General features: G+C 44.9%; 1 long non-coding RNA gene across 2 annotated transcripts; it reads left to right on the top strand.

Moving 5' to 3' along the window:
• The first annotated feature begins 257 nt into the window (after positions 1–257).
• On the top strand, positions 258–29,448 carry LOC112546293 (uncharacterized). Of its 2 annotated transcripts, XR_003089957.3 has the most exons (5): positions 258–349; positions 1,836–1,969; positions 7,417–7,488; positions 13,856–13,983; positions 28,374–29,448. It is a non-coding gene; the product is annotated as an uncharacterized LOC112546293 (long non-coding RNA). The 2 variants fall into 2 exon arrangements; XR_012896425.2 differs by lacking the exon at positions 1,836–1,969.
• The last annotated feature ends 31,500 nt before the right edge of the window (positions 29,449–60,948 follow it).

The following is a 60,948-nucleotide window of genomic DNA, read 5'->3' as shown; positions in this document are numbered from 1 at the left end:
TAAATGACAAACTGAGTGTGGCTGAGGAGCAGCCTCTGGGGCTTTAGTGTGCAGTAAGCTTGATCCCCAGACTCAGCTGTCATGAAGTGGGATGAACCAGGGGAAGCTGCTCAAACATCCAGAGATGCTGCCCAAGGTCAGGACACCAGCCTTAGAAGGGAGGGGGTGGGTGTGGCAGTGACATCACAAAGGCCTGTTGCAGGACCTCAGCCTATTGGGGGACAGTGGTGGGGAGGTGGTGACCTCACAGAGAGACTCTGACATCAGCCAGGCAGGACACAGATGCAAGGCAGGGACAACTTCAGAGACACTCTTCCCTTATAGTTTTGTGGGAGGTCGTCCCAAAGAGGTGGGTCTGGAATTGCTCTGAGACTGATCCCCTCTGGTGGTGACCGGGGCCATTCTTTGAAACATCTGCTGAGACTTCTTAGCCTCCCACTTCTTAGAATATCAATGCTGATTGACCGAGCAGGGAGATATTGACATGGAGAAGTTTTCCCAATTTTCCAACTGTGACCCATGGTTTCCCCTTCCTTTTCAGAAGGCCTTGTCTGGCCTTAGGCATGTCATGCTGGGGAAACTGCTGGCAGAGCCCTCAGAAATGGACAAGCTCCATACAGCATGGGCGTGAGCATGGTTGGAGGTGGAGGCAGGGGGAAGTTTTATTTTAGTTCTCGGGGCAACTTGAAAGGAGAGACTGGGAATCCATTTACCAGTCTGTCCTCCTAGCCTGCACCCCATTGGGCCATCCTTGGTCAAAACAGGACAGTCCTATATTGGGCCTTTTTTCCTTCAGGGACAGTAGAAGAAAATGGAGCTTCAAGTCAGGGTCCTGGCTGGCTTTCGGAGCGAAAGCCTCAAATCACCTGCCCAACCTCCCCCACTTCCATCATGAGATCCAGGAGATGCTGCTTACGGAAGGGAGTCAGTGCTTCCTTCCTACCAGCACTGAGATTCGGAGGGTGGGAAAGAACTGTCCTCAGTCACACCCTTACTCTGATCAAGGGCTTTCCTGCCAACATGGGGCAAGAGGTCTGTCTCCAGTCTGATGAGCTGTCCGTGAATCAGGAGTTCAGAAAGGACGGGACGAGGCCAGACGCTGAGCATTGTCCCAGTCTTGCGAGGCAAAAGCAAATTGTGACAATCCCCTTTTCAAGCGCTATGACCAGTGAACCAGATATTACCCTCTGAGCACAAGTCTCAGCCCCAGGGATGGGAGTGGGCCCGCTTGCACAGCATGCGCGCCGGTCTATTGATCCTGACCTGCCTCCTTCTCCCACTGTGTGTCAGCTTCTGCATCAGGTCCAGCGTGTCCCAGGAGAGAGCCAAGGCCGTGAGGAGCAGCAGAGCCCACTTCTCATTCACTATCCCACTCCCTGAATTTGACATAAGTGACCTCTGACCCTGGCTTCCTGACGCCAGGCTGGCCTCAGTAGGCTGTAGGACCTGCAGCTGCAGGGGCTGTGAGTGTCCTCTTGGAAAGGCAGAGTCAGAGCAGGGAATGAGATAGACTTGAGTCAAGTTCATCTTCTCCTTGTTCAGTGGAGATTCTGAGACTTTAAAGACACCATGTTCCAATCCCAGCTCCAACCAGGCTCATGCCCAGCCTTGGGTCCCTTCTTGTCCTCCTGGAGGTACAAGTCCTCATAAAGGGCCCTGTCCACACCCTTGCTCAAGGATCCCTTGGGGAGCAGAAGGAGCTGAGGGTTTAGCTATAGCTCTTCTCCCGCAGTGTCTCCAGCAGAGAGTCTTAGAGGAGAAAGACTCCTAGCCCAGGGGAGTTTGGGAGCTGACAGTAGAAGCTGATGGAGCCCCCTCTCCTTCCCTTCCATTAGAACTCAGCACAGTTTCCCAAACTAGGAAGCTTGGTGGCTTTGCTGTAATGGTCCATCCGTGACCCAACCAAGGACATCGGCCAGCTGGCCAGGAAGGGGATTTACCGGCTCTACAAAGGGCTGCTATGTTAGAGGTGAGGAAACCCAGCTGGGACATGGGACCCAACAGAAAAGTGACTCGGACAGAAACCAGGCAATGGGACCCCTGAAGGCAATGATCCACCTCTCATCTGAGACTGCCCTCCTTTCAGTAATCGGAGCCCTGTTGAAACTCAGACAGGAAGGGGTTAAGCCCTAAGGGATGCATTGTGCTCTAGGGCTCAGAGAATCTGTCTGCAGGAGCTTCAGTCAACCTGGCCAGAGAGGGTGCCTAGGGCACAAAGCAGGCCTGCATGTCCTGGGGGCAGAACTTAGGGTGGGGGCAGTGAGTGAAGAGGATGCTAAGCACCCTGGCCTGGGGGCTCTGTGGAGTCATCAGGGTACAAACAGACTGGAAATAGCTTCCTCCCCCCTCTGCAGAGCTTAGCTGAGGGGCAGAGGAGCTTTGCTGAGCTAGTGCTGTGTGGGGCTTTGGCATAAACAGGGCATGGCTCCTCCTACTGCCGGATATCACTTGGTGCCCTGGACAGTCCCTGGACGGTAGGGTCTTGAGCTTTCCCTGGTGCCAGCCCAGCCAGCGGCAGCGGGGGAAGGGAGGAGCTGGCCAGCCAGACTGTTAGTGAATGGAATGATCTGACCAGGGGTTGGTTCTCCCCTCAGCACCGGGAGCAGGGCACACCCTGCTAGGCTGGGAATATGGAAAAGCAGCAAGACTGGGTAGGGGAGGGTGAAGGGGCACAGCAGGGAGAGGACAGTGAGGGGGGAAGCAGGTAAAGGGCCATGGGTGGGCAGCAGAGATGACACTGAACTGCCCATTGCTAGCCCACACTCATCAACCACCACACCAAGTGATGTCCGGCAGTGGGACAGCAGGTGAGGGGGGCCTGCTTCCTAAGAGGAGGCACACAGCAGGGACTGCATTGATGGGCCAGCGGGGGAGTGGTCGGCTCCATACGTTGCAGCTGTGCCCAACCACCAGCTTTATTCATGCCCACTGGTGAGTGGCCAGCTGGTGAGCAAGGATCCAGCCGGCAACAGGACTCCCCAGCACTAATGGGAGAGGAGAGGCAAAAATATGGGTCAATTGGCCCATTTTTTAAAAAAAAGTAGGGACACCTTGCAGGAGGGCTTAAATACGGGTCTGTTCCTTTAAAAATGGGACATCTGGTCAGCCTAATAAGGAGGTACTGTTAATAAAGCCTCAGCTGTTCCTAGCTAGACTGTAGGTGCATAGGGAAAGGAGCTGTCCCTGAGGTGCCTCCCAAAGCCATATGGGTGCTGCCCTTTGGGATGCACATGCTGTAAATCTGCAGGAAAATAAAGAGGCTCCACTCCTATTTTATTAATCTAATTAGACAAACCAATGTTATTGGTGTTCTGCATGTCTAATTCGTTAAGGTCATCGTTAAACAGAAGGCTGCTCTCATTACGAATGTCTCTTCTCTGATAGTTTCAGAGAGGTAGCCACATTAGTCTGTTTCAGCAAAAACAAATAGTTTCCAGTGACACCCTAAAGACTAGGGCTATGGCTACACTGGGAAGGTTCAGTGACAAAAGTGCTGTTGACATGCAAAAGCTGCCAAAAGTGAAAAATGGTCAAACCATTTTTTTCTGCCTCCTATTGTTGGCATTTCATGGCCACATTGCTAGCTTCCTGTCACCAGATAAGAGCAAAGCAATGGGGATGTGCAATGAGCATCCCACAGTGCAGTGCTGGGGGAAGGCAGAGCTGATCCCTGCATTTCTTGGGATTTCCTCACAGCTCTGTGAGCTCTCGATGCTGAGGAATCTCAAAGCAGCAGAGCAGTCTCTCCAGCTCTCCCCCTGCCACTGTGTTCCTAGCAAGGCAGAACAGGAGCATTCCAACTATTTGTTCTTTGTTTACCAAATGGAACAGTTCACTCAGCTGCCAGATACTTCCTGGAGCTCTGAAAGGGGAGAGGGGTGCTTGCAGGGCACCAGAGATCACAAAACACTGAGCAGGGCCATCAGGGCAAGCATTGTGGGAGGCACTGACAGAAACATTGTGGTGAGCATTCACAGAAGCTAGCTCTCTTGACAAAACAAGCAGAGCTCACACTAGCTCTTTGTCAACAATAAAGGGCAGGGGAAAGTCTCTCACAGAGGTGGAAGCTTTTTGTTGCCAAAACGAGGTGTTTTTCCCGACAAAAGTTGCATTGTAGTTTGTACGCTTTCACTGTTTTGTCGACAAAACGTGCCAGTATAGACAAGGCCTAAAAAAACGTATTAGGACACTAGGGGATAAGCTTTCATGGTCTACAGCTCACATCCTTAGATGCATGAAGTGGAAGCTTCAGTTGGCAGGGGTATATACATGCATACAGAGATGGGAGTGTTACATCAGTGCTAATGAGGCTAATTCAATTAGGATAGATGCGGCCCACTTCCAAGCGTGATAAGAAGGTAAGAATACTTAAAGGAGAAAATTACTGACTGTAATGAGCTAGCCATTCCCAGGGTATGGGTGCTGGCCCTGGGATGGGACTCCAGGCTGGGGATTGGGTGCACACAGAGGTGTGGGGTGCTAGCTGTGAGAGGGGGTAAAGGCTGGGGATTGGGATGAAGGAGGAAATATGTAACACTGGTGTAACCCACATAGCTACAGGGTGTGGTCACTGGCCCATGGAGTGGCACTTAGACAACTTAGAGAGAGAATGAGTGTTCTTTACAGCCTTAGCTGAGAGCTAGCTGTCTTTTAGCTCAAGTGGTAGAGGCTCATGCAATAAGCTCCAGAGGTGCAGGTTCAGGAAGCTATCTGGGTTACACTGGCTTGGGGAGGGGCAGGGTTGGGGCAGATACTTGGGTTGCAGGAGGGTTCAGGAGGGAGTACAGGTTGCTGGCTATGAGAGAGGGCTCAGTGTTGGGATGGGATTTTGGGGTGCTGGCTATCAGAGGAGGGTCAGGGTAGGGATGTGGGCTGCTGGGAGGGAAGCAGTACTGGAGTAGGGGTTCAAGAGGGGGTGCTTGCTCTGGGAGAGGACTGAGGGCTGTGGTGTGGGCTCCTGGAGGGTGGCACTTATCGCCAGTGGCTCCAGGTCGGTGGTACAGGGAGGCCAGCGCCCCATGCTAACATCTCCTGGCCATGCAGCTGTACTGTCCCCTGCCCCACCACCAGCCGCATCTCCTGTCTGGGTTAGTACAGTGCTGCTGGTAGCCAGGCTGGGGCTGGTGCAGCTGCACAGCTGGGAGGAACTTCCAGTGTGGGGCGCTGGCTCTCAGAGTGGTGACACTAGGCTCCCCTCCTTTGGCTGCCGCATCTCCTGAGCAGGGCTCTACGTGTCACTCCTGAAGGGGCCAAACAGCCCTTGTGGGCCCAGGAGTGGGGGTAAAGAGGCACATGGCTTCGCACGCTGCTTTTCTCTTCCAGCACCACCCCCAACAGCTCCTCCTGGCCACAGTTTCCCGTTCCCGGCCAGTAGGATGTGCGAGGGGCGGTTCTATTAAAGAGAATGTAATAGTTCACTTGTCAGGAGTTTGGAGAGCTGCACTTAAACAGGGGATTAATTTGGCCCAAGGAATTTATTCCACACCAGTTACCTTCTCAGGTCTATCAGGATGCCCTTTGCTGTTTTGCATCTCAATGCAGAACAGATCTTTCATGTGCCTTAGGACAGACTGCAGACAATTTGCCACTGCTGGTTCTGTGCTGATTGCTTGCCCACTTAGATCAGACAGGCTGTGAAGGTGACCACCTGCAGTCACTGAATTACAGAATTCAAAGTTTCTCCATCTTTGCAGGCATAGGTAATGGGAACGGCAGCAGCTGGAGCCCAAAGCAGTGGTGTCCAAGTCCATGGTACAACTCTCAGCCATCGGGAATTCCGTTTGGCTGGGGAAAAGGGACTATATTTCACCGTTGGCTCACCAGGAATGAGGCCATGCTTCACCATGGTGCATCACTGCATTGTGATGCTGGGGTGACTAACTCCACTGCCGTGTCATGACGTTGTGGGCAGTACTAGCCAGGGAGGAAGCTTCTGCACTTGAGAAGCCCGTGCCCAGAAACCCTGGAAGAGAGGAGGCCTCATCTCCAGGATCCCATTGCGCGAACAGGCGAAAGGAGACAGATGTGTCTTTCCATGTGTGGGAATCAGTAGCCTCCCCAAGAATTGAAATGAGGGGGGGTGTCAGGGCTGATGAGGGGTGAGGCTGTGAGGGTGAAGGTGGGCTGTATGGCACCATAGTTCACAAAACTGGGGGGGGGGTTGGGAAAATTCAGGGGGGTATACACCCCTTGGGGAGGGGGAAGGGAAATCCCTGGTGGGAATGAGAAAAGCTTGTGCCATCAGATCTCTCTGTGGATGATCTATAGGGGTCTGTGCTCTGCAAACCCATCCCCTACAAAGAGAACAGCTGCTTCTTGTGAATGACCCAGAAAGGGGCCTGCACCACATCAGCTTGTTTTTGGAAGGCTGGGATTGGGGTGGAGACAAGAAGAGGACTAATGGCTTCTCTTGGCCACAGGGAGCAGCATGCAGTCTGGGAAGGCAATGCCGAGACACGGAGAAAAAGAGGCCAGGATAGGAGGCCAGGACTCAATCCTGCCCCATTAAAGTCAACAGGCATGCGTGCCATTGACTTCAAGGAGCACAGCCTGTCACCCTGAGCTATGCAGCCCACAAGAGTGGATGCAGATCCCAAACCTCTCCACATTCCCCCTGCTTGTAGCACTGCAGGCTGCTGCCTACCCCCAGCGAGCACACCTGCCTTATAGCATTTCTCCTCCGCGGCAGCTGACTACCCCTCCCTCAGTGTGGCGTTGCAAACAGTTTCTTATCTCTTGGCCAGTTTGTCGGTGGGAAACTCCCCTGCAGTGCCACCATCTCTCTGTTGCGTGATGGCTTTGAAGCGGCACTGCTTTCCCATCGGCTACCATGCTTCTTTGTTTTCCTTCGCTTCACAATCTGGCTCTGTTTCAGTGGCAGGAAGCACGAACGACATCAAACGCGCCCACTTCCTCGTGGATCCTGCTCATTAACACTGACCCCTGAGATTCTAGGGCTGGGGAATGTTGTTATTGGACAGGGCTTTAATCAGCTTCTTCTCTCCCATCCGTGCCTGTTCGTTGTGATTCTAGTTACTGGGAACAGAGGAATAGCTCATCATTTGGCATAAGGTTTACAAAATTTTACACACCTGGCGCTATTATGCCATCAATAACTGCTAACATCATGGTTTGCCCAGTGAACCTATCCCAGATACCCAATACCTGGCTTAATTTTAAAACAGACCAGCCAGAAAGCTCTTTCAGCCCTCACCAGCTGCTGTTATTGTATGAACATTATAAAGGAAACATCAGATCCTAGCAGGTCTAGCACATCGAATTATTCATGCTCCAGATTCCAGCATGCAAATTCTGGCCATATCTCCTACCAGTCTCCTACTGCTTGAGAGACAAAGGGAGGTTATTGCAAAAATCTTTGCTCAAATTGTTTAAGCATCTTGTGTTTTTGTTTTTCAGTACAATGATCTTTTAGGAGAGACTGAAAGCCAATGTCTGGACTGTTCATAGTCATTCATTAAAGAACTTATGGTATGTATTGCAAGACTAGCAGTGGTTTCCAATAAGAGGATCAATACACATCCAAATTCTAGCTGGGGGTACAAACCCCACTTTGCTGGGGGTACAAACCCCGCTTCTTAACTGAATAAGAAGTTCACTTCCTGTCTTCAAAGTGCTATGCCCACCTTTATAATGACACCCACATCTAGTCCCAGAGGTGAGTTTGTCTTGGTGATGGGTGAAGTGAACAAATCCAGTACTTCTTCATACAATGCACAGTCAAACTGTGGGGGTACGTCTAAACTACATGGCTCCGTCAACGGAACCATGTAGATTTGTGTTTTTGGCAAAGGCAAATGAAGCCGCGATTTAAATGATCGCGGCTTTATTTAAATTTACACGGCTGCTGCGCTGAGCCGACAAACAGCTGATCAGCTGTTTGTCGGCTCAGCGCGCTAGTCTGGACGCTCCTCTGCCGACATCAAAGCCCTTTGTCGGCAGCCCCGGTAAACCTCATCCCACGAGGAATAACGGGGCTGCCGACAAAGGGCTTTGATGTCGGCAGGGGAGTGTCCAGACTAGCGCGCTGAGCCGACAAACAGCTGATCAGCTGTTTGTCGGCTCAGCACGGCAACCGTGTAAATTTAAATGAAGCCACGATCATTTAAATCACGGCTTCATTTGCCTTTGCCTATCTGTCTAATCTACATGGCTCCATCGATGGAGCCATGTAGTCTAGACACAGCCTGGAACTCCTTGCCAGAGGATGTTGTGAAGGCCAAGATTTTAACAGGATTCAAAAAGAGGTAGAAAAATTCATGGAGGATAGGTCAATCAGTGGCTATTAGCCAGGATGGATAGGAATGGTGTCCATAACCTCTGTGTGTCAGAAGCTGGGAATGGGCGACAGAGAATGGATCACTTGTTGACTCTCTATTCTGTTCATTTCCTTAGGCACATATGGCATTAGTCACTGATGGAAGATAGGATACTAGGCTAGATGGACCTCTGGTCTGACCCTGTGTGGCTGTTCTTATGTTACCTAAAGCTGTTTAGTCTGTAAGGCTACATCTACACTGGCAGCTTCTTGTGCAAGAACAGCTGTTCTTCCGCAAAAACTTGCTGGCTGTCTACGCTGCACGAGCATTCTTCCAGAAGTAAATTTACAGTACAGCGTTGTAAAACAGGGCTTCTTCCAGAAGAGTTATTCTTCTCCCCATGAGGAATAAGCCCTCTTGCGCAAGAGCTCTTCCAGAAGAGGGCAGTGTAGACAGGCAACATGAATTTCTTGCGCAAGAAGCCCCTATGGTTAAAATGGCCATAAGAGATTTCTTGCACAAGAGAGCGTCTACACTGCCATGGATGCTCTTGGGCAAAAGCACATCTCTTGTGTAAAAGCACGACAGTGTAGACACTCTCTTGTGGAAGAGTTTTTGCACAAGAACACTTCCGCAAAAGAGTTCTTGCACAAGAAGCCGCCAGTGTAGATGTAGCCAAATTCTCTAAGGCACAAAGTTGCTATATGAGAACCATGTCCACTCTTAGGTTAACTCCAATGTCCAATAAAAAAAATTGAAATAAATGTGAGAAGTGCAAAACATGCACCAAAAGCTCCGAAACTGACCTTTTTCTCCAGGTGCGCAAATTGTGTTCTGCATGGAATTAGGTGTCCCACAGATCACCCACCCCCTTTGGAGCCTTCTCCCACCACCTTAGGCTTCAGATCCTGAGCCATAACTTCACCAACCATTTTGAGAGTGCTAGCAGGAGCCGGGCCAGCCCAGGATTGTCAACACGGTCACTCATCCCCAGAGAGACCAGAAAGGGGCCAGAAGTGCAAACTGCTCCATAATCATGTTAATGCTGATGGGGGAGTGTAGAATTCAGGCATTCAGGGGCAGCCCGTGCGTATAGGCCGATTAGGCTGTCGCCTAGGGCGCCGCGTTAAACAGGGTGCCCAATGATGACTTCGTGTCATTGAGGTCTGTGGAGGAGGGGGTGCCGATCGTGCCTTCCACCTGGGGCACCAACTGCCAGCAGCCCACCTCGGGCTGCCCCTGCAGGCATTACATGTGTAGCAACCCTGCACTGAATGGCTAACCCAGGGAAGAGATGGCGGGGAAAGTCTCCAACATCAAGGAGAAAGCAGAACAATCCTATGTGAAGATCTGTCTTGCTATGTCTACGCTGCGGGCTTCTTGCACAAGAACCATTTTGCACAAGAGTTCTTGTGTAAATGGTCTTCCACAAAAGTGCGTCCACATTACCATGTGCTTTTGTGGAAGAGATGTGCTTTTGTGCACGAGCGTCCATGGCAGTATGGACGCTCTTTTGTGCAAGACATCTCTGATGGCCATTTTAGCCATAGGGGTTTCTTGCACAAGAAATTCATGTTGCCTGTCTATACTGCCTTCTTGTGGAAGAGCTCTTGTGCAAGAGGGCTTATTCCTTGTTGGGAGAGGAATAACTCTTCTGGAAGAAGCCCTGTTTTACAACGCTTTACTGTAAATTTATGTGCGCAAGAACGTGCATGCAGTGTAGACGCTCTGCAAGTTTTTGTGGGAGAACGGCTGTTCTTGCGCAAAAAGCCTGCAGTGTAGACATGTGTATGGAGAGAGCCCATGTAGGCTACCCCCTGACAATTCAGGCACAGAGAACATTCTGCTCTACTCAGCCATGTCTCACCATCTATGCTGTGATACCCAGGCAATGAAGGCAAGCAACGTCTGTATTCCACGTGCCACTGAAAACACACATGTGCCATTGTGCTCAATGCAGCTGTGTCCAGCACAACCATAATCCCTAGGGCTTGAACTGGGGACCCGCAGAGCTAAAGAGCAAGCCTGTCTCAAATTGAGCTAGCAGGCTAGTTTCCTGCCATTGTAACAGACCCTGTTTGAAGCTGGCACAGACTGGGACACACAACACACATCGAACAGATGTACCCTTTAACAATTCCTCTGTCTAGTGACCAGCTGCTTTAAAGCCTTATCTGCTATTTTATTTTCAAGAACGAGCCATAATTTGTCCAAAAATAAACACGGCAAAGCGGAATGGATACTATCAGGCACTAGGGATTTAATAATTATCACCATATTTTCTTCCCTCTTCCTTGAAGCAGAGCCATTTCCCAAAGCACTCCCACTTAGACTTGCAAACAATCCCATTTGTAGAGTTATTTTTGCATTCATTGACTGTGGTGCATTGTCGGAAGCCAAGGAAAAGGTACCAGGGCTTGGAACATTATGATTTGAATCTCACATCAATTGTTCAATGAATCATAGTTTCCTAGGCTGCTCTTCTTGTTTTCCCATTTATTTGTTCTTTCTTTTCCCTTGCTTCTCTTTTAACTCTTGCCTTCCCCAGCATTATATCTGGTTTTAGTTTAAATTGCAGGAGGAAAACAGCCTCCCAGTTAGTGAATTTGAAACACATTCTGTTGCAAATGAGTCCTAGCATTGCATGTGGCTGCCTTTGGTCTACCATCTGTTTTTCTTAATGGCTCTATAGTCCCTGGTCGACATGAGGAACTTACTCCAAAATACCCCCCCCCCCCCAAGTATGAATTCATAAGCAGTACATCCATACTACCAAGCCTGTTATTTCAAAATAATGGGCCATGGAATTTGAACTCTGTACTCCTACTTTTCACAAGGAGTAACACTAATTCTGAAATAGTAGTCTTGAAATAACGGTAGCGTGGACACTCCAGTGCTGCCAATTTGAATTTATTGGCCTCCAGGGGCATGTCTACACTAGGAAATTCTTTCAGAATATCTAAATTCAAAATAATAACTCCCAAAAATAACACAATCAAAATAGCATGTCCCCACTATGGGGACATGCTATTTAGTCCAAGGCAGGCTCTGTTATTCTAGATGTGCTACCTCGACTTAGAGCCCCAGGAAGCACTGGTAAGTAACTACTTTGAATGACTCTGGAGAATACTTATTTTGAAATAGCAGCAGTGGAGCATCCACACTAATGCTATTTTGAAATAACTATTTTGAAATATGCGTTATTCCCTGAGGAAAGCAGGAGTAGAGATTTTGAAATAACTAGCCTGTTATTTTGAAATAATGGGCTGGGTAGTGTGGACGCTCCGCTTACTATTTCAAAATAACTCCCTAGTGCAGACCAGGGCTGGAAGGCCTCCTGCACTCCCTAGACTGTTTTCTGGGGCTATAAGTCTGAGGTAGCATGTTCACAGTAACAGAGCTTGCCTTGGATTAATTTTGATGCTTCCCTGTAGTGAGGACACTCTAGTTCGAATTTGTTAAAGCAGGAGTTCTTAAGCTGAATTTAGTAATTTTGAAATAGTTTCCTAGTGTAGACATGGCCAATGAGAGCTCGGTGTATCTGAAGATCAGAACTCTTATATAGCTTGAAAAAGGAGTTGGGAACTAGATACGCAGGGGGACCAAAACAAAGTTCAGTGCACCATAGTGGGAAGGTGTGAGCGTCTTCACAATACCTTCCTTGCCCCCTGATCCTAGAGTCTCTGGAAGACTGAATTAACCCCAAAACAAGTAAGAACAGAATCCCAAGGAACTGCTGTCTCAATCAAGGTATCTGAGGCACATCATGCTATGGTCTACCTCCTGACAAGTTCCCACCCCCTGTATGTTGGGAAGGAACTATCTAGACCAGGAGAGGCAAGCCATGACCAGCTCTAACTATGCCTGTGGCAGAAGAATCCACAGCACTACCTTAAAGCAGATTTAAGTCCCCTGTGTGCCTCTCTCGATGAGCAAAAGGGCCTTGTGAGTGGACCCTGGTCTTTTGGTGAAGCCAGTGTAAACAGACACTGTTTCTGGTCTGGAACTTTGCCTGCATCTTGTAAAAAAATTGTCTCCATTCATCTTTAAGGCTCTTTGGGTTTACAACAAATCCTCGAGAAATGCACTAGCCTTCACAGACTTCTTATAAAAATCCCATCAGTGGATTAAAAATAGGTATGAGCTGCTTAGATATTTCGGAGTTCCTGGATCCCAACATAAAGGTCATGCTCTTAATTGCTGGAGATGGATGGGAGATCTCTCCACATCCTTTGCCACTCACTTTGTTCAAGCAGCTGTCTGTCACTGTGGGTAACATAGGAAACAACGGTTATATCAGCAGGCTTTTACCTTTCCTCAGCCCCTAAAAGAGAAAAATATCTCAGGTAGGTTGCTCGAATAATTTCCTGTTATTCACTCTCCATCGGAAGCAATCGCCATGACAACATGGTTTTGCGCTGCGTGCTAGCAGTTAGGCACATGACTTTGACATATTTGTTTCTTATCCAATGAAAAAGCTCTATGTATTGGCAGCAAGCTAGCAGGGCAAACCGGTTTGGCATTGACCTGAATTGCTGAATATAATTGAATGTAAGGTTGACAGAGCAGCTGTAGTGCTGGTGAAATAGAAATTACACACTTCAAGTTGAATGTGGAACTCATTGCTGGCAGTTATCTTGATCTGTGTTAACCAGTATGAAGTTCAATTCATTTGTCACTTTGTGGTTCCATGGCCTCCTCTTTGTTCCCTGGCTTTGTCCTGCCTTGCACACGTGTACACACACACTCGCATATGCAAGATTGTTTTTGAAACTGTGAGCTCCCATCCAAAGTCTTTCACTCAGATGTGAGAATAATCAGAGTTTCTCAGAGGGAATGCAAGGAATTTGGGGGATATTGCACCAACTTTGGAAACCAGCTGGAAATTCTGCTCTGAACAGTGTGACCTGATCTCATGTTTGTATATTATTTAATCAAGGTTACCATAGCAAGTGCCATTTTCCTAAAGTCCTTACATTCTCTTTGAAAAACTCTGTTTTATTTCCAGATCTTGACTTAAGACTTACCAGACATATATCGCGATATAAAGAGAAGGAAAACATCTCGTCCTGTATCACAGTGGAATGTTCCAAAAAAAAAAAATTACTTCCTCACCCATCAGCTTTTTCCCCAGCACTTTGAGAGTTGCACATGAAGATACCACTTCTCTAGCTGCTCGGGAGAAAGCCTGGATTTTTTTTATTGACCGTTGCTTAGTACTTGGGTCTGCATATCTGAGCCGATAGCATGATAAAAATGTTCCTCATTTCCTAAAGAACTGTTCTCCAAAGCCATTATGCAAGGAAACCTCAGTGTGATTTTTTTTTCTGCATCAGTGAATGAATGTACATTGAATGAAAAATTCACTCCGAGAGGGAAAAACTGTGCAGGAGTCCTTCAAGGTAATAGCATCATCCCTTGGAGGTTTCACAGTGCAAATTGTCTGCATTTTTCTTTCACTCTCAAAAAACCCAGCCAGAATGCTGTTGATACTAGACCCAGTATTAGAACTTCCCAGAGTAAAGTGGATCAAAGGCATAAATACAAGCAATAAATAAAAAATATTTTTTTACAAAAAGGAAAGGAAGAAATTGCTTGTAATGAAAGATCAAGTTATGAATTAAAGATAATGGAAATGTAATTACTGCAGAAGCCAGCTGAGAGCATCCAAATGCTAAAATGGATTAGACATGAAGCACTCATTAAAGTAAGTGTTATCACATTTGCTTCTCTAATATCCTGTTTATAGAGATAAATCTAAACACAAATTGTGGTTTTTAAAGGGGGAGAAAAATAATCTCCCCCCCCCAAGTGTTTTGATTTGGGATTCTTTTTATAATGGTGCACGTAATTAAAACTCCAGAACAGCTGTTTGCAAGGAGTGAAAATATATCACTTCCAATCTGCAGCAGATAAATGTTATAACTGAAAGCAGGCAGTTAATAAGGCACTGGAGAGAGATCATGCTAAATTTTCTTCTTTGCAGTGGAATAGCAATATTAACACAAGTGTGGCTTTCTTTAACTTCCACTGCTTCGCAAAGTTAGCGGATGCCTAAAGCAATGCCCCTCTCTAATTTCCAAGGCACAAAACTTAAATAATCCACCAGCTGCCATTTCATTGAACAAACATTACGGTGTAGGACATTTTCAGTGGGGTTAAGGGAGCCCCATGTTAGCATTTCCAATCAAAATAAAAAGAGATTAGAGCTAAAGTGGCAATGGAACATCGGATTCATTTGGCTACCCCACCTAATTGGCATATAAAAACCTCTAGGCCCAGAAGTGAGAGGTTTGGGCACATGGAAGTGCATATCTGGAGTGAGATCTGAACTCTAATAGCTCAGATCCCTCTCTCTAATATACATTCAAATCCAAACATCCAATCCAAACCCAATTGAACTTTGATAAGTTTAGATTCAGACTTGAACTTGAACCTGATCCAGCAAAACATTCAAGTGTTTGTTTAATTTTAAGCACTTGAGCAGGCCTATGGCTGAATCTGGCCTTTTCCACAGTTCAAGGGGATTTCCAAAGTTAAATTTTGTTGATATTATAATGAAGCTAACCACATACTTCAAGTTAAGTGCATGCTTAATTACATTAGTGGCTCAGATCCATTTTTGGTCAACCTCCAAATGTTAATGCCTCCCAAAATCAAACTGGGTGCTGGAAGGTTTTGCCTACCTTTCAATAAACTAGCATGAGACAGGCGTAATTAACTTAAATCATTCCTCTCCGAACATTAGTAATCATATGGAAAGTAGGATTCATTATGAAAATTCAAAATGATCTGGACAAACAAGAGAAATGATCTGAGGTAAATAGGATGAAGATTAATAAAGACAAATACAAAGTACTCCACTTAGAAAGGAAAAATCAATTTCACACAGACTGGGAAGCGACTATCTAGGAAGGAGTACTGCTGATCTCTGTACTCAGGCTAAACTTCCACTGTATTCAAGGGGAGGTCTAGGTTGGATATTAGGAAAATCTATTTCCCTAGGAGGGTGGGGAAGCACTGGGATGGGTTCCCTAGGGAAGTGGTAGAATCTCCATCCCTAGAGGTTTTTAAGTCTTGGCTTGACAAAGCCCTGGCTGGGTTGATTTAGCTGGGGCTGGACTCGATGACCTCCTGAGGTCTCTTCCAGCCCTAGGATTCTAGGATTCATTTTGCCCATGCTAATTTCAGTTCAATTTCAGTACAGTGCTTTTTGGTCATCGTGCAGTAAGTGCCATAGAAAATCTTCATTGTAGAGCTAAATTTCCAGAAGCTTATATTACATTAGCATATGTGTTTTGCATGCCTGCTTACTGCAATCATGTGCACGAGTCAGGTAATTGTGCCAACAAATGCCAAATCATATTGGTCATTTGCATTGTGAGTTACCCTGACTCTGTGTGCACACATGTTAACTGTGTGTCTCCGTTATGAGTGTTTCTGCATCCCTAGGGATCCCATACCTATGAATAAGACACAGGAGCTTCCAAAAGCAACACTGCATGCAACACTGCAACAATAGCCACTCACGTACCATTCATTTACATCACTTAGCTGATTATCATCTAGTTTGTTGCACATTTTTTTCTGTGAATTTACCTAAGATTCAAAAAATCATATCCCGTTTGGTTTGCTCATTTTGATAATTACCACCAACATGAAGGAAAAGAACAACAGTTGGTGTGAAGGGTAGATAATTAGGTATGATTACATTTTCTTGCTGCTTTTTTATTTGATTTGTGAGTATAAAATTTAAAAAATCAAAACCCTTGTTTCCTAAGATAAAGTCTCCAGAGACAGTGTATGGCAAATAGCCTCATCATTCAGTGTCTCAAAACCACTTGCTATTTTTCAGTGTCAATATCAAGATTGGTTACTTTGCCTCTCAAAACCATGAGGATATTTTTCACCAGGTTATCTTTGTTCAGCACATTTTGCAAGGTGATATGTTTCACGAGAGGTAAGATAGACCCAAACACGCACACACACAAATAGCACCCCCAAAAACTTCTTGCATAAACAAGGCAAGATTTCTTTGTGTGCAAATCAATCTCTTGTTCAGGAAGCCCATTTAGAATGCAGCGACAACTGCACAGCTTTTCCGACAAATCATCGACATGAATCACACGTCAGTAGGAAGAACACTTCTTTCTTTGCTGCCTGGGAAAGCAACCTTTTGCTTTACTTTGAATCTGGATCATCAGATTTCCACTTACACAAACACTGCTTATATGTATTGGAACTTTAGGCCAAAGTTTTCAAAGCAGTCTATGGGAATTTCACACTCAGTTCATATTAAACTGAACAGGCTTTGAAAATCCCACACTTTTTGTATAACCTGTGCTAGTCTCTGCCCAGTCTCTCCTAAGTAGCCCCTTCTGGCTGGATTTTGCAGCCTTTATGTGCACAAGACTCTGGAAAGAGGATTCCCCTCCTCTACAGTGTGGGGCACAGGTCACTTGCTGGTTTGAGTTCTCTGTAACTTCCCTCAAGTCTTTAAAGCAAGATTTGAGGGCTTCCCTGACTCTGCCAGAGGTTAAGGGTCTATGACAGGAGAGGAGGGGTGAGGATGGGAGAGAGAAGTTTCTGGTACCTGAGATGTACAGGAGGTCTAACTGGATGATCATGAGCTACGAATAAGCCATACTCATACCCATACAACCACTGCTCATGATAGCAATGGGTCTTATTCCAATCTCATAGACATTGGTTTTACACCAGTGTAAGGCCATTGACAGCCACAGAGTGACAATTTACACCAGCATGACATCAGAAGCAGGCCCAATAGAATGTTTCCAGATTAAAAGCAGGTCTCCTGGAACTCTAGTCCCTAGAGGCCTCATCAGAGAGGAGGGCCCCATAGTGCTAGGTGCCATACATATGGATAACAACAAGATAGCCCCTGCCTCAAAAAGCTTACAGTCTAGTCTTTAAAAGCTACCTGGGCAGAATGACTCAGGGACATTGATAGCACTAACACAGGACCCAGCCTTGGAAGGAGGTATGCACTGCACTCTCTTCAAAGGAAGTAGGGGCTTCCTAGAGAAGGGCTCTTAGGCCTTGTCTACACTTACCAGGAGATCGACGCTGCAGGGGTCAAACCCCCAGGGATTGATTTAGTGGGTCTAGTAAAGATCCACTCAATTAATTGCTGATCGTGCTCTTATCGAATCAGGTACTCCATCGGATCGAGACGCGTACGGGGAATCAATAGGAGAGTTTCACCCCCCACCATCACAGTGGAATTGCTGTGACAACTCGATCTAAGGTACGCTGAGTCCAGCCATGATATTCATGTAGCTGGAGTTGCATATCTTAGTTTGACATTGCCTCCTAGTGTAGACCTGGCCTACATCTGTAGTCACTGCTGTTTGTAAATATATGTAAGACAGAAAGCTTATTGAACAATAGCCTCTTCCATTTGTGTTGCTGGTGCTAATCCTAATGAATATCATTAAAAGAGTCATAGCAGCAGAGAGGATACTTTTAATTAGAGAACCCTCTCACGACTAATTAATTATTACTTGACTCAGTGTGAAGCAGCAAAATTTAATAAGCCATGATTGTGAAATAGCAATGGGAAAAAATACTTAATTGCATGAAGAATGCCCCTGAAACAAATTACCGGAGGCTTTGTGAAGTGTATCTTGATTTGCTCCCTGTGTTTTTAAGAAGATTTTATTAATAACTTACTGCACTTGTGTGCACTCCAGTTCTGCCTGTTTTTTCCACGCTAGTCCGACACAAAAGGTGCTGTTCTCCTTTTGTCCTCAGACTGTCATTTCAAATGTTCTTTGATCATTGGATGGTCCCAGGCTTTCCTCCCCAGGATTACAAGCTGAGTAAAATGTGGGACATTAACGAGTATCAGGCTCTGAGGCTGAAGAACTTCCTAAGTGTATCAGGTCATGCTCAAATATCAAATCATCTCGCTTTTGTGTTTATAGTTTTTCTGCCAATCTGAACTGTCTAGCTATCTGAAACGATAGTGGTCTTTAAAATGACTGGTCTAGGAACATTGTAATACATAGAGTGATGTGTATGAAGAACATTTTGAACCCCATGTCTCATGGATCCTGCTGAAATGAGGGCATGTGTTTCAAAGCGGATGGCAGTTGTGGGGGCCTGGCTGACTCAGGAAGTATGACCATGATGCTAAGCCTTTTACCTCCAGGTCACTGGCTCAAATCTACCTCTGGTTCTTAGCCATCAAGGCTGGGTACCGTCTCATGAATATGAATGGTGAATCCATTTACTGTTCTCAGTGCTTGTGATGGGCTGGACCAGGCCCTGAAGCCCCCTGCTGGAGGCTTGTGGCCTTGCCACAATCTGCCCAGCAAAACTTAGAGAGGTCCTCCAAGAAAAATAGAGTGTTGCAAAGGAAGCCACCAATCAGAGCCCAGCAAGCCAGTTAAAGGCAGCTGCTGGGCCAGTGAGGCAGATCCTCCTTGGAGCGAAAGAGGCTCAGACTTGGCCAGAGAGCTTGGTTGCAAGAGGCCTGCTACAGCAGGGAGTACAGGTGCAGGCATTCAGCCAAAGGGGGCTGCTTGCGTGAGGTGAGTGGCAATTGTTAGTTGTATTGGAAAGAGGCCAAAGAAAGGAGGCCAAGCACTAAGGCCTTCTTAACGCGAGAAAAGATTTGCTAGTTTAGCTATAGTAGTGTAGACCCAGCTTTACACCCATTCTCCGCACAAAATCAGCTCTCCCAACTAAAGCCTTTCTTTGCCAGTCTATCGGCATCTACTTCTAGGGCTTTTGCTAGTCTTAAAAGGTTAAACGTCATGCCCCTAACCAACATTACTATGCCAGCAACAGTCTGAAGCGTAGCTATGGTCTAAACACACATGGAGTCTCTTTTCCTGTATGTGCTAATTTGAGGGAAGCGAGCTCTGCTCATACCGGTTAATGGATAAAAAGAAGAATCTCAGTTTCTAGGTCTGTCTCCCCAGCATCTATCATAAGCACAGTAATAGTTCTTTATATTTATTTAGACTTGAATCATGTAGAAAGATGCCTTCCCAAACTTCAGAGCACGCTAACGTAGTTAACACAATAAAATCCCAGCAGCATTAAAGCAGGAATCCAGCTGGCCAGTCACCTCCTACAGAAACCCTTTTCTACCACTTCATGCTCTGGGAAGTCTGGCCTGAGTCCCTGCTCCCAAATCCTGTTGAGCAGGTATCTTTTCCAACGTCCCCAGGAGGTCACAAAATTTGGGCTATTTCACTGAAGAGCCAGAGTCTTGGGGCAGTCACAGAACAGCCTGCCAGTGTCCTCTTTCTTTTCCTAATGAGAAGGCTCCATCTGAGGCACACAGCTGACGGTAGCTGTAACAATGTGGACAGAGATGATCCTTCAGTTAGGCCATAACAAACACCTTTAACTCCACCAATGAGTAGCCAGTGCAGGTCCCAGAGCAGTGGTTTCATATGCGCCCAGCAAGCTGCCCTATTCAGGAAGCAAGCGATTGCATTCTGCACCAGTTAGAGTACCAGGGTGATTTTAAGTTCTAGACTCATGTAGCGTGCAATGCAATACTCTAATCTTGAGACCCACCCGTGGATGACAGTGGCAAGGCCCATATCCACCAGTGAGGGTCACAATCTCAGCTAATCCTTTATTATTTTATTTTTTTAAAAGAGAGAGATCACTGGGAATTTGTGGCGTGAGAATTACTTACTCATGAAGGTCAAGATTTCCCATATTTCTGCTTATAGCTTTTTTGCTTTTGTGCTTCGTCTATTCAAAGTTTTCAGCTTGTTAACTGTGTGGTTTCCTTGCCTGGGCAATATTATTATTGTGCTTATGATTCAGCCCTTTGAATTCCCTTGATTTTTCTTTCCACCCATAGTAGCTGAGTCTAGGTGGATGTGCAGGGTTTTAAAATGAAATGATGATTTCTTATCCTAGCAGAGAGATGCTGAATCCCCCAGTCTAACCTTCCTGGATAATTTGTTCCATGGTAACAGAAAAGTAGAGCATAGGGTTCTGCATGTCTAACCCACATACCTGCTGGGTGGGATGCACTGTTCCAACTTGTGGCACTGCAGCCTTTTACAGAGAGAATAATGAAACTGCTCTACAGTCTTGGCAGAGAACCAGCTGGCTTTTAAGCTCATGCAATAGAGGCGCATTTGCTACTCTCCAGTGGTCCCAGGTTCAATTCCGTCGGTGCTATGCATGTTGCTTGATCATGTCCTTTTAATTCCAAATTAGAGGTAAATGTGAAGATGTGAAAAGAGGATCTTGCAGCAGGAAGGGGGGAATATTAAACAGTGTATGGAGAGGGTGATCACTGCATTCCTAGAGAGAGAATTTGCTCGGGATTGTCAGAAAGGAGATCTTGAGGCATCTGACTGCACAGGGAGTAAAGTGATAAAGAACTTCATGGGCTCTCTCAGAGACCTGGGCCAGAAACCAAGTAATTTACAATGACAGCCAAAACGAGATCCTGAGCATCTGCATGTCCCATTGAATGCTCAATGGGTATTCAGAACCCCATTTCTTCAGCTGGAGCTAACCTAAGTAAAAGACTGAGTCCTTAGAATGTCTTCTAACATCCTGTACCATTAATGCTAATCAAGGCAGCAGCCTATTTCACAAGCAAGGTCTGAATCGTCAGTGAATTGCAAGACAAGAGCATTTGGTGAAAGCATTTATTAGCTTGTGGCTATTTATTAAACTCATAGATACCATGAGCAGTTTCTAAGGGTTTCGTGATTCTTTAACTGAGCTTTCTATTCAGTTAAAATTGGAGATTTTTCCCTTTTAACTTGATTGATCTCTTGGGTAGAGAGTAAAGCTAAATGCATTTTAATAGCTCCTGATAATCCTCTAGCCTTTGTGCCTCTCATACTAGAAGCCCCAGGAATGAGTCTATTTCTTGTGTATCTTTTAAATGGGTCAAAATTTCTCCTTGGATTCAGGGCTGGATAGTATTGGTTGGAGCAATGTTTAGGGTGTAATCTGCATGTTGCTGTCCCCACTCATCCAGCTTTTCCAAAGCACCTTTGTTTTACACTGGAACCCTGCCCCCATGCACTCTTCGAATGCCGGGTCGCACAGCCTATCAGCTACATCAGATCATCTGGTAGTTTTGTGATATACACAACGAGAGAACAGCATGACAGCAGACTGCTTCCACTGACATGGCTTTAAGCCAGGGTTTGAGGTAGGGAATCCTAATGCATTAACCCACAAAGGCCCCCATCCCCATTAATAAGCATATAATTCCATAGCCTGTAGGAACGGTGAGAGATTGGTCTCAGACGGAAAGCGCAGAAAGCATTCATCCAAGGCCGTAAGCACTACGTAAGCTGTTAATGCAGGGTACCCTCTTTGCATAAGGCTTTCCTTGGAAGTGAATTTCACATTCTCAGAACAGGGCCATGCTTCTTAATGGGCAATGGAGAGACGTTAGAAACTAAATCACCATTCTGCAGACAGTAAACCTTGGCAAACCAGAGAACACATAGATTGAGCCATGACCCAGACTGCCTGTATAATTTCGGGTGGAGAGGAGCATAAATAATTTTGATGGATAATTGTTTGTTTAAAGATTTACCTGGCGTTGCTTGGATCCTTAATTCAAATAAGTTTTGTTTTTCGTCATTTAAATTATTGTTCTGGGGTAGGGCTGGGGATGAGGGGTTCAGTATGCAGGCTACCCTGTGGAAATAGGACAACCCCAGCCCTTTGTCATGGCAGCAGCTTGGGGCAAGGTGAGAAGTGCTTGTCTGTAGCACAGCCAGGGGAGCAGTGCATGGCCCTGGCTGGAGAACAGACAGGCACACAAACAGACACACTTTCTGTAATATATAGCAGAAGCTGTCCCAGTGGGGTTATAGCTATCCGGGTACCCATCTCTGGCCTGTTGCCACCCCCCTGTGGTCATTTTACAGTATAACTGTCCCTCCTACCAGACCCCCTCCGTTTCCATTTTATGAGATACATCCCATTGTCCTGGCACAAACCTTTACCTTACTTTAAGTTATGATAAGAGAAAGCAGCAAACCAAATTTGATGGTCCTAGCTCTTACCGTTTAAGAGACGTTTTTGAACAAACAGACTCATGGACAGACAGAAAGCAGACAAATGTATATTTCTAAAACACAGAGGAAGATTTATTTATTTATTTATATCTGTTACATTTTTTTTACCATCATGACAAATTATGGGAGAGTCAGACAATAATTATTTAATGATAGTAGAAGCTGAGATTCACACAATTAGTTTTAAAGCAGATAAAACACATTGTCAAACTCGTGTCAAAATACGCAAAGTAAATTGTTTTCAATCAAACTCTGCTAAGCTCCCAAGCAGCATTTTTTTAGTTTACCTATCTGCAAATTTCACTGATCATCCATGGGAATATTTTTTTCATAAGTTTATGTGTGTATGGTAAAGTTAATGTTCATGGACAATGCTAAAAATCTCATCCTTCTATGACCTTATATAGCCATACACAGAGGAATGTTCAAGGTCTCCATGATTGTCTGGATGTGGTGCCAGAATTTTCTCACTGGCTTGGCTCATCTTCATTCATCAATACAGAGCTTTTTAGCAGCCCATCTTGTGACTTCATTAGCTTGGCTGCCTTCAACAGAAAGCTCCATTGTACTAGTGATTCTCCACAGACTACCTTCTGCTCAGTTTTCTGCTAATTAATTGATGCCACCTCTTAGCCAACCAGCTGGTGTGTTTAGAAAAAAAGGGAATAAACCCCAAAGTCCTGAACTTTCCCAGTAGGGTTGGAATGCTGCCAGCAACTTTTCTAAGCCTAGACCTCCCAATTGAGAAGTGCAGAAATTTGGAGACCCTGTTCTGAATGCAACTTGGCTGTGCATTCTGAGGCCATGTCTTTACTGCACTCGAGATTGATGCTGTAGTGGTTGATTTTCTGCATTCGATTTAGTGGACCTAGTAAAGACTTGCTAAATCAAACACTGAGGGTGCCCCCTGTCGACCATGATACTCCTTGTAGTCATGAGGAGTAAGGGAATTTGACAGGAGCATTTTTCCCATCGACCTCCCACTTTGAGGAGGGCACCAAAACTCTTCTTAATGTACATTGACTCCAGCTATGTTATTTACGTTGCTGGAGTTGCATACCTCAAGCCCACCTTCCAGCTTTAGTATAGACGAGACCTGACATAGACAAGACCCATCTCTTGAGCTCATGGTGACTTCTCTGCTCAATAATCATTTAGTCTGGACCTCAGGTACTTATTCAAGAAAACTCCCTTTGTGCTATGATCTTTCTGAAGTTCATAAGCTCTGTCTCCTAAAAGTCTTTTGATAGAGGTTTGCCTGCCAAATGACTTTCATGGTCATCTCAAATAGTCTCACAGTTTTACCAGTCAGTAATACCACAGTCGATGTCCTAAATCTAGGAGCTGATATGATCTAGGGCTGGGATTTGCAGATACCAGCATCTTGGCAGGAGTTGGAATCATACACGTACTCTCTGATCCAGCACAGCACTCAAGCACTTGTTTATCTTGAAGCATGTGCATATTCCCATAGCCTGTGGTAAAATGATGATGTGCTTACAGTTAAACACTTACTATACTGGGCTAGGCACTCAGCAACTCAGCATGTCCACACCATACTGAGCTCTCTGGCAATCACTTATTGCATGAAAAAGTGATGAATGACCACAAAACCCAGAGGAGAATGGAGAAATGCTGCCATCTCTAACTTAATTATTTCATCCGAGTTAATGAAAACTGGGTACCTCATCACAACTCAATTACAGGGCAGATTGTATGAATATTTGATCAAATCCAGGCTGATATCAAACAAGGAAGAGAATGAAGCTTTAAAATGTACTGTGATGAGCTTGAGGCTATATAAAATGTGTTTAAAAAGCTGCTGGAAGACAGATTAACGTGTAGCGCAGAGAGGAGAGAAGGAATTCTGAAAAACGCATTGAGCCATCTGGCATGTTGCTCTGGTGGAATAACAACATGTATCAGAAGACAAAAAAGAATCACCATATGGGTTTAGCTGCCAAGGTAATTCTCATGTGTTGTCAGTCTCACTCATGCTCGAGTCTTGGACCCATTTCTGGAATTGAAGCAATGGCTACCAGAATAAGTGGAAGATTATGGCTATGTCTACACTACGAGTTTTTGCGGCAGAAAATATCCTAAGGAGGGACTCACTAGTATAAGTCACGACATCATTAGCATATTTTCTGTAGTTTCTTTTTGTGCAAGGGGTTTTTGCAGAAATATTAGTGTAACTCCACTGAATTTATTTGGGTTAATGCTTATTTACACTGGAGTACATGAAATCAATATCAAGTCCATTATATTCTGCATCCTGGAAAGACAGAAAGTTACATATGCATGTGCAGAGTGGCATGTGTTACCCAAGTAGAAGCAATGGGGTTGAGAAAATGTTAACACGGTGCAGAAATATTATAAAAATGAAACCATTTTCTTGAGATTCCATCATTTTTATATCATGATCCCAAGCTATGACAATATTATCCATATTATTCAGCTTGTGTTTTTGAAGATTTCCTGGTTTTCTGAAACACTGTATGGTGAACAAGAGACCCCATCAATTCTGCAAGATGCTTATAAGATTTTGTTTAAAAGTGATGTTTCTACCTAATGCCCTAATTCTTCTCCAATAAAGGAATTTCTTCGGGGTCTAAAATGGTATTTTCTGAGTCTGTTCCAAATATAGAAAGCTCTGAATTAGGTAGAATAAAACAAGCACTTTCCTTTCCTCCATGAACTTGACTACACAAACTATGAACAGCCCTTTATATAAAGTATTGATACGAAAGCCACTGAGTTTGCCTTGATGATGCGAAAGAGGAGACAATTTGCTACAAAACAGACTCTTTCCCTGCCTCCTTCATGTTTGTCTAGCCTTTTGTGCACAGCTGGATTTAATCATGTTTATAAATACAGTTTTTAATATAATGTTCTTCTTCAGTGGCATCAGCATTGCACTTAAAGCATACATTGTCTGATTAGTTCTTGACCCCAAATGAGTTTTGTCTATTTTCTGTGCTTCTAAATACACATTTGCCATATGCTGCATCATATGTCACTTTCCCAGCTAATGCCACTTGGGACTAAGTGTTATGAGGCTTTTATAATAATCTCATGGCTGTTAGAGTCAAATCTGGGAAACAAAGTTTTGTCAAAAAGAGGAAAACTTTTGTGAAACCGAAAACGTGACAACAGCATCCAGAATATCAGCATTGGCATGAAACCCAAGACCCTCATCATGTCCTCCTGGCCCTAGACCTTGAGGGCCAAGTTCAGTCTAGGCATCAATGTATTCCCAGAATGAAGAGTGGCTAGCACATTAAACACTTTCAGCAAGGGTTGTGAGTGCCCATCAGTCGAGACACACTTCCTGGTATCTTCCAGCACCATTCAGCAGAACAACAACAATATCACGGCACCACAGCAGCCATATCAACCCAGCACTGGGTCTCTCTTGCATTTCAATAATATCCACCCCGGTTTCTACATGGAAAAATTTCAAATTGCCACTATTAAGCATTGCAGGAATATAACCTCTTTGAATCCTCTCTAAGGGTATGTCTACATTAGCCACTCTAGTTCGAACTAGGGTGACTAATGTAGTCATTCGAACTTGCAAATGAAGCCCAGGATTAAAATATCCAAGGCTTTATTTGCATGTTCCCGGGTGCATACATTGCAGAGGAGTAATGGTAGTCGGAATTAGGGGCTTTAGTTCGAATTACCTAGCCCGTGCCACGTGCAGCCGTGGGTGGGGAGTCCAAACTACCGGGCATTTAAAAATGGCGGCGCCCGGGAACATGCAAATAAAGCCCAGGATATTTTAATCCTGGGTTTCATTTGCAAGTTCGAATGACTACATTAGTCACCCTAGTTCGAGGTAGGGTGGCTAGTGTAGACATACCCTAATTCTCCAAGGGGTCATTGTCTCAGTTCAGTGACAAAGTGGCTTTTTAAGATGGGAAAGGTTTAACGCTCCTGTTATTACTTGATCGTACCCTCAGCAGGGTATTGTTTCTTCCACGTGCCCATATAATTCTCATTAACGTCCAAAGGAGTGACTGCCTTGGACTAGAGTATTTTCTTCTTTTCACTTCCAGTTGAGAGGGAATTGCTGCTGCAGTAGCTAAAAGTGGGAGATAGGGAAAAGGGTTTAGGATGAAACCGAAAAGCCATAAAAGCTGGAATGGAGGGAGATGTGCCCAAAAGAGGCTGCATTCCCTTGCTTCTCATTTTTAGAGATACAAGCTACCTTTGGATTTCAGATAAGCCTCCATCTTCAAACACAGCTGCGCAGCTGGGAAATTTTATAAGATGCGGATGCCAGTTCTAGCTCCAAATTTAGCCTCTGAGACCCTTCCAAAAGGACTACAAGGGTGTGTCTAGACTACAGGAGTTTTTTGAAAAAAGTGGCCTTTTTTCAAAAAAACTTCCCCTGTGTCTAGACTGCTGCTGCGTTCTTTCAAAAGTAAATCAAAAGAACGCGGCAGTTTTTTTGACCACGGAAAACCTCATTTTACGAAGAAGAATGACTTTTTTTTTAAAGTGCTCTTTTGAGAAAAGGCGCTATGTAATGCAAACTGTGCTTTTTCAAAAGAAAGCGTCCAGACAGCCTGGGTGCTCTTTCGAAAAAGCAACTTGCTTTTTCAAAAGTACTGGTTGTAATCTAGATGCTGTTTTTCGAAAGAGGCTTTTTCGAAAGTATCTTTCGAAAAAGCCTCTTTTGAAAGAGGCTTGCAGTCTAGACATAGGCCAACTGTAATGGCTACCAGAGTCCCCTGACTACATTTCCCAGCATGCTTTGATTCAAGGGCAGGGACAGAAGGCTCTAGAAAACAGTGCTGGAGCCAATAGGAAGGCTTTCACATGGTACAATCAGTTCATGGACCAATGATAAGCCAGGGCTGCATTGACCTCTGCAAAGGGATAGACTGACTTAGAAAGATAAAGGGGCCATGGGCTCTGGTAGTAGTAAGGCTTTTGGCTGGTGGATCCATGTAGCTCATATCTATTGGCTATTCATATTCCTTCCCTGATTCATCCACATCACTTCCCCACCCAAACATCCCTCCTGAGGGAGAACCAATAGGAGCTGTGCCTGGGCTTGCCAGCCCCTCCGCAAGCTAGTATGAATCCAGCACAGTTAAGTATAGCACCCAAGCCCATGCTGTATGTGTGAGTAGCACAAGCTTGGCTTGGATTCTGGGAAAGCACGCAGCTCGCTAGCCCACACTGTATTATGTTCACTGCTATTTTTACAGGCATCACAAGGGTTCAGGCTCACTCAGGAAAACTAGTCTGTGCACAGCTTTTACTGTGTAGATGTACCTTAAAAATTCGGAGTCCTGCGCAATCTCTCTGCAGTCTGGTTTCCTTGTGCTATCTCCTCTGTGTTGAAGCTTTCAACCCCTGCTGGTTGATGGAAGCTGGTCCCTGGAGAAAAACAGCTCTCTGTAGGCCTTTCACCTCTTCTCTAATTTACATCAGGTTAGTGGAGGAAATTATGTCTTCTTGCATTCTAACACATTTGCTAACATATGAATGTATGCAAGCTCCCTAGCCATTCCACAACCAGGGCTGTCCTTACAAAGCAAAATGGTCCTTCATCTGGATATGCAAATTGCACCAGTTGTTATAGCAGGAATCGTGTGCAGTCCTTGTCAGAGGTATTTCTACACTGCAATTAAACACCCATGGCTGACCAACACTCATGGGGCTCAGGCTGTGGGATTATAAAAATTAGACATCCAGACTGGTGCTCAGGTCGGAACGCTGGGCTCCATGCTCCACACTGAGCCTAGATATCCACCCTGCAGTGGAGCCCCACTAGCCCAGGTCAGCTGACATGGGGTTAATTGCAGTGTAGACAAATGATGACACATCAGTCATGTCAAAACCTTCTCCGGGATTCATTAATGCTCTGATAGGGAGAGAGGGAGGGAGAGAGAGAGAGAGTGAGAACAATCCCCCATGGCCAGAGTCAATGTAGGATTGTATAGATTCCTTTAGTTGGACTTTTTTTTTTTTAAAGGAACAAAACCCCTTCATGACAATAATATGCCTTCTATCATCTTTTTCTTTTCAGACATTAAGTTTCATTTGCATGCTGAGCCTGGAATGGAAACATATTCATCAGTTGTTCATTAATTATTATTATTTGCTGTATTGCTTTAGAGTATCTCAAGGGTCCATCCAGATTGTGCTAGGCACTATATGGACATATGACAAGAAGACTGTCCCTGCCCCCAAACAGCTTATAATGTAGATATAACACAAAGATGTAACAGGTGAATACAACAGATTGGGAAGCTCAATGTAATTCTAAAATGATTCTGATCAATTATCATCTCTCATTCTTCACTGATTCTCTAGCGGAAACATTTCGCTTTAATCGGGGATTCAGTGCTATTCTGATTCACCTATTCTTTCAATCACCACAGTGATTTACTTTCAGCACCATTAAGGAAAGGTACAGTATGCATCCCCATGAAGTGTGATACCATTTAAGTGGAACAATTTCTTGTTGTATTATTATCATCCATACAGCTAGGGAGTAAAAAAACACAACCTCTGTAATCAAAGCATTTTAGCTTATCAGTGTCTTTTGTCCTTTGGCAATGTGCAGTCTCCCATTCCGTTTATATGCAGCTGCTGTCACAAAACAACAGGTTTTATGTTATAATGATTTTTTTTTTAGAAAAAAATAAACTTGTATGACTGGGCTTAGTGAGAGGCAAACCTCAAACAACCAACATTGTGGGACCAAATCCTGAGGAGGTGCTGAGGACAATGGGAGTTTAGCTGCCCTGCATTTTCTAGCTGTCCAACCTGTGTGATCCTGCCAGGTGCCTGGAGTCAGGTGGAGAATGCCGAACACGGATCCCATTGAGTTCAAATGTCTTTGACCCAGAAGACAAACAACAGAATCAGACTACATGAAATTAGCTGAATCACCTGGGTCTGCAAAACTGAAATATAAATCTCTGGAGAACAGGGTTTTCTCATGAATTTTTCTGTATTTTCTGTTTCTAGTCATACTGGAAATGCTACAATATTGACCTCTCTCACTCAATCGCCGTACTTCTTGTTTCTTGTCCCAGTGGGAAGTGTGTGAAAATACAAATGGGTGAGAAAAAAATTCACATACTTCTGTGCTTTTTATCCCCACCATATAAGGTCTCAATCTGTACAGATCTGGTTTGTCTTTGAATTAAAGTTTTATGTTCACTTTTAATGCAAACCTATAGCCCATCCATGATCTATACCTCACTAGTTTTGATTGCTGTTCAGCAATTTTCCTCCTTAAGGACCAAATTTCCAGAGAGGATTCCCAAGGGTGCAGCTATAAAACTATAAATTCGTAGACAGATACATACTCAATACATACATAGACAGATATTTGCTTAGTACATCCGCAGAAGTTTTTAATGTCATTTCAATCGTTTGGTATGTTGGGAGAAAACTGAGTCCATTCAATTATGAAATTCTTTTAAAATCCTAAAATAACTCTATATGTACAGATGATGGAAGAGAAATCACTTTCTATCTATAATGGAAAGTAACTGCAGTTTGGCTGGTTTCTACAGTATCATTTCATACATTTATTGCATAAAAGCAACCTGTGGACAACTCTTGCAAGTTTAACTTGAGTGTCACAATAACTGATGTTTTTCTTAAAGCTCCATCTCTTAGATTCATGTGATTTTGTGAGACTCTCAGCTTTCAGTTTAAGAAAAGAAAGTTTATAGCAATCATAGTTACAATGTGAACCTCTCAACACTCATAAAACAGAAAACTAATAAGGATATCTCCATATTTACTACTTTTTTAAATCTTGTGATTTATTAAACCAGTCTCATGTTTTTGGTCAGCCTAACACATGAGTTTTGAACTTTCTGCGGTTGGCAAACATGTAATAACAATGAGATGCTTTGGCAAGAAGAATTCTGGGTGGTTATTACTATTATTGAAACATACTGTTCAAGAGTGGATAATGCAATGGGCAGAGTTTTAGAACTCTCAGATTCTGCTCTTACTCGGTCGCTGTTTGAGTGTATGACTTTGGGCAAATCACTTAACTTCTCTGTGCTTTAGTTGATTTGGAAAACCTGGGCAATGATCACCTTATGAAGGTAGTGTAGTATTTCATTAAAATTGGTAGAACACTTTGAGATCAAGTGCAATGTGAGTTTATTTTTGTTATACCATGTCATAACTGCTCACATGGACATTGTCTACCCTATATTAGTGCTCTGTTAAAAGTGGTCAGTTGTCTTCAACCCAAACATTCAAATTATCATAACAACAATGAATAAACTGACTGGTTAGTTCTCATATTCTCTTGAAATTTCCTCACAGTCCTAGTTATAACTTTTTCTTTCCTAAGGCCAGTTCTATACTCATAGGGAATGTTGAATGAAGATACACAACTCCAGCTACATTCATTACATAGCTGGAGTCGGCATACCTTGTTTCACGTTTCCCTGCCGTCACCACAGTGGAAGGTCAATGGGAGCAAATATTTCCATTGGCTTCCCTGACTCCTTGCATAAGCACGAATACCAACAGCTGGCTGGGGTACTCTCTGAGTTTGATTTAGCAAGTCTTACCTAGACTCACTAAATCAAACTCCGAAAGATCAATTGTGGCAGTGGCAATCTTCCATTTAGTGTAGACATGGCCTTAGTCTTTTCCTCCTTAATGAAGCATTACCATAGAATGGAGAGATCCAATAAATAGCCCCACTGACACAACAGTGATGATCCAGTGGCTTTACTTAACAGTGTTCTGGAGCTTCTGTAACAGCTGAATTCACCAGATACTCCTACTCACTGTTTCACGAGCATCTCAAAAACACAACACACATGCCTCATTCATTAGAAAGCTGGAAACATGCTGTGTCTTATTGTAAGTTGTTGACTATCTGCCAAAGCAGTTTTTAAGTCAAACCTCAGTTAATACACCATAACAAGAAAGAACGTGTAGTCCAAAAGACACAGATGGCCTTACTTTTCTATAAGAGGTTCAGCCAGAAATCCTAAGGCAACCAGCAAGAGCAGTGATCTATGAAGATCCAACTTTACAAAATATCTGTGATAAATTGCAGGGGGCAGGTTACATTCCAAGCAGCTGGCAGTGTGATGCAATCATCTGAAGTGTCTGTATACAAATTATGGCCACCTTAATCAGCCAATTCTTGCCATCTGTATTTTGATACAAGCCAGTCAAGCCTTTTATTTAAAATGAAAATAAGAGTGTCAGCATCTGTGACAGCTAAACTCTACTTTATCAATGAATGATGAAAGAATCAGGGAAAAAATGCACACCTAAGAGTACAGAGGAGGCAGAAAGACCCAGCTAGTCAAGCCTACAGCTATGAAAGAGACTGGTCTTGTAGTTACATCATTGAACTGGCACTCAGGATATCTATATTGAATTCCTTGTTCCACTATATGCTTTGTGTGTGATCTTGAATCACTCTGTGGGTTGGTTTCCCAGTTGTGAAATAATTAATACATTGATTGAAAAATAAATGACATCAATTCTTTTTTCAAAAACTTATTATGAAAAAAACTGATTGGCAACATGTGCATTTCAACAACAAAAAACCCTGAGAAATCTTACAGTTGGTGATTTTTATTTTATAAATTTTGGCAGGGGGGTTTCTTTTCTCTTTCTTTTCAGAGGCGAGATAGAAAAAAAGGAAAAATGGTGAAAAAATGCTAACAATGAAAAAGGGAAAAATTAAACTGAAGACTTTTGGTAAACAATTTATGGGAAAAAAATCAGTCTGTTCTTTTAATGGCATAGATGGTGTGATTGAGACCATTTCCAGTAATCTTTTGATATTCATGCCATTTCCTGTCCATCATTAGTGAGGCAATTTACCTTCCAATTTCTGATTCTTTGTTCTCCACATTTTACTTTTTCGTAGCCCATCACATTTCTCCTTCATATCATTGAGGGCTGCCAGAAACAGGTAGATTTTTCCAGCTCTCAGAGCTAGAACACATCAAAAATGAAATTTCCAGCTTGTAGGAAATTCAGTTATTTCAGCACTTGTTTGCATCCCAAATTGGAAAGAAATGTTACAACATCAACATTTTTTTGGAACAAAAAAAATAACAAAAAAAGGGAAAACCCCAAAAGTTATGTAAAATTTTGTCTTGGAAATGTCAAAGCATGGAATCCCTTGATGCATGGCAGCAACTCAGATACCGGAAGGACCATGGTGCATCATGAGAGATATAATCCTGCTGAAAAGAAGGAACCAGGAGCTACAACTGCCATGAGAAACTGCAATGGCACAAAAGATATTAGTGTCAACCTGGGGGAAAAAAAAGATTTCATTTTGATTTTTGCTGATGGAAAAGTTTGCTGAAATGGATCTTTTCTCTTGGCAAATTTTGATTTCAATTGTTGAGTTTCTAATAATTCTTCACATGTAGGGATTTAGGATGGGATTTTCAAAAGCACCTAAGTGAGTTAGAAACACAAGTCCCATTGACTTTAAATGGGATTTGTGCTCCTAAATCAGATGAGTGTTTTTTTTAAATCCTGCCCTTGTTGCTTTGACATGGGAGAACATTCAAAGCATCCTAAAATCCTTAGAAGTTTTAGTATCACATTGCACCTGCAAAGTGCAGATGCATCTTTGCAAGTGGGCAGTTTTGTGCATGAATAAGCCAAGATTGAGTAAAAGGAGAGAGAAGTCCAGCCTAAAATGTACTACTATATGGCCATGGATTTTGTTTTCTGATCACAATCTCATTCAGTGCTAACCTTTGCAAACAGACTTCAAAATGTGGCACTCCTGAAATATAAGCCAAAGAGGCAAATATTCACCTGTCACTGTCATTGTTCCTCACCCTCTTTTCAGTTCCTATATATTCACACTGTTGGCTCACGTCTAATTCCCCTTCTACCATATTTCTTCCTCTTTCTTTGCTAGAAAATCCGGTTACCGTCAGCTTGTAGCATGACTTCTGGCGTGATTTGGGTTCCAAGTCAGGTCCATTTCTTGTGTTAATTGTAGATTTGGTTTACACAAAAACTTACATAACTGTTACAAAGGCCAAATTCTTTTGGGAAAAGGAAAATTCTTACTCCATAGAACAAGATCTTTATCCTAATGCAGAGCTGCTACTTGAGCTCAGCGGTAATTTAGGGCTATTTGAAGAACAGATGTGATGGTTGCTTTTCTTACGTTCATGGCCTACAAACAGAATTTAGACAACATAAAGCACTTTGTCAAGAAGGCTGCAACATAACACAACTTTATTTCTTAAAATCCAGGACTTTAAATGCATCAGAACCCCAAACCAGAGAGAAACCAAGCAGTTTGCTCCTTAAGGAAGAGGGGAACAACTTAGCCCACCTTGCTGCAGGCTGGCACTGAGCAGACTGAGTCTAATCACATGCTTCCCTATAGAGCCCATTAGCCAGGAAACTCCTTGCAAATTAAAGCAATAGCTTACAATTCCTACTCAGTTTTCAATACACCAGCTACCTTGGCTAACACATGAGGAACTAAAACAGGACTCATAGGTGCAGGAAGTAGGTGTGCAGCACCCTCCGGTTTTGGGTGACCTGGCCCCATGTCCCTACCGCCGAGGGTCTGACAGCTCTGTGCCCCTGCTGCCTGGGATCCCAGCCACTGGGCCTGCTGCTGCCTGAGGGCTCTACTGCCAACCCTGGGGTCCTGTTTAGCCATTGGCCCCGTGCTCAGGGGCTCCACTGCCAGCATCAGGGTTGTGTCTGGCTGCTGGCCCTGAATGCAGAGACCCAGCTGCCAGCCCCAGCAGTATGGGGTGGTAAAGAGAGAAGATCGGGGCTAGGAGGGAGCAGCGCAACACCCCCGCTCCAAAAACTGTTCCAGTGCCACGTCCAGAGCTCTCCAGAGATAAAAGCATAAGCTGCTGCAGTTTGAGCGAAGGCTTTTTTGCTGGGACTTTCACACTCATGGCCCCTGTGGATCGGTGTGGAAGTGGAACCATAAAATGCACTCACCAGTGGGTTATGCAAAGGCCAGCACCCCATGTTGGACAACTGAAATAATCGTGTGCAGGGCTTTTTTTTTTTTGTTTTAAACAGTGATTTTTCTCCTGCTGGCTTTCTTAAAAGAAAGTATTCCCACTGTCGCTCAGCTTATTATTTTCTTTTATCCATCTAGTTTCTGGCTCTCTCTCCAAGAGTCGAGAGAAAAAATCTGGGAGCTTCAAACAAACCACATGGAGCCTTGCAGGGACCTGAGCCAAAGGTCGACTTTAATAATGGGCATTCTCCTGAGAGGACAATAGCCCTGAGGAGAAAAATCACCTCTGTGTCTTTGTACACACAGAAGGATGGGTATCATTAGATAGGGCTCAGCAGCTCCTGAAGGTGGATAGGAAGGATGAAGCGTGGCCGTTTCTTTTTAAGTTGCACTGGGAGATTTTAAAGACGTAATAAATTTTTACAGCTCATCTCGCGCGCCATAAAAAATGGCTCCTCTTTGCCTTTTGGTTCCTCCCTCCCCCAGTGCGCGCACAACCCTGAAAGGCTAAACTGAGCAGTCAAGCACAACCCTGGGCTAAAAGTGAGTCTTCAGTTGTGCCACTCCGTGAGAAGCCCACAGTAGCTCTGTAACTTGGAGGCTCAGGGCACTTGCTCAGATCTTCCTAGGTCTGGGGACGGGGAAATACTTCATTGCTGACCTATGTCACCAGCAAATTAAGGCAGCTCGGCTGACAAACGAGTTGGGTGGTAGAACTAGTCCGTGACTATCATCTCCCCACCAGGTGCTCCGCAGATGGATTAAATGAGCACATCAGGTCGCCAATGGAGGGGGAGGACAAAGGGAGCAACTGCTCTGGGATCTGGCGATACAAAAGGGGCTGGAGCCCCACCCACTGCTGCAACAGGAGCAGCCAGCGCTTTGGGCCCTTTCAATCACTGCTGAAGCCCCGCCCTGTGCACTCTGGGAGGTACAAAAGGGTGCCTAGCCTCAGCCCCATTCCTTCTACACAAGGCCCCTCCCTTTCCAGGGCATGGCCTCAGGTCCCAGTGATCGCAGCTCCCATTGGCCACGGTGCGCTGTTCCCAGCCAATGGCAGCGCTGTCCCGGTTCATGCTGCTTCCTGTCGCTTCATTGGCTGGGAAGAGTGATCCGTGGCCAACAGGATCACCAGTACCTGTGGCCGTTCAGGTTAATATAGTAGTGGGGGGACCGCCAGGGGCCAAGCCTAGTGAACTGCTGCTGTGTTATTGCTCTCCCCTGTGCTAGACAATATTGACCTCCCTTAATTGGGCAATAAGGTCCCGAGGGTGCCAGATTAGAGAGGTTCTACCTGAATAGACATATGGTCCAACCCACAGGCCTCATCCACAAGTTTCACTGGTTGAACACAACACACTTTCCATCTTGGGTGCCTTGCAGGGAGTTAGCTTACTCCATGTATTTGATGAGGATTGGGGGAAGATTATGGCCTGTCTTCTGTGGGTCAGATTAGATGACTGTGATAGTCCCCCCAGCCTTGAGAAGCTATACAACTACCTAGGCCCATCTCCCTGAAAGGATTAGGAGCCTAACTCCTGCTGATTTTGATGGGGGAACGGTTCCTAAATATCTTTGAAGATCTGGGCGTTACTCTGTACCTCAGTGTGAGAGAGAACATGGGAGGCATGGTGCTTCTTGCACAATTCACTCCCATGCCTGCTCGTGGATCATGGCAGCTACAGGCTGCCCCTTTCGCAGGGCAGACTGGCACAAATGCAGAGGGGGAAAGAGGGTTAACTTCTGACTGGGCTGAATTTCCAACACACCTGCCTCTCTATCAGGTGTGGGCAAAAGGGCCTCCACGGGCCGGATCCCACCTGCCAACCAAGGTGATCTGACCTGTGAAGGCCCTGCTGCTCTCCCCGCCCCCAGGCCAATCAGGGTTTGGGGGCGAGGGGTGCACATGAAGTCTCCTCCTGCCCTGCAAGGGGCTCAGTACTTAAAGTCAACCACCAGCTGCTGCTCGGCAGGCAGTTGACTCTAATCACAGTGCTCCCTTGCAGGGCAGGGGCCGGGAGCGAGGGACTTCCCATGCTCCCCCTCCATAGGTCCTGATTGATCTGGGGGCAGTATGGGGGAGTGTGCCAAGTGTCCTCCCACTACCAGGCGAATGGGTACCTAGAGTGAACTGCCAGCTGTTCAGAACAGCCAGCAGTTCCCTGAAGGGGGGGGGGGGGGCAAAGACTTTGTGAGTTCCCCCGCCCCCAGACCAATCAGTCTGTGGGTGAGGAAGCTGGAAGTGTCCTGGCCCCTCCCTTTCTGCCTGAGGCCCCGCCCCTTCCAGGGCAGCCTGGGACTACTTCAAAAATTTCTGAAGTGGCCCCTGATCAAAAAGTATTGCCCACCCCTGCTCTATATTGTCCACACTCTGTCTTCTATGCTAAAATACCAGAAGTCTCCAGTGTACATTTTAAAATAACAAATAATATGCACGCCATAAGTTCTGTGCTTGGTTTGAAGTCAGGTGCAATTAGGAAGACTGAAAAACAGGACCAGAGATAATTAATTATATTCTTTACGGCATTGATAAAGCTGAGCCTGATTCTAAAAACAATGGCCTTGAACAATAATAATAGGTTACATACATTTCTATTACAAACTGAGTTGTTAGTTCATTCCTTTGCTGTGTGCCACCAAGTGTAGCTAACTACAGTTGAACTCCTAAAACTTACCTCGCATGACTTACCTTTCTTGGTAGGCCGATGAAATCCCATTACTTACTGCCTGTTTCATGGCAAAATTTGTTTAAATGCAGTAAGCCCATTTTATCTATATATTTTATCCCTATGTGAGTGCCACTCGCTTATATGTAACTTCTAAAAGGTGCAGAAGGCAGGTGATGGTAAGGGAGGTGTCCTTTACGGTTGCTTGCTGAAAACCCAAAACAATATTGGGTAACTATCAGCTATTGTTTTCTGTGCTGATGAATGCAGAGAACGAAACAGGAATGGTACATGGGTAAATAGCTTTATAGACGTCTGGAACTCTCAGGTCTGAGTGCATTTGGGGATTTTAGTTCTGTCATTTCTCCATTAGTTTTGGTGTACAGGCTGTCATTGGGGGTACGTCTAAACTACATGGCTCCGTCGACACAGACATGTAGATTTGTTTGTTTGGCAAAGGGAAATGAAGCCGTGATTTAAATAATTGCGGCTTCATTTAAATTTACATGGCTACCGCGCTGAGCCGACAAACAGCTGATCAGCGTGCTAGTCTGGACACTCCCCTGCCGACATGAAAGCCCTTTATCGACCTCCCCGGTAAACCTCATCCTACCAGGCATAATGGGGAGGTCGATAAAGAGCTTTCAGGTCAGCGCGGGAGCGTCCAGACTAGCGCGCTGAGCCAACAAACAGCTGATCAGCTGTTTGTCGGCTCAGCGCGGCAGTCATGTAAATTTAAATGAAGCCGCAATTATTTAAATCACGGCTTCATTTCCCTTTGCCTACAACCCTCATCTACATGGCTCCATTGATGGAGCCATGTAGTTTAGACACAGCCTGGGAAGCCAGGAAAATACCAGCTTGTATGTGCTTATTAACCCAATAGATTAGCTGGTTACTTTGAGAGGGAGCAAAGGAGTAGTCCATACAGCAACAATACTGTTATCTAAGGGAAAAAAATCACACACACCCTTATGTGGGGTTGTCAGTCAATGATCAGGGAGGCAGTGTGGGCCCTGGATCGAGCTCTAGCTCTGCCACTGATCCAGTACATAAACTAGAACATGTCATTTAAGCTTGTTGTGCCTCAGTTTCCCTAGCTACAAGCAGGAGCCAATGATATTTACTTTCCCTGGTAAGGCTCATTGGAATCTATTGTTGAAAAGTGCTATATGCGCGGCTGGAGAGTTCAACTGCCCTGCCACAGCCTGGAGACTGGAGGAGTTCTGCACTCCTCATCAGGAACCCAGGGCTTGCAGAACTTCCTCTTTCCCCTTCTGCCCCATGCCTCTAGACTGGAGGAGTTCTCCATCCCACACCAAAGCCCCATTGCAGGAGGAACTCATTCTTCCCACTGTAGCTCTGGGTGGGAGGAGTTCTGGGCCTTTCACCTGGCCCCCGGGTCTGGAGGAGCTCGCTGCTCCCCTTTTTCTTCTATGCTATTTCCTCCTAACATACAGTGCACAAACTCAGTGAGGTCATACACGTATCCCTATGCATGTTCCCTAATGTTTTTCCATCCATGTGTGGAATAAATGTTGTTACATGCACCAAGGCATGTGCGGATGTGCACTACCAGTAGAAACACATGCTGCTGGCTGTGGATGCTCTTCTAATCAGCTGAGTGGCATTTGATTCTCTACTGAGTGGCTACCCAAGCACTCACCTTCCAGGGAACACTTATCCCTATAGCATGCCTATTTGCTTTGCATATGTTCCCCCCATAAAGTTAAGGAGCCCGCATTCAAGGTGGATCAAAGGTACAGTTCACTGGAACGGTGAATATACTGCTGCTTATTTCTTTGCATGCACATGGGTCAATATAATATGTGTGTGTTTGATGCGCCCCGTAGAAGCAATCCAGTTTAAATCCCTGTATCCCCCCTTCCCCCCGGAGTCTAGCATTTAAATAATAATGACTGACGTGTGTGTGTGAAGAGCATGGGCGAAGGGTCAGGGAGACTTTGACTCTGCAGGATTTCATTTTTCTAGATGGCTTCATAAGGAAGCATAAAGCCTGTCTTTGACTTTCTGCATCTGTTCCTCACTGATAGGAGATCTCTCTTTCTTGCATTCATTAGTCCCATCTTCCTAGGGCTTTATCCTCTTTGCCTGTGCCTCTCTCCAGGTGCAAAGCTCCCAGTCGGGAGTGATCAGCTTTTTCTGTCTCCCCCCGCAAGGGAAACATCTGCTCAGCCTTCCTCCATGCAGTGTCTGCGACTGCAGATGCAAATGCCTCCCTTTGCAATTGCAGTCCCTGCTCAGATATGAAGCACCTTAGCTTCAAGCTGTCTTCTTCCACCGGTGTCACTGTTCAGCAAAGACCTTCCCAGAAGAGGCTTAGGGTGAGGGTGGAAATTTTTCCCAAGCTAGGGCCAGGATACAAAACAATATAGAAGCCATATGCTGTAGTACTCCAGGGACCTGCAGCCAAATTCTTTCAATGGAAGCTCAGGAAGGTGGATCCAGGCACCTTGGTACCTACAAATCACTCTCCACGTTGTCGAGGAGTGAGGGTTGCAAAGCGGGGGAGGTTCTCCTGGGCAGTCTGTCCATGGGCTGCCTCTCATTCCCCATCTACTGGAGCTGAGGCATTTCTGCAACTCGTGACTTTCCATGAATGTGGTGGTGTCAGCGAAACAGCCTATCACCTTTACAAAACCAAATGTTCCACGTCAGCGACTCAGCTCCCATCTTTATATCCTCACCCTTCCAGCCGTTTTTGTACCATTTCCAATGCTTTGCTAAACGAGTTGCAAGAAAAATATGCAACTTCTAGAGGAGGTATCTGAGCCTTTAGCTATGATCTTTGAAAAATCATGGAAGACAGGGGAGATACCAGAAGACTGGAAAAGGGCAAATATTGTGCCCATCTATAAAAAGGGGAATAAGAACAACCCAGGAAATTACAGACCGGTCAGTTTAACGTCTGTCCCAGGGAAGATAATGGAGCAGATAATTAAGGAAATCGTATGCAAACACTTGGAAGGTAATAAAGTGATAGGGAATAGCCAGCATGGGTTTGTGAAGAACAAGTCATGCCAAACTAATCTGATAGCTTTCTTTGATAGGATAACGAGCCTTCTGGATAAGGGAGAAGCGGTGGATGTCATATACCTAGACTTTAGTAAGGCATTTGATACGGTCTCGCATGATATTCTTATTGATAAACTAGGTAAATATAACTTAGATAGGGCCACGATAAGGTGGGTGCATAATTGGCTGGATAACCGTAGTCAGAGAGTTGTTGTTAACGGTGCTAAATCCTGCTGGAAAGGGATAACAAGTGGAGTTCCGCAAGGGTCTGTTTTGGGACCCGTACTGTTCAATATCTTCATCAGTGATGTAGATATTGGGATAGAGAGTACGCTTATTAAGTTTGCAGATGATACCAAACTGGGTGGGGTTGCAATTTCTTTGGAGGATAGGGACATAATTCAAAATGACCTTAGCAAGTTAGAGAAATGGTCAGAGGTAAACAGGATGAAGTTTAATAAAGAGAAATGCAAAGTGCTCCACTTAGGAAGTAACAATCAGTTCCATACATATAAGATGGGAAGCAACTGTCTAGGAAGGAGCATGGCGGAAAGAGATCTAGGGGTCATAGTGGACCACAAGTTGAATATGAGTCAACAGTGTGATGCTGTGGCAAAAAAAGCAAATATGATTCTAGGTTGTATCAACAGGTATGTTGTAAGCAAAACTCGTGAAGTCATTCTGCCGCTCTACTCTGCACTAGTTAGGGCTCAGCTGGAGTACTGTGTCCAGTTCTGGGCGCCACATTTCAAGAAAGATGTGGAGAAATTGGAAAGGGTACAGAGAAGAACGACAAGAATGATTAAAGGTCTAGAGAACATGACCTATGAAGCCAGGCTTCATGAACTGGGCTTGTTTAGTTTGGAAAAAAGAAGATTAAGGGGGGACATGATAGCAGTTTTCAAATATCTAAAAGGGTGTCACAAGGAGGAAGGAGAAAATTAGTTCCTCTTGGTTTCTGAGGACAGGACAAGGAGTAATGGGCTTAATGTGCAGCAAGGGAGGTTTAGATTGGACATTAGGAAAAAATTCCTAACTGTCAGGGTGGTCAAATATTGGAATAAATTGCCAAGGGAGGTGGTGGAATCTCCCTCTCTGGAGATATTTAAGAACAGGTTAGATAGACATCTGTCAGGGATGGTGTAGACGGAGCTTGGTCCTGCCTTGAGGGCGGGGGGCTGGACTCGATGACCTCTTGAGGCCCCTTACAGTCCTATGATTCTATGATTCTAAGAATAATACCTGCCGTTCCTACAGCACTTCATAAATAGCATATGAATATAAATCTCTTCTCCTACCAAAGAAACACAGCCACAGGTAGAATTAACATCACAGGGTGATGTTACATCACAGGAGACCAGGGGTGGGGAACTTTTTTGATTTGGAGGCCGCTGACCCATAGAAGAGTCAGTCGAGGGCCACACAAAAGTGAGAAGCAAAAAAAAAAGTCACTGGTGTGGCCCCCCAACAGAGAAGCAGATAGAAACTCCCCATATTCCCCTCGCACACCAGACACTAAGGGGGCACTGGCTAGTAGGCTCTGGAGTGGGGTTAATAAGGAGGGATTCAGGGTGTGGAAGATGGTTGCCAGAAAACGTCTGGCTGGGAAGGAGGGAGGTGCAAGAGCCTCGGGGTCAGATCGAGGCAAGGTGGGGGCCGGATCGGATCCCCCGGGCTGTATGTTCCCCACCTTTGCAGTAGACTATCAAAACTGGAGCCACTCAGGGTATGTCTACACTACCACCCTAGTTCGAACTAGGGTGGTTAATGTAGTCAACCGAAGTTGCAAATGAAGCCCGGGATTTAAATATCCCGGGCTTCATTTGCATCTTGCCGGGCGCCGCCATTTTTAAATCCCTGGTAGTTCGGACTCCGTGCCCGCGGCTACACGCAGCACGGAGTAGGTAGTTCGAATTAGGCTTTCTAATTCGAACTACCGTTACTCCTCCCGGGCTTCATTTGCAACTTCAGTTGACTACATTAACCACCCTAGTTCGAACTAGGGTGGTAGTGTAGACATACCCTTAGTTAGGTGAAACATAAACTTAACCAAATTAAACTTAAACCAAGATAGCGTGGCCAAAATGCATGTTTGTGAAAAGTATCATGAGGTATTTACTGCCCACAGAACCATCACTGGATAATGTCTCCGACCAGAGGGTGTGTCTACACTGCACCGTAACTCGAAATAAGAAATGCAATTTGAGCTACACAAATTGCATATATTATTTCAATGCTATTTTGAAATAGCTTATTTCAATTTCAAAATAAAGGGCTATTCTAAAACATCCCTTACTCCTCGTAGAATGAGGGACATCGGAATAGCAAGCCTGATATAATGAGCTTGCTGTGAAGATGCGAGATAGCTATTTCAGGATACTCTGGTATCCCGAAATAGCGTTGCAGTGTAGACGTACCCTGAGAGTTCTGGGAAGGAAGCTCCAGGCCTTCAAAGGTATTTAGGAAATCAATGGAAGTTAGAAGCCTATATGCCTTTGTGCATCTGGGGTTTGGTGTTTAGAAATAATAGGAAGCTTTTCTATTTGAAATCTGTCATTTCTTTAGCTTTGCCAGCTTTTCCTCTCATCTATGCCCTACCTGGTGCATTGCTGTCCAGTGGCTGGACTGAAAGGGGGAGAGGAAAAAAGTTCACCAGCCCCTATATAATACAGAGGATAATATCTGCTGTACTGCTGTGTGTAATAGAGCTCATATGGTGGAGAGAAGCTTTACCACGGCCATCTCTCCTGGCTGGGGGGAAATGGAATAAAGCAATCTCAGACTCTTCTCTTTATCACCAGCTACCATATCAGAGGAACAAAATATTACAGCTCCGCAGCCTAAGGGGAATTATCAAACTGCAGTGTTACAGTTGAGACTGGTGGGAGGATGTGCAGGAGCTTGTCAAGGGAAAGTGATTCAACAGATAATTGTTTCACAGGAGAACGCTCGGAACTAATAATCCATCTAATCGCTCCGAAGAGGTAAAGTAAAAAGAGAAGGAATTTGCTTCTTTCTTTTCCCTGCCTGGATCAGTAACACCAGGCGCCACGTAGCTGTTCATTCAAATTAAAGATTTACAGAAAATCTTTCCCTCCGCTCCTCTTTTTATTTTATTTTCACTTGAATGCAACCCTTAAATATGGGACTCCATCTCCTCCAGTCAGGAGAATTACTTAGCTCTCAATCCCCCCAAAATACATCAGAAGCAGCAGAGTAAAGCAGGCAGCCTGGCTAAAGCACAGACTAATTACTGGGGCTACCTGAATGGACTAACCTTCCATTTTTCTCTTCGTTTTTTAATAATCTTTGAGGTTGCACAAAGCCAAAATAAAGCAGCGAGGATGTTCGTTGCCATGTATACAGCAGAGCTCTGTGTTATTGTCTTTCTAAATTGAGACCAACCATATGTAGGCGTTGGGCGAGAGAAAGGAACAATGGCAGTCAACTAAACTGAAGTGTTTGTACCTTGGGTTTTGTCTAAGGATTAAGGAATTAATGGGAATTAGTAAAATTTGGGCAGCTAACTGTCCTTTGGTAAATTTCACCACTGAGAATTGGGGCTACATTAAATTTGGGTTTTCATTGATAGGTGTGTCATGTTCATTCCTGGCAGAACTCCATTCGAATCATAAATTTGGCCCCCAATGTTTGTTTTTATTGTACTTAAGAGACCAAAATGGGATCCCTCATGGAGCTTATTCCTTTGTATTTCAATAAAAGACTGGTGGAGGTAGCTAGGTATTGCAAAAGTTCCCCTCCGGGCTGTCGTTGTGCAGCAATCTTTTCAAATCTCTTGTATATAGCAAATTATCCATTGCTTCTTACATTTCTGTAAGATTCTAGGATTGTAGTCAACAACAGTCCCATAAGAGATTGTTATGGGTTCCCTTGAGGGATTCATGAGAAATGAAAGAGCTCCATTAAGTTATAGATATGAAGAGGGGGAAAGCATATACTTTCAAAATGCATGAAAATACAAGTCCCCATGGAGTCATTTTTATGAGCTTCAGTTTAATCTACTATTATGCCAGTTATACTCCACTTTCTAAGGAACCAAAATGAATACAAAATGCACAACTTATAAAGGCCAAGTCATCGAATCATGATTTGGTAGACTGTTATGCTGATAAGTAAGGGGAGGGAGTTCCAGTGTTGCATCTTATTCTCAGTGCTTGTCTCGTTTGCCCGTACATTTGATTTGCATATGTACATTTCAAAAGTTTATGATTATATATTTATCCATCAAGCTCATGTTCATTGCCATGGTATTTGAGTGCCATCCTGATGCATGGAAACTGTTAAACTTAGCTTTAAAGGTAAAGGGTCTGATTTGAAAAACATTGCACCTAAAAATTACAATGCTTCACTTTTCAGCCACAGTTAACTGTAGGCACAATTCATAGTTCTTCAGCATTTAACTACAAAATTGAACGTACCACCTAGTAGTCATATGCACAGTAAACTGTGTTCATAATTCATTACCAGCACAATTATTTGCAGTGGCAAAATTGCACCTTGTAGTTGGAGGTGGGCTAACGATTTGGTAATGATCATGGACAAAGTATTAAATATAGTGAGGTCAAGGTCATAAAGTAACTAGTAAGGACCAATTCAACCTTTCACTATGGGCATTGCTCCCATTGATTTCAGTGATTGGGAGCTGCCCATTCAGAATTCACATTGAGCATTCAGATTGCTATTGATTTGCCTTTGATTGGCTCTTTCGTTCTGGTATCATTTTATCCAGGAAAGGTCAGCACTCAGCTCAATGAAGCATCTGTTCTCTTTAGCTTCCTTCCTTTGATCCAGGTGACAGGGCTTGTCTGCACTACGCTGGGGATCGATGCTGCAGCAATTGATTCACTGGCCATTAATTTATCATGTCTGCTTAGACATAATAAATCGATCTCCAAGCACTCTCCCATTGACACCAAAATGCCACCAGGATGAGCAGAGCAGCTAGCCTCAATAGGAAAGCAGACTCTGCTGACCGTACTGCACATAAAACTCTCCATAAGGACATTGACGTCAGCTATGCTATTTGAAGTCATGCAGATTATATCAATGGCAGGGGTTAGTATAGACAAGACCTTAGTCACAACAAGCTCATGCACCATACTTATAATTCACACAAAGAGTTTCCTCCAACTACCACTATTTGTGCTCTTCCCTCTAACCACCCTAATAGGGCCTCCTAGAGTGTCACTGCTTCTTTTTGGAGATACGTATGTTTCCTGCTGTCAATCTTTTCTGAGACTTCAGATTACAGCATCTGTATGTGGAGATAAGAATCCTGTTTGTGATATCGTCATTCCCATGGCAACAGATGCTGATGTCATAGGGCACTATAGTACGCTTCCTCACTGGGATGCAAAGGCAAAAACTCTTGTTTGTATTAAAACCATCTTTAATTATGAGTTACTGAGGGAGATTTGCTCTCCAGTATAAGGCAATGGTAATCTGATTGATGCTTAAAAAAAATAACTACCCTTTATCTACTCTGATTGTGATACCCTATCAAGTGCTTCCGCTTATCCCTCAACAAGACACTGCACTGAAGTGCTATCTCTGAGACACTGTCTAGTAAACACTGAGTAGGCACAAGATGAAGCTCTCATACAATTACATATAAGTAACTCTTCCGAGGCAGTGACAATTTAAGATCGCAAAAGTCAAACACAAAGCAATACGAATCCTGAAGAAGTGATTCTGACTGCTGATATAATTTAAAAAATTAGACTACTTTGATGAAAAAGAGGTACCCTGTATGTACTTGCATGTGCACCCATGCATGTGTTTATATGCACTTAAAGTAATAACCCTATATAAGCTAATCTGGGGCAGATTCTGCCATTTATACTTTGTCGAGCTTTCTTCATCTGCATTCCTTTTGTGTTTGTTCCTGGATGGCACTCTGTCATACAGATTCTTAAGTCTGTGTAGCAGCAGAAAAAACAATGACCACAACTCTCACAAGGTACTTCTGAACTATCCATTTTAAGGTACACAGCAGACTGGGATCAGCAAAAGTTACCAGACAATTGCTGGAGGACTCCAAGTAGTCGTCCAGAGAATCAAAGAGTTCAAAGAAATCTTGTAGTTAACTGAACTGCATTTCGCCCAGTGCCAGGTGACCTTAGAGCCCTCTTCTTAGCACCAGGGCCCAAACATGTTTTCAGGCCCAAAACAAAGTTGTAACACAGGGCCCCTCCCACACACCTACCACAATCCCTCCTCCCATGCATACAATCTCATGAGCCAGGAAAAAAGTTTGGTTTAAGTCCGAAATGGCTGTTGCATGTTCTACATTTCTGAAAAATGCCCCCTCTGGGCTATTTTTGTTTAACATAACACCCAGCCCGAGGCTATGTCTACATTACAGGCTTCTTGCACAAGAAACTTTTTGCAGACGAGATCTTCCTCAAAAACTTCTTGCGTCTACACTGCAAAAGCACATCGAAAAAGGGATGTGCTTTTGTGCAAGAGAGCGTCCAGACTGCATGGACACTCTCTCAAAGGGAAACTCCGATTGCTATTTACAGAATAGCCACCAGGGCACCTGTGCTTTTTTCAATTGCCTCTTTTTGCACAAAAAAACCCTTGTTCCTTTTCCACGCACACCTTTTCGCACAAGAGCTCTTTTGCAAAAAGAAGTAATTCCTCGTAGAAAGAGGAATACCGATACCGCAAAACCCCCTCTGCTCTTTCAGTTTTTTTGCACAAAAACACACTTGAGTTGTGGACGCTCCTCGAGTTTTTTTGCGGGGAAAAACAGACATTTTTCTGCAAAAACTCTGTAGTGTAGACATAGCCTGAGTGAAATAGACACCTACTCACATTGAATTGGGGCCTGAAAATCCTATCCGGAGAAGCAGCAGCACTGGCTCCCACTGTTACATGGTGCTTTGCTTTGCTTCTCCCATTAGCTCACCCTTCCTCCTGCCTATGCACAAGGAACTCTGGGACTGGTAGTTCTTGATCGTGATCTGATTGACCATGTCACGGAGAGGAGCCCAGATCCCTCTGCCTTACAGTCGCAAAGGACCGGTGCTAGTTTAACTGCACACACTCATACTGTCTGATCTAGAGAAGGGTCTGGGCTAGGCCCACATGCCCAGCCACGCACTTCTCAGAATGTTGCTTGACACCAGGGGAGCCCACAGCCTCCCTGGGCTCCTGGGCAAGGTGCGAGGAGGAGAGGGGTTCTGCATTCCCAGAAGGGACAGAATCTTGGGTGGAAGGGGCAGGGTTGGGGCATCCAACTCTCCATGACTCTTGGACCACTACACTGCCCTCCCCCTCCCCCAGTCCTCAGAGCCTCACGGCACATGAGATGTGATGCTCCAGCAGCAATTTAAAGGGACCAGGGCTTCAGCCTCTGCTATTGCTACTGCAGCAGCAGGTGGGAGACCTGAGCCCCTATGAATCAACAGGCCCAGGTGCAACTGCCCCTTTTGCGCCCCGCTCCCTGTGGGCCTGCTTGACACTGCTCTAACCCTGCTTCTGGTTGGCACCAGCAAATCTCACAGAATCTGGACAGTAGCATCATAGATACAGGGATCTACGTTTCCATAAATATCCTCAGGCATGAGCTACCACAGGGCTACTCAGCTTTGGAAACCCTGGGGGCCACAATGATACAGCACATGCTGAGGGTGGCAGCTTAAGTGTGGTTGCATATACATGCAAATATATATGCAAATTATTCTTGCACACTGATGGACATGAATACAAAGCACTTCCTACAATGCCCTGGCACTCCTGGCCCCTTCTCCCTGGGAGCTAGAAATGCCAACACCCTGTACCCATCTGTTCCAGCCAGCCCATCCGCTTGCATTTTTCAATGCTCACCCCGTCTGAGAGACGCCTTGTCGTTGTGCAGCGTGTTTCCAGGGGAGGCCACGTTCAAAGGATCCCACCCGCGGGCCGCGTGTTGAGCCCCGTGTAAACCCAAACCGCACCGCAAGCCGCAAACAAATGGCCGTGTGTTGAATTGCGCTGATCTACAATTTAGCCTCTATTTTTTAATCATGTTAATGGGGGTTGCAGCCTGGGCCCAGTAAAATGTACCCCTCCCCCCCCCCCCATGTGAGGGCTCTGCTTAGCATATGCACAATGTGCACATGATCAGGAATCAGCACCGAATTTGATCTGCTGGTTGGATCATTAGCTTATCCAGCCAAGCCAGGTACTAACAAGGAACACGACATGAATGCGGATCCATGCACCCCCTCCTTAGCATTATTTTTGTGCCATTTAACTTCACTAGTGCTTTTACATTTATCAGGCAGTAAAGTACGGCTTGCTTGCTTTGTTGATGTCATTATTTTGAAAGAAGGACACCTTCTCATTTTTCTAGCCTACTTTTCATCCCCTATCGTTAGTCTACTTTGCTTGACATTCAGCAATTATTTATATGAATGCATCCATCTCACCAAATCAGTTTCTAGACATTCTCCTCCAATGTGCAAGCTTGGGCAGTAGGCAGCATTTTCTATTTTGAGCACTTCATTAAAGTCATGGACTGCACTAAAGGTGAAGGATTTTGCTTTCCACACCAGTACATGGGCTTTGTAAGTACATATCTCTATTTGCACATGGCCTCACATGAGTTAACTGGCATGCATGTGCTCAGATACATGCATGCAGTTGTGTGGGCCTATCTTTAAAAATCCATGCTATTATTTACTGCACTCGGGGTATCCCTTCCCTTGCTCTTTCACCCTGGGATGTCTTGGGGCATGCTCCCATTCCAGGTGTTTTCAGGGAAAGCACAATAGGGCTGGTTTGTTAAATATGTCACCATTGATTGTAGTATTTGACAATTTGAGACCAATACCCTGTGGAAGTACTCAGCATAGAGATAGCTTAACAATAGCACAAGAATCAGGGCTTAACAAAAAGTCTGAAAAGCATATGGAACGATATAAACTGGGCACCATTTGATTTAACAGGCCTCGTAAGGGAAATAAATCATGCTCAGGCAACCACAAGCCCTCAAATTAGTGCAATTTTTCAGAGCAACTCAATTTTTTGCCACATAAACAGCCAAGTGAAAGGAGGATGGGGTATACCAAAAAGAGCTTTCAAGTATCCAATAATAAATCGTATAGATTTGGCATGGAAAGAGGATTCAATTTTTATTTAGGCAGCTGTGCAGACATGATGACAAGGAAATTTGAATAAACTATTTCAGCCCTCAGATTAAGACAGCATAGGACAAGGATGTTTTTATAGACTTTATATTTTAAACCCTGCAAACATTGTGACCTGGAGACCAAGTGTTATTTAAATATGCTCTGAACCAGTAAAAGAATGATGATTTCAACAAGCAAGGTAGCATTTTATGCTGTCCCACACTCCCAATATTTTTCAAAATAAAGTGAGAAAACGAAGGATAAAAAAATGAATAAATACAGTCACATGATTTTGGGGCCCCAAAATATTATTTGCAAGTTACTTTGGAAAAGCTAAACCTTTCTGTGTCCCATGAGCAGTCATTTTCTTGGTATCCTTCACCAATCTGTTACTTTCATTCTGCATAGACATGGTATTTCTGCTCACAGTATGATCCTTATCTGCCTTGGGAATCAGTAAGAAATTAAAATTAGTTCTACCACTGGCATCATAAAAAGCCACTTCTTTTGTGTTAAATCTCTCACAGTATTTACAATTTTGTGTACAACTAGCGGCCCACCCTCCCTCTCCCCCCCCCCCCCACAACCCTCCTCTGAAAACAAATGGGGGAATGTATTCAAAGAAAGGACACTGTTTTCTACAGCACGAGAACAGATGGAAGATGTACTTTTCTTTGCAATTGAATAGATGGAATGATTTGTCCTTCAACGTCACAATAGATAGAGCCCTGCATATCCGCAGATAACGGCTTCATATCCGTGGATAGTGCAGCTGATACCCACACAGAACTCTCTCCCTCACCGCCGCCTGGCTGCCAGGTGGAGGAAGGGCGCTAGGGCAGTCCCTGGCACTGCCGTCAGAGAAACGATGCAACAAGCTCCGTCCTGGACCTCGCTGCAGGAGGGGCTGAATGCTGGCTTTTTCCAGCCCTCCTCCCCTCTGCTGGATGAGCACCGAGCTGCAGCGCCCTGACCCTAAGTCCCTGCTTCTCCTTACCCCTAGTTCCGTGCTGCCTGCCCCTTCCCTGTACAGCCCTGCCCCCTCCTTGCTCATCTGCGCTCTCTCCCCCACCCCTCCACATAGTTAGCTGTGCGGATGCAGGTAAAATCCGGATGGCAAATTGAATGATGAGTTGAAGTTGGCAGATTTGGATTGGATGCAAAGCCACATTTTTGTATCTGCTCGGGGCTCTAACCATCGAAATGTTTGTTTGTTGGGCTTTTCTGCTTGAAAATATTGAAAATGAAAGAAGTGTTTTCTGAGATTTCTATCCTTAGTGTAAAAAAAAAACACCTTTCTACCAATTAACCAAAGATTTGTTTCTTGAAGGCCTGATTTGCAGAGTTATTCAGTCCCTACAGCTCCCCAAGCCACTTGACAGTTGGTGGCTGATTTTCAAAAGCACTCAGTACATGGGAGGATTATTGCAAATGTGGGCCTGTGTCCTAATGGGAATGTGGGGGCACAGCTCTGTTGAGAACCTCAGCACTTGAGTGCGCGACACTTGGATATCTAGCCTGGAGCTCATTTGTAAATCAGGTCTCACTGGCTTAAAATTCTCTCCCAGAGGCTTCAGATGTCACAGTGAGAAAGGGGATTTGAGCGGAGCTCTCTCTGGCTCAGGCAGACGTAAGTGTTATCATTTACCTTTCTGCAAAAAAAAAGAAAAGAAAAAAAGTTTGGAAACTAAAATGGAATCGTATAAACCAGACTGCACATTCCTAACCTATTTCTCTGAAATACCAGAGCAGAGCCTTAGCTGCACCAGAGCTCTGCTCAACATATCTATGGAGGGGAACTCAAGGGAAGGAAAGTTGACTTCAAGTCACCTATTTGTTCCCCAGTCCCTGGAGCTGCTGGAGGCCAGCCCTTCCACCTTGCTGCAGCATTCTTCAGAGCAGTGTCAGGTCTGATCTAAATTATAATCACCTGCATTGGTTCCCAAGGGGCCTTTCTGTATCTGAAAATCACAGAAGTGTGGGTGCACTCCTGCTGTGTTCCCTTCGTTCAGTATGCCCCTAACACCCCCACTGTGTGGTGACATGAAGGATGGAGGTGCCCACCATGGGATTTCTCTAACCCCTGGAATCCCCCTCCACTTAACATAATTTAGGGCTATTTTACACGGCTGGAGCAACACAAAGGAGCGTGCCTGGGCCCAAGATTTGGCCCAGTAGTTTTACTGAGAATTGATTTTACACTCTGACTATACTTGAATCTTCCTCTTGGAAGTTTTGTGACACTGGGTTGGCGACTACTCATGCTATTTCTCTGGAGATAAATCTTTTACAACAGTGGAATCTGTAGAATTGGCTTCATTATTTAGACAGAAGTAGCTGCACTGAGAGGTACAAAATGGTGAAATGATAGTACTGATTGGGCTAGATTGTCCCCTATGCTAGGGAAAGCTGCAAGGGGATAGGAAACTCTGCAAGAACTCAGTAGTGGAGTTTTTTCTGAATGGTTCCACTGGAGGGGTAGGGTTTCCTAGCATCATAGAATAGGGAGAGAGCGGCAGGGGTGTTGGCTCCTTAAATCTATGGATTTATGAGGATCTATGCAGATCTTAGAGCACCTGAGCACCTGAAGGAAGCCATGACCTGTCAGTGTGGATGTCCTGTGTCTCCACATTTGTCCCTAGCCCTCTCGCACCTGCCATGTAAACTCAGCTTCTGTTGCTGCCATGAACTGAATGCTTGTAGCTCACCTCAGGTATGGGGCTTTTTAAAAGAAATTGAGAAACCCATGTACGGCCATACTTAGTTATCCCCATGAGTTTCCATAAGAATATAAGTAGGCCCATTTGGGTTAGACCAAAGGTTAGACCATCTAGTCCAGTATCCTGTCTTCCGACAGTGGCCAATGCCAGGTGCCCCAGAAGGAATGAACAGAACAGGGAATTATAAAGTGATCCATTTCATCACTCATTCCTAGCTTCTGATACACAAAAGCTAGGGGACACCATTTCTGTCCAGCCTGGCTAATCGCCATTGATGGACCTATTCTCCATGAATGTATCTAGTTCTTTTTTGAACCCTGTTCAAGTCCTGGTCTTCACAACATCCTCTGGCAAGGAGTTCCACAAGTTGACTGTGTGTTGCCTGAAGAAAACTTCCTTTTGTTTGTTTTTAAACCTGCGATCTATTAATTGCATTTGGTGACTCCTAATTCTTGCGTTCCAGGGGATGATAGATGCCACGAGAGCAACCTTGCTTCTCCTACTTGCTTTTGGGTTCACAATTATGTAGACAGGAAGCTCTTGTCTTTGCCACTTCCAGCCCCATGGAACATAGGGGAGTAATGTGACCATTGCTCTGGGGCCTTTCAGGGGGGTGCAGCACTGCATCAATGTAAGGACTTCTGGAAAAGAACATTAAGTGCAATGCATGCCTTTTCCCTTGGTGACTGAAGCTAGCTAACCATCAGCCTGCTTTGGTGTATCCTCTTTGTATCCTTGTGCTCTAATGCAATCAGGCTACGTCTAAAGAGGCAATGCAAATGAAGCACGGATTAGCATTTTCTCACACTTCATTTGCATAATCTCTTCCCATCCGTTTTTGTGCTAGGGGTTTTTACGCAAAAACAAGCAGTGTCGACATTTCCTTTTTGTGCAAAAACCCCTTTTTGCACAAGTTCTTGTGCAAATAATTGTTGGCAATGGGTACTCTTGGCCACCTTCCCTCAGAGTCTAATTCTTTTCCTGTTTGAACACTGTTTAGTTTCCTTCTTGGCTTTTCTTGCTACAACAGAATGTTGGGTTTTGTCCAGGTGAGAGAGAAACAATGACAAAAAAATTACTTCTCACTGTCCCTTCCTGCTATGGCAACTAACATCTCGATTATCTTCCAGAGTTTGATTTAGTGGGTCTAGTGAAGACCCACTAATTCAAACTGAGAGGATGCCCCCATCAGCATTGATAGCCCTGCTGCTCGTGAGAAGTAAGGGAAACCTATGGGAGCGTGTGCTCCCATTGATCTCCCATTGTGAGGATGGTGCAAAAATGCTATTTAAGATATGTTGACTCCAGCTACGTAATTAACATAGTTAGAGTTGCATGTCATAAGTCAATTTTCCCCTTCAGTGTAGACCTGGCTTCACTGAAATGAATGTGTTTCTCCTGGAAGTAACTGCTCTTCAATGAGAGTAAAATGTTGCATAATGTAGCCCATGCAGAGCTTCTAATAGTAAACCTGCCGAGGGACATCTAAGTAAACATATAAGCAGAGTAAACATTACAGGCCAGATGACCAAAAGAACTCTGTTCCCACTTAGGCACCCAATAGTAGACCGTAAGAGCTGGTGGGCACAGACCCCTTTGGAAAAACCTGGCTCTACAAGTGTGAAGGGTTTTTTGTTTTTGTTTTTTGGGCTATTGCTATTGTGTGGAACTCAGGCAAATTCAAGGCAACTGTGGGGTGACAGAAGGGGAGGATGTAGGATCTTAACTGAAAGAATACCAGGAATGAGCTGAGCAGTGTGCTATAAATAAGATTAGTTTGCAGCAGTTCAGATGCTGGTTAGAAAGACCAGATTCTCAGTTCTGCTAACTTCACTTCAGCATTAGCAGCACAAAGTGAATTGAAGCTGACTGGCAATTCCCTTCGGAGACTCCGGTCCGGGTCGGGGGGATATCCACCCAGTGTTAAGTTGGCAGAGGCAGCATAGCCACTTCCCACACCAGCTGTCCCATCCTGGGGCATAATTGGGAGAGGGCAAGTTGAGGGCGGGAGGCACTGTGGTGGAGCTGGCTGTGCTTTACCCAATCTCCAGGTCCCCTGCTCTTCTGAATGCCACTGGAACTGGGTGGCTAAAGGCCAGGGGATCATGGCTGTCTCCTTGACACAGCCACTGCACACTATGCCTGATCACAGTGTGGACACTGGAGAGCCGGCTTCTGTATAATTAGTGTCTAGGAGTATGAAACTGAACATCATGAGACACATGGGAAAAAAAAGCTTTATTAGTCCATGATCTTTTCAGCATAGGATAGAAAATTCACACAAGAAAACCATGTTAATGCTGGTGTCAGGCAAACTTCCTCAAAACTGGACAATATTTCATTATATTTTTGTATCGGGGCAGAGGTTTCTCCTGGGTCCTAGAGTCCATGCTGCTGCTCTACCATGCAGCCCTGTCATATAGCCTCATTCATGAATTTATCGAGCTGCATCTTCCAACTGGAGTCACAGAGTTGAAGGCCAGAAGGGACCACCCAGATCCTCTAGTTTGACCTGTGCATCACAAGCCACCAGCAACACCCAGCAGTTCAGTGACAATGAAGAAAACTGTCCCCTATTATACCCAGTCTTATTGGCATTTCTTCTCCAGTCTATATCCAGGAAGTTAGTCTCCCACTAAGACACAATCCCCCAAAGTATTTATCTCCCTCGTCCTATTAGAGACACCCATATCCATTCCCAAGTCAGACCTTAGGGAGCTGGAGAGGTCTATAGTAAACCTCCAGGTTCTAGCACCAGCCTAATACAAATTCTTTTATAATCCTACCCTAAAGTGAAGAACGATTAGGTTGGTTGTTTGCCCCTGTTACTGCTATTAGAAATGTCTGCTATTTTCAGGGCTCCATACATATCACAAAATTATACGGGGCCAGATTTCAAGAGCATTCAACTCCCATCAGCTCTTACTGGGACACTTACATCCAGCCTCTCAAAAGAACTAGCACACTGGTTGCTGAAACCAAGCCACATATTCTGGTGCCTACAGGGGGGCGAGCGCTCTTGAAAACCAGGCCACAGGGGTGGGTTCAGAGCCGTTGTGAAAACCCTGGTTATCATGCAGTTAGGAGAGAAAGCCAAGACTGAGAAACCCAGTTCCTTCTACATATGAATGTTTTCAACAGATGGACCATGATGTGTTTTGTGGAACAAGCCACTAAGTGGTGCTATTGACAAAAGTGCAGGCAGGGAGCTGACAGGTAATCACCCAAGACTGAGACGCGGAAAAGAAAATGAAACAACTTGGAAATGAAGGAAACTCTGACGGGTCCTTCCACGGAATGGCAACATGCAACAACACACAAGCATTAGCAGCCACACACACCTACAAGCTTAATCTCTAGCAACGGACGCGTTCCCTTCAGAATTGTTACGGGTGCAATTTGTATGCAGTGAAACTCTCCCTGTCCCGTTGGAATTCTTTGTACCTCTTCATTATGTCTGTGCCTATGGTAAAACTGATTATTTCCATTTTGCCAGACAAAAGGGGGGGTAGGTGTGCGCACAACCCTGTATGTGGCACACTCTGCCTGCACTGGCTGCCATGAGGAATCTTCACTGTGTCTGTTACTTGAACAATTTATGGGACCTCATTTCTTATGAGGTCACTGTTTCTTATGAAAACAAAAGGCAGCTGAAACTCTATGTCCCTCTTTCCAAGGTAAGTGCCTGCCATGGGCAGTGGGTGAACACCTGGCTCGGGGAGGCAAACTATGGCTAATCCTCCAGCGGCATCCTTCTGCACCCACTGGCCCCCACCCTTCCATTGTGGCCACTGGCCCCAGAACCCAGGGCTGCTGAGCAGTGCCACTCCAGCTGCCCCCAAGGTGCCCAAGAGCTGGGAGGGTGGTGTGGCCAGCTGGCCTTGGCAACCCCACCCAGTCAACTCTCCAACCCAGCCTGAGTCCAGCCCCAGATTTGGGCTGCTGGAGCACCCCACCGGGTGCAACACAGCTCCCAGCCAGCCTGCCTGAAGCTCCGGGAGCAGTCAGGAGGGGACCTACTATATGTAAAGCATGAGGGGAGCTTCACCAGGCATTTTGGGAAGGCAACGCCTTCCTCTGCCTATGATACCCACCCCCCAGGGTGTATAAAGTGTATAAATCCACATTTTGATAGCCACATGGAGATCTTGGGCCAGATAGAGCAGTTTCTAGTTGACCCATACTTCCATTCACTTTCAAATGAGATTTGCCTGATTTGAGGGCTAAGTAAGGACTGCAATTGTCCTTAAGCCCCTAGTCTGCCTCTTAGGTGTCACTGTGGCTAGCTTAGTATCACATTCTCAGCTTGTAAAGGAAAGCGGGATCTCTGCATTAGTCCACAGAGTAACCTTCAATGCACGTAATCACTACGGTAAAATCCCATCCTGTGTGCTGTGAGAGTACCGGAGGTAGCGATGGCTGATCTGAGTTCAGAAGGAGGCTTTTAAAAATCTGTTCGTATGGAGGAAGAGACCTCACCAGCCCTGAGGGAATGAAAGCTTTGACTGGGAGTTCACTGATCTGGTCCTTTGTGTCTGCGTAGCATCACTGCGCATTCCTGCCCTCTGTCAGCTCCCAGTGTGGCCCAGGCATTACACTGGTAGCACTACAGATTTTTTTTCCAGTGAAAATTATTCAGCTGCTACCCTCCTACTCACCCATATGCGAAACCACCAGGATGTCAGATATCATCGATTTTTTTAAAAGATGAAAATAATGAAATTCATCCTCCTTATCGCAAATCATGGCAGGGCCCTCTCTTTGTTTCTGTCCTGCCTCCTTACAGCTGCAGGGCTTGGTCATCCCCCACCCCCAACCCAGAATTCCCAGCAGGGGATGAGTGGAGCCAAAAACGCCTCCTGCTTCTCAGTCTCCAGGGAAGATAAAGCTGCTCCAGGGAGAGCCTTGAAGCCCATAGTGACTGAAAAGGAAGACACATGAGTTCTGGTGTAACTCTGCTGCCAGGAAAAACAATGAGTAGTCCCGAGGCACCTTAGAAACTAACAAAAATATATATAGTAGCATGAGCTTTCACGGGCAAAACTCACTTCATGAGATGATGAGCTAGAGTAGAAATAAGGGGGGAGGGGGGTACTTCTCAATTGTAGGACCAGTGCTAATTAGGCTAATTAAGTGGGCTGGAAGTGTCTCATAATTAGCTTTTGATGTAAAACTGCAGTGTTAAAGGCAGGGGAAACTGGCTTTATAATGTGACATCCAATTAATGTATTTGTTCAAGCCCAGAGAAACAGTGTCAAATTTGCAGATTAATACCAACTCCATGCTCTCTCATCCTAACTGGCCAATGAAATTCCTCTGTAGGAGAATGTGTGTAGGAGACTGGCTGCCTGTTTTATGAAAATCTGCATTGGCGTCAGTCTAGTGTCAAGTTCATATCTTATGTCATGTGACCGAACACCTGGAAAAATCAATCTTCCAACCAAATAACGAGTTTGACAGAATGGGTCAAATCCACCTTGGCTACAATGCTCTAATTTCCCTGGTGTTAACACCACAATTGAAGTGCACCCAGCAAGTGCAATATTGACAAGATTCCATCATGCATCTTACTTATCCTTCATTGATTGGCAGCATGAACTGCCACTTGCCACATGCGACTCTGGGACCGAAGTGGTTTGGGAGCAGGGAAGCATTTCTCTGTGTGTGCATGTGTGTGTGTGAGTGCATGGATGTTGGGGGAAGTTGGCGGGCAGGGTATGCCTTCCTTTAGGCTACGTCTACATTGGCACCCTTTTCCAGAAATGCTTAAAACGGAACAGTTTTCCATTATAAGTATTTCCGGAAAAAGCTCGTCTACATTGGCAGGATGCTTTTCCGGAAAAGCACTTTTTCTGGAAAAGCGTCCGTGCCAATGTAGACACGCTTTTCCGCAAAAAAGCCCCAATCATCATTTTCACGATCGGGGCTTTTTTGCAGAAAAGACTACTGAGCTGTCTACACTGGCCCTTTTCCGGAGCAATTTTTCCGGAAAAGGACTTTTGCCCGAACGGGAGCAGCATAGTTTTTCCGGAAAAACAATGACGATTTTACATTAGATTGTCATTGATTTTCTGGAAAAGCAAGCGGCCAGTGTAGACAGCTGGCAAGTTATTCTGGAAAAGCGGCTGCTTTTCCGGAATAAGTGGCCAGTATAGACACAGCCTTATAGTATTCAACATTTGTCACTCTGGGAGACATGATAGTGGACTAATGGCCCATTGTTCTTCTCTGATATGGCAAACCCTCTTTGCTTCACCACCCCCAGAAAAGTTTTGCAACTAAAGAGGTTCCAATGTCCCTGTTTGTCTGGTATGAAGGCCAAGTCACATAAATATTGCACCTGTCTGTTGTTTTGCTTTTAAAATGCTCTCATTGAATCATTTCAGAGTAATCTAGTCCGTAATTAGATACAGCACAACTGGAAACCTTTATTCCCCAGCCATCTGTATTTTATTTTTCAATATCCTTGAGGGAGGGGCATTTTCAAGCACATGCGAAATGAAACATGCAATAACACCATTAGCATGGGTCATTTAGAAGTCTCAGTGTCCCCCTGCCTTCTTCTTTCACTGCTCATTCTGCACAGCTAGTATTCTCCATAAAACAGTGAATTCACAATCCACTCTCGGCTCTCAAGCTCCTGCAATCAAGGAAGGGACATTGGGAGAAGAGGGAGACTTCCCATTGTAGATGTATTTCAAAGCTGTAAATCAGTCCAGCCTTGTGAGTCAGAAATTGTCCCGACATGTGTTTATGGCTAATAGGCTGCTACTTTAATGGAAAATGAAACTAGCCTTGTTTTCTTAAGGCCAGGTCTCTGCACAGCTTTGCCTTCACAGGCACGCTGCCTGGGGAAATCAGACTGCAGGAGGGTTAATCAGAATCAAAGTTCCTGATGGTTCCTGATATTTTTTATTGCATCACATTAGGTCAACATAAAAGGGAATTGGGAGGATTCTTTTGGCAATCTGGGGGCTTTTCTTTCAGGCTCAGTGGGACCTCTGCTTAAAGCCCAGGTAGAGTGATTAGACGTCGTCTTTGGGGTGACATTTTCTTGAATGATATAAGTAAATGCCTTGCTGTAACATTTCAGGCTGGTCATCTCTTGCTTTCATGATTCCTTCTCTTTTAAGCCCCAGACACACAGACACGAGATATATTAAAAAAAGAGGCTGGCTTAGCTGAAAGGTCAACTAGTTCAGAAACAAACAGTGGGGATTTAGGGTGGAGGTTTAGGTGTGCCAGGGGAGAACGTTTCCTGTCAAATCCTATCTGCTTCCTTTGCCTGGAGACTGCATGGTTAAAGGTCCTGGCTTTAGGGCTGGTACACTGGACCCATGCCCAGGGTTCTGTAGCCAGAGGAGGAGAGGCAACTGGGCTTGGGTGTTGCTGGGCAAAGGTGGGGGAAGGTACCGGGCAGGGGAGCAGTGTGGCAGGACATGCTGGAAGCACAGGGCTGGGGTGTGGGGCACAGGTGGAAGGGAAGTGCAGGGGTTGGGATGAAGAGAGCACTGTGCAGAGGTTAGGGGCAAGGGGGCACAATGCAGGGAGCACAGAATGGGGGGTGCAAGGGTTAGGGAGCCCCTGGGTGCTATGGGAAATGGGTGGCGCTACGCCCACAAAAGTCAAGGGCACCAAAACACAAGTGTGCCCAGGGCGCCATTTCCCCTAAGGCTGGCAGGAAAGAGCTCTTATCTCCTTCATTGCAGAATCCCTTCACTGGAAAGAAACCCAAGCCATGCCCAGTGCACTTCTGTGCCAACTCCTTCATCTGGCTTCCTGGTCACGAAACAACCCTGGTGCGTTATAAGGGGTTTTCGACAGACACTCCACAGTGCGTTGAAGAGAAGGGCTTAACTTTCCCTCTGGCCAGAGACAGGACCACAGCTGCTTGCCCTGGGGGTCAGGGATTTGCTGGGTCTCAGGTCTGCACCAGCTGTAGGGAATTAATGAATTCACTCAAGACGCTACAAGAGGGATGTGATGAGAGGCAGTGCAAGATAGTGGAGAAGGGCAGGATTTCTAAGATGAGTGCTCCCATTATCTATGGAGTGAGGGCTGCCCAACCTTTAACTCTCATGTTTAAATGGAGAGAGCCCATCTTAGACCTTTCTTTCCATTTGGCGGAAGCAGGCCAGGTCTTACATTTTGACATGGGATCAGCGAAGTTTTGTTGGGGTTGCTTGTCTGGCTTTTCAAAGGGCAGTGCGATCTTTACACACAGGCCCCTTTAACAACGTAAACCTGACAAAACTCTACCCTGGATTGCAGTGTCCATTTCTGTTATGAGCAGCCTGCTATATTTTGTATACACAAATGCCTCTGGAACCCAGAGGGTCCCTTAAAGTCTTTTTATAAATGCTTGCTACAAAATGTGTTACAAAGTTCTATTACAAAATATCAGCACAGAAAAAAATAAACTCTTCTCCCCCCCCATCAGTTTGTCAAGGGCTGATACTTTGAGCATCCATTGATTCTGAATCAGTCTCCTCTTCATCATAAGCTGATGGCTGGTCTGTTCAAGAGCTGCATTTGGAGCCTTTAAAAAAAACTGGTTTTTTATCTTACCAAAGCCTAAATCAGCGTTTCTCAACCAGTGGTATGAGCACCCTTAGGGGTACTCGAGAGAAGTCTGGGGGGTATGTCAACACAACTGACATTTGGAGAAAACTGAAATTTTGTTTTAAGTTTTACAGTGATTTATTATTGAACTTTTTACACCCAAAAAATATCATCGCCCGCCCAGCTACGATTATGTTGTTTAAACAAATGTGTTGCAATGGTAGAAAAAAAAATTGTGTGTCTGAAAACTGTAGATACTGGGGGTATTTATAATTTCTTTTTTTTTAAAGGGGTACTTTATAAAAAAAGGCTGAGAAACACTGGCCTAAATCATGGCCCCATTGCCATACAAATACATTGTATTAAAACGGCCCCTTCCCTGAAACTCTTAGGTGTTCCAGATTCCTTTCATATCAAATATTTGTTTTGATCTGTTGCCACTTACAAAAAATCAAAAGGAAACTCTGCACTTTCATAACGCAAAACACTGAGGTTATTTCCA

This window comes from Pelodiscus sinensis, chromosome 17 (genome assembly GCF_052426305.1).
Source record: "Pelodiscus sinensis isolate ZL-2025 chromosome 17, ASM5242630v1, whole genome shotgun sequence".
NCBI lineage: Eukaryota > Metazoa > Chordata > Testudines > Trionychidae > Pelodiscus > Pelodiscus sinensis.
The sequence above is the reverse complement of the archived record's forward strand: the minus strand, read 5'-3'. Positions and strand labels throughout refer to the sequence as shown.